We start from the raw sequence: 72,089 nt of genomic DNA, 5'->3' as shown, positions 1-72,089 counted from the left end.
TGTGGTCTAACCAATCCATGTCGACTATAATTCCACCTAAACTAATCACACCTGCCTCTGCTTGGTCTATATCCCTCCAAATATTTCCTATTTATGTACTTATCCAATTATCTTTTAAGTATTGTAATTGTATTCACAGCTACCACTTCCTCTCGAAGTTCAACCCATAAGTGCAAAAATAGAAAAACTCATGTCTTTTTAAAATCTTTGTCATCTCTTCTCAAACTGTATGCACCGGTGTCTTGAATCCCCCTCCCATGCAGCCATTCATCTTATCTACACACTCCATGATTTTATAAACCTCTAATAAGGTCACCCCTCAACCTCCTGCTCTTCAGTGACAGACATCCCAGCCTATCCATCCTCTCCTTCTACACAATCCCTCCGTTCATGGCAACATCCTGGGAAACATCTTCTGAACCTTCCCCAATTTAATAACATTCTTCCTATAACAGGGGGACCAGAACTGAACACAGTGAAGAGGCCTCACCAACATCATGTATAACCTCATGACAGTGTCCCAACTCCTATACCTAAAGGTCTGAACAATGAAGATAAGCGTGCTAAACACTCACTTAACCATCCTGTCTACATGTGACACAAACTGCAAAGACCTGAACCCCTCGGTCTCTTTGTTCCACATCACTACTCAAGGCCTTACTTTTAATTAGTGTACTTAATTAATGAGACTAAAGGAGATGTTTGTTTTATTAAAATATAATATCTTACATTTATTCAAATTAAATTCCATCTGCCACATTTCAGCCCATTCACCCAATTGATCAGGATCCCTCTGTATTCGTGGATAACCTTTTGTTACTGTCTACCTTAACAGTTTTTGATGTCACCCACAAACAAACCATGCCTTGTATATTCTAATTCAAACCATCTACACACATGACAAACAAAAATGGACCCAGCACTGATTCCTGGAGAACATTGCTGGTCACGGGCCTCCAGTGTGAAAAACAACCCTCCACTATTACTGTCTCCTATTGTTAAGCTAATTTTGTATCCAGTTGGCAAGCTCTTGCTGAATCCCATGGGATCGAACTTTACAACTTCGTCTCCCCTGCACAACCTTTTTAAAGGCTTTACTAAAGTCCAAATAAACAATGTCTGCCACTCTGCCCTCATCGATCTTCTTGGTGACTACCTTAAAAATCTCAATCAAGTCTGTGAGACACCCTGTTAAGTAACCATGTTGAGTGTCCCTAATCATTCCTTAACTCTCCAAATACTCTCCTATCCTTCTGAATCGCCTCCAACGGCTTACCCACCACTGAGGTCTACAGTTCCTAGGCTGCTCCTTATACCCCTTCTTTAACAAAGGTACAACATTAGCCACTCTCCAGTCATCAGGCAGCTCACCTGTAGTTATCGATTATACAAATATTTCTCCATGGTGCGCACAATTTCCTCTCACCCAAACTGTTCCCGTCCTATCACTTCAGTCACTTGCCCTGTCTGATCAGACAAGAAAAGGTCAGGTGTTGCTTGCTTCCTGATAAGAACATTTAAATATTGATAAAGAACATTTCTTGAACTCATTTAACACATTCTTTACCAACCAAACCTTTCACACTATCGTAATCACCTACTATTATAACCTTATTGTTGTGAGTGTATATCGGAGATCTCTCTGTATATTTGTTCCTTATGTTCTCCCTGATTATTGCAGCGTCTATAGTGCCATCCGACCAAGGTGAATTTTTTTAGTTTGAAAACACAATTTTGTTTTTAAAAAAGCTTTCCTCTGCGATTTAAATATAAATTGTTTATTCACTCAGATGTGGATGTTTACCCTGAGGGCAGTTGGGAGTTAACCACATTGCTGTGGGTCTGGAGTCACATGTTGGCCAGACCGGGTGAGGATGACAGTTTCCTTCCCTAAAGGGCATTAGTGAACCAGATGGGTTTTTTCCTAACAGTCGATAATAGTTTCATGGTCATCATGAGCCTTTTCATTCGAGATTTTATTGATATCTGATGCCACCATCAGCCATGATGCTACCATCTAACCCTAATCCTCGGAACATTGCTCATATTACTCGTCTAGCAAGAATATCATCTGGCCATTGCCTCCGTTTTTAGCAATGTATTAATTTTAAAAAAGCTCCATCATTCTCCGTGTACAATTTGAGGTAAAATTACACACATGCAATTTCTGAAGCTGGAGAGGGATTACAGAGACAGGGAGGGATGTGGGTCTAGTGGGGGATTGTTGTCCAAACATCACTGTGGTATACATGGACTGCAACATTTCATTGAGGCCGTTCACCACCACTTTCTCCAAGACACATAAAGGTGGCCAATAAATACTGGTCTGGGCAGCAAAGGCAACCTCCAGTGAATAAAACCGAGCAGTGACCTCTCCCAGCTGACTTGTGAAGGTATAAACCTCTCTGGAAATGCAGCTTGGAGAAAAGAGAAACAAACAGTGACATTTCACAGCTGCCCTCAGAGAGACCTCGCTCTCTGAGCTGCTCACAGCCGGATCAGCTCAGTGGGTTTCAGTCTCTTGAAACATCAACTTTAGACGGTTTTATTATATTAATAGTGAGAAAGGTGAGGGTTTCTTTTTCATGTCTTTCGGTCTGTTGTTTAAATGTTTAAAATATAAAGCGTAAGCATTAAGTTATTCTCGGGCAGTATTTTTCGAGCAGTAAGACTGTGCCTTTGTCTTGGTCTGTAGATTGTTAAGGCGGAGAGATGGCCTGTTGTAGAGTGGTGTGCTGTTCCTGTCAGATGTTGGAGATTAGAGAGAGTTTCAATGATCCTGATGATTGTGTCTGCAGGAAGTGTGTTTGCAAATCCTATCAGATCACATGGATTGGTGAAGGAGTGATTAAAGGCAGTGAGGAATTGACAGGGGTCAGGGGTGTGATAGGTGGCAGTCTCAGGATTGCAGGATACTGCAGATACAGCCAGGTAGATGGGTTACCTCTAGGAAAACTAGGAGGGGTAGGCAAGTACTGCAGGAATATCCAGTGGTTATCCCCAGCTCAAACAAGTGTACTGTTTTGGAAAATGTAGGGGGTAATAGACTTTCAGGGGAATATAGCACTGACTGCCAAGATACTGCGACTGAGACTGGCTCTAACATAATGTAAGGTATATCCAGTTCCACGCAAACGATGGTGATAGGGGACACTCTAGTCAGGGGCACAGTCTGCCATTTCTGCAGCTGACAGTGAGACATCAGAATGGGGTGGTGCCTCCCTGATGCTAGGGTCAAGGATGCCTCGAAGAGGGTGCAGAATATTCTCAAAGGGGAGAATAACCAGTGGGAGGACATTGTACATTGGTACCAATGGCATAGGAAGGGGAAAGCATGGGGTCCAGATGAGCAGGGAGATTTGCTAGTTCCACTCAGGCATTAAACCAGTGAGGGAGTTGGGGTAAACCTAAAGAGATAGTGAGAAAAGAGGTATGTCCGAGTCTGGTACTGTTCAGATTAGACTGTCAAGGCAGGCAAGAGCAAGCCACAGAATAAAGTGGGACGGACCAGTTACACTGCATTTATTTCAGTGCAAGAGGCCTGACGGGTCAGGCAGATGGGCTCAGGGTATGGTTTTGAACATGGCACTGGGATATTATAGCAATTACAGAGGCATCACTCAGGGATGGATAGGACTAGCAGCTTAATATTCCAGGGTGTAGATGCGATAGAAAGGGGGCAACTGTACAGGGGGAGTGGCGTCTTTGATTAGGGATAACATTACAGCTGGGCTTCGGTAGGATATTCCTGGGAGTACATCCAGGCAAGTTACTTGGGTGGTACTGAGAAATAAGAAAGGGATGACCGTCTTACTGGGATTGTATTCTCAACTCTCTCCCAATAGTCAGCGGGGAATTGAGACACAATTTTACCAGGAGACCTCAGTTATCTGTAAGAATAATATGGATGCAATGATAAGTGTTTTTAACTTTACCAACATAGCCTCGGAGTGCTGTAGTGTTAAGGGTTTGGATGGAAAGGTATTTGTTCAGTGTGTACGAGAACTTTTCAGATTCAGTTTGTAGGATGTACCTACTAGAGAAGGAACAAAACCTGACCCGTTTTCTTTATTCATTCATAGGATGAGGCTGTCACTGGCTCGGCCAGCATTTATTGCTGCGTTTACCCAGAGGGCAGTTAAGAATCAACCACGTTGCTATAGGTCTGGAGCCACATGCAGACCAGACCAGGTATGGATGGCATTTTCCTTCCCTAAAGGTCATGAGTGAACCAGATGGGATTTCCCAACAATTGACAATGGATTCATTGTCGTCACAAAATTAATTTTTCCAGATATTTATTGAATTCACGTTCCAAAATCTGCTGTGATGGGATTCAAACCCAGGTCCCCAGAATGTTATCTGGGTCTCTGGATTAATTGTCTAGCGATAATTTCACTCCGTCATCGCTGCCTCTTAGGAAATGAGGCAGGGTGAGTGACCGAGGTATCAGTGGGGCAGCACATCAGCACCACAGATCCCACAGTATTGTGGCTCAGTGGTTAGCGCTGCTTCCTCAGCACCAGGGACCTGGGTTTGATTCCAGCCTCTGGCGACTCTGTGTTGGAGTTGGCACGTTCTCCCCAGTGTCTGTGAGGATTTCCTTCGGGTGTTCCAGTTTGCTCCCACAGTCCAAAGATGTGTAGGTTAGTTGGATGAACCATGTTAAATTTCCCATAGTGTCCAGATGCAGTAGATGAGGTTTTGGGATGTGTGGAGAAATCGCTGCCTGATGTGAAAAGATCCTTTTCGTGTCTTGGACAGAGGTCAGAACGAGGTGTGGCCGCATGTTTTACATCTCCCGTGGCGGCAAGGGAGGGTCAATGGTGTGGAGCATGGGTTGGTGGGAGGGGGTGGGCCTAACAAGGGTGTTGCCGAGGGAATGGTCTCCGTGGAACGCAGATAGGGATGGAGAGGGAAATATGTCTGTGGTGGTGGGATCCGGCTTTAGGTAGCAGAAATAACAGAGGTTAATGCACTGTATCTGGAGATTAGTGGGGTGGAAGGTGAAGACTGCAAGGTTATAATCTTATTGTGGTTGAAGTGGTGGGATAAAGGTGGAGGTGTGGGAAGTGGAGGGTATACATTGGAGGACATTGTTGATCAAGTGAGAGGGAAATTGTGGTCCTTGAAGTAGGAGGCCTTTCTGGGATGTCCTGGGGTGGAATTGCTCCTCCTGGGAGCAGATATTGCAGAGGCAGAGGAATTGGGAGCACAGGATCACACTTTTGTACTTGAGGGAAATCAGGAGAGCAAAAAGAAGACATGAAATAGCTTCAGGCACTGGTTTAAGTAGAATCCAAAGAGATTAAACAAATATATCACAGACAAAAGTTTAACTGGACCAGAGAATAGGACCCCTTAAAGATCAACAAGGCTGTCTATGAAACCACAGGGAATGGGAAAGATATGCAAATATTTCATATCATTTTTTACTGGAGAAGGATATAGAAACTCGAGAGTATGGAGAAATAAACAGAGATACCTTGAAAAGTGTCCATGTTACAGAGGAGGTGGTACTGGATGTCTTAAATGGCATCAAGGTTGATAAAGTCCTGGGACCTGATCAGGTGTATCCCAGAACTTTCTGGAAATCTAGAAGTGATTGTTGGGCCTCTCCTGAGATATTTGTATCGTTGATAGCGACAAGTGAGGTGCCATTATTTTTAAAAGGTGGTAAGGAGAGGCCATAGAACAAGAGAACAGTGAGCCTGAAGTCCGTGGCAGGCAAGCTGTTGGAAGGGATTCTGAGGGACAGGATATCCATCTATTAGGAAATGTAAGGAATGATTAGGGAGAGTCAATGTGGCTTTGTCCATGCACAATTGTGTCTCACTAACTTAACTGAATGTTTTGAAGTGACAAAGAAAATTGATGAAGCCAGGCGGTGAATGTTGTTTATATGGACATTCAACAAGGTTCCACAAAGCAGACTGGTTAGCAGGGTTAGATAACATGGAATGCAGGGAGAGCAAGCCATTTGGATACAAAACTGCCTTGAAGGTAGGAGACAGAGGGTGGTGATGGAGGGTTGCTTTGCGGACTGGAGGCCTGTGAGCAGCAGTGTGCTACAAGGATCGATATTGGGTCCTTAAATAATTGACTTGGATGTGAATGTGTAAGGTATGGTCAGTAGGTTTACAGAAGGCACCAAAATTGGAGGTGTAGTGGACAGTGAAGAAGGTTAGTTCAGAATGCAACAGGATCTTTATCAGATGGGCCAATGACGCAAGGAATGGCAGATGGAGTTCAATTTAGACAAATGTGAGCTGTTGGATTTCGGAAAGGCAAGTCAGGGCAGGACCTGTACACTTAATGGTAAAGTCCTGGGGAGTGTTGCTGAATAAAGAGACCTTGGAGTCCAGGTTCATAGTTCCTTGGAAGTCGAGTCACGGGTAGGCGGGGTAGTGAATGCAGTGTTTGGTACACTCCCCGTTATTGGTCAATGCATTGAATGCAGCTGTTGTGACGTCATATTGTGGTTGTACAGGACATTGATTAATGCTCTTCTGGGATTCTGTTTTCAGTTCCAATCTCCCTGTTTTCGGAATGATGTTGTGAAACTTCAAAGGTTTCAGAAAAGGTTTGCAAGGACTTTGCCAGGGTTGGACGGGTTGAGCTATTGGGAAATGCTGAATAGGCTGGGACTATTTTTCCTGGAGAGTTAGAGATTGAGAGGTGACCTTATAAATGTTTATAAAATCATGATGGACCTGGATAAGGTGAGCAGTCAGGGACTTTTTCCCAGGTTCTGTGGGTTCAGAACTAGAGGACACAGGCTTAAGATGAGAGGGAAAAGATTTAAAAGGGATCATTTTTCTCAATGAACAGAGTTATCAGAATCTAAAACATTCCACCTGAAAAGGTGCTAGGATTCGAGTCCATAAGGAGTTTACAGGTTAACATTATGAAGTGGGTGATTGGGACTAAATCTGACAGTTCCTACAAAGAAATGAAGTGCAATTTGGATCAATCTGTGCTCCCTCTCAGGCCAAAAAAGACCCTGAGCTCCCGGTTGCCTGCCACTTTAACACACGAGCGTGTTCCCTGGCCAACATCTGTCTCATGCTTAGGTGCAGTGTTCCAGTGAAGCTTGATGCAAGCTGGCAGAACACTCCAGAACATACCAAATGGACCATATTTCAAGGACTGCAATTTCCCCCCACATGTGGTCAACCCCAATGCCCTCCAGTGTATCTCCTCCACTTCCGACACCACTGCCCTTGAACCCCACCCCTCCAACCCTTAACTCACACACATTGTTATCACATTGCCTGCCATTACACACTACCCACGATTAACCACTAATTGTCTCCGTTGACAGCTATTCCCCACCTACATCACTCAACGATTGGAGCTGCCAAGGACACAAACCTCTGGAATATCCTCCCTAACCCCCTCTGTCCTCCGTTAAGATTGTTGGGCCTCTCCTGAGATATTTGTATCGTTGATAGCGACAGGTGAGGTGCCATTATTTTTGAAAAGGTGGTAAGGAAAGGCCATGGAACAAGAGAACAGTGAGCCTGAAGTCCGTGGCAGGCAAGCTGTTGGAAGGGATTCTGAGGGACAGGATATACGTCTATTTGGAAATGATTAGGGAGAGTTAAAGTGGCTTTGTTTGTGCAAAATCGTGTCTCACTAACTTGAGTGTGTTTTGTTTCTTGAAGAAGTGACAAAGACAATTGATGATGGCAGCCTGTGATCGTTGTCTCCATGGGCATTGAACAAGGTTCCACAAAGCAGACTGGTTAGCAAGGTTAGATAACATGGAATGCTGGGAGAATGAGCCATTTAGATACAAAACTGGCTTGAAGGTAGGACACAGAGAGTGGTGATGTAGGGTTGTTTTGTGGACTGGAGGCCTGTGAGCAGCTGTGTGCTGCAGCAATGGATATTGGGGCATTCAATAAATGACTTGGATGTGAATATATGAGATATGGTCAGAAGGCACCAAAATTGGAGGTGTAGTGGGCAGTGTAGAAAGTTAGTTCAGAATACAACAGGATCTTGTTCAGATGGGCCATTGGAACGAAAAATGGCAGACTGAGTTCAATTTAGATAAATGTGAGCTATTGTATTTTGGAAAGGCAAATCAGGACAGGACTTATGCACTTAATGGTAAAGTCCTGGAGAGTGTTGCTGAACAAAGAGACCTTGGAGTTCAGGTTCATTGTTCCTTGAAAGTATTGTCGCAGGTAGGCAGACTAGTGAAGGTGGTGTACAGTATGCTTATATTTATTAGTCAATGCATTGTATACGGAAGCTGGGACGTCATATTGTGGCTTCACAGGACATTGATTAAGCCATTTCAGGAATTCTGCTTTCAGTTCGAATATCCATGTTCTGGGAAGGATGTTATGAAATTTGAAAGGAGTCAGACAAGATTTGCAAAAACATTGCCAGGGTTGAAGGATTTGGGCTACAGGGAGAGACTGGGGCTATTTTCCCTGAAGAGTCAAAGACAGAGGTGACTTTATGGAGATTTATAAATCATGATGGGCATGGATACGGTGAACAGCCAGGGTCTTTCCCCCCCCAGGTGAGGTGGGTCCAAAACAAGAGCACATGGGCTTAAGTTGAGAGGGCAAAGATTTAAAAGGGATCTAAGGGGCAACGTTTTCAAGCAGAGTGTGGTGTGTGTTTGTGGAATGAGCTGCCAGATGAAGTAGCGGAGGCTGATACCATTACAACATTTGAAAGGCTTCCATGAATGGGATGGGTTTTGAGGGATAGGGCCCAATAGCTGGCAAATGGGACTCCAGTAGTTTAGGATTCCGAGTCGACATGAAAGAATTGGACCGAAGGTCTGTTTCTGTGCTGTCCATCTCTATGACACTAATAAATTAAGATGCGTTCCTCTTTTGTGGAGAGCGAGCAGAAGCACAGATAATTGTCCTTGGAGCTGAGACGGTTAAGCAGTGATTTTGACCAGGTGCAGATTTGTTTCCAAACAATTAATTTGCAGAGAGAGAGGAATTGTTAGCACGATCACAATTTTTCGTAACTCCTTTCAGGTAACTGGCAAATAATGCAGAGTGAAAATGGGAACATTATTTCACTCAGTAAGTTCTGCGCACCTGGAATAGGCTGAACGGCAGCTGGACACAGATTCAGCAGGTGTTCTCAAACAGATTTATAATTTTACTTTTTAAGGAAAGACTTTGTGGGCTTTGGGCAAGTGAGAGGGGAGTTGGGACAGATTTGCAGCATCTCCAGCGGGAGAGAGTACAGCCCCAATGGGCTGAATAGCCCCCAGCCCCTGTGCTCTGTGATACTGCCCCATTCACTGTGAATGATGAACCTCATCACAGGGCAGAGAGAGAGAGGATCCCACCGCTCACCTCACAATGGGGCCCGGCTGATTGATCTCAAACAAGTACACTGTTTCGGAAAGCGTCGGAGGTCACACTCTCAGGGGCATATCGCACTGACAAGCAAGGTACTGGTACAGAGACTGGTTCCAATGTAATGTGAGGTATATGAGGTTCCTGGTGATCGATGGTGATAGGAGATTCTCTGGTATAGGGCACAGACTGCCGTTTCTGCAGCTGACAGTGAGACATCAGAATGGGTGGTACCTCCCTGGTGCCAGGGACAAGGATGTCTCGGAGAGGGAGCAGTGTATTCTCAAAAGGGAGTATGATCAGTGGGAGCTCATTGTACATTAGTACCAATGACATCGGAAGAGGAAAGGATGAGGTCCTGACGAGAGAATATAGCAAATTATCCTGGAGGATAAAAAGTAGGTCTTCGTGGGTAGTAATATCTGGATTACTCTTTGTGCCGCATGCTAGTGAGAGTAGGAACAGCAGGATAGAGCAGATGAATGTGTGGCTAAGGATCTGGTGCAGGGGAGAAGGATTGCCATGTTTGGATCATTGGAATCTCTGCTGGGGTAGAATTGACGTGCATAAGAAGGATGGATTGTACCTGAATTGGAAGGTGTCTAATACCCAGGCAGGGAAATTTGCTAGTGCTACTCAGGAGGCATTAAACCAGCGAGGGAGTGGGGGGTAAACCTAAAGAGATAGTGAGAGAAGAGGTATGTCTGAGGCTGGTACAGTTGAGAAGTTAGACAGTCAAGGCAGGCAAGGGCAAGGCACAGAACGAGGTGGGACAGAGCAGTTTCACTGCATTTATTTCAGTGCAAGAGGCCCGTCAGGGAAGGCAGATGAGCTGAGGATATGGTTTTGAACATGGGACTGGGATATCATGGATATTACAAAAACGTGGCTCAGTGATGGATAGGATTGGCAGCTTAATGTTCTAGGGTGCAATGGGAAGGATAGAAAGGGGGACGAGAGGAGGCGGAATGGCGTTTTGGATTAGGGATACCTTTATGGTTGTGCTCAGGGAGGATATTGGGAGTATTTCCAGTGAAGTTACTTGGATAGAATTGGGAAATAAGAAAGGGATGATCACCTTGTTGTGGTTGTCTGCTTGGGTTTCGTCTGGTTGCTCTGGTTTCCTCCCACAGTCCAAAGATGTGTAGGATGGGTGGGTTATCCAGGCTGAATTGCCCACAGTGTTCAGGGATGTGCTGGCCAGGTGGATTGCTCATTGGAATTGCAAAGTTTTTAGGGGTAGGGTAGAAGGCTCTGATGTTCAGTGTGGATCTGATGGGCTGAATGGCCCGCTTCCACGCTGTCTGGATTCTCTGATAATTCTACTAGCTTTAAAATAGTTACAGAAAATAATAGACCAGATCTAATAGGTAGCCTTCTGAATTGGACAATTGCGATGGCACAAGGTAAGAACTTGCAAAATTTGTTTGCGGGAGGTTATTTCCAGGGAAAGGGATGGCTGGACAAAAGAGTAACCAGGCAGAGAATAGCAACCCTCAAAAATCAGTAAGGCTGTCTATGGAACTGCAGGCGGTGGGAGAGATTCTGTAAGTATTTCACATCAGTTTTTACTGAAAAATGATATGGAAGCTAGAGAGTTTGGAGAAATAAATAGTGATAATTTGGCAATTGTTCACATTACAGTGGAGGAGCTACTGGATGTCTTAAAAAGCAGAAAGGTGGATAAATCCCAGGAATCTGAGCAGGTGTATCCCAAAACTTTGTGGGAAGCCAGGGAAGTGATTGCTGGGCCCCTCGCTGAGATATTTGTATCATCAATTGCCACAGACAAGGTGCTGGAAGATGGGTGCCATTATTTGAGAAAGTTAAAAATCACACACTAGGTTATAGTCAAACAGGTTTATTTGGAAGTGTGCTTCTAATTAAACTGTTTGGACTAGAACCTGGTGTTGTGTGATTTCTAACTTTGTACACCCCAGTCCAACATTGGCATCTCCAAATCATTATTTGAGAAAGGTAGTAAGGAAAAGCCAGGGAACTATAGACCGGTGAGCCTGAAGTCAGTGGCAGGCAAGTTGTTGGAAGAGATTCTCAGGGACAGAATTTACATGTCATTGGAAAGGCAAGAAAAGATTAGGGATAGTCAGCATGGCTTTGTGCATGGAAGTCATTAACTTGGACTTGAGAAAGACACAAGGTTCCACATAACAGACTGGTTAGCAAGTTCAACACCATAGAATACAGGCGGAACTTGCTATTTGGATACAAAATTGGCTGGAAGATCAAAGAGTCATAGATGTACAACACAGAAGCAGAGACCCTTCGGTCCAACCAGTACATGCTGACGAGATATCCCAACGCAATGTAGTCCCACCTGCCTGCACCCGGCCCATATCCTTCCTATTCATATACGCAATAAGATGCCTTATAAATGTTGCATTCGTCCAACCTCCACCACTTCCTCTGGCAGCTCATTCCATACACGTACCACCCTCTGTGAAAATGTTGCCCCACAAGTCTCTTTAAAGTCTTTCCCCTCTCACCCTAAACCTATGCCCTCTCGTGCTGGGATCCACCACCCCAGGGAAGAGACTTTGTCTATTTATCCTATCCATGCCCCTCATGATTTTATATACCTCTATAAGCTCACCTCTCAGCTTCCGACGCTCCAGGGAAAATAGCCCCAGTCTATTCAAAATCTATTCAACCCCCAGCTGAGCTCAAATCCTCCAATCCTGGTAACTTTCTTGTAAATCTTTTCTGAACCCTTTCAAGATTCACAACATCCTTCCGATAGGAAGGAGATCAGATTTGTACGCAATATTCCAATAGTGGCCTCACCAATGCCCTGTACAGCCACAACATGACCTCCCAACTCCTATACTTAATGTTCTAACCATATGCCGCCTTCACTATCCTATCTACCTGTGGCTACACTTTCAAGGAGCTATGAACCCGCACTCCAAGATCTCTTTGTTCAGTAACACTCCTCAGGACCTTACCATTAAGTGTATAAGTCCTGCTAAGATTTGATTTCCCCAAATGCCACTCCTCAGCTCATTCACTCATCTGATCAAGATCCCGTTGTACTCTGAGGTAATTGTTTTCACAGTCCACTACACCTCCAACTTTGGTGTCATCTCACTAACTATGCCTGCTATGTTCACATCCAAGTCATTCATATAAATGACGAAAAGTAGTGGATCCAGCACCGACCCTTGTGGCACTCCACTGGTCACAGGCCTCCAGTCTGAAAATCAACCCTCCACCACTACCCTCTGTCTTCTGCCTTTGAGCCAGTTTTGGATCCCAATTGGCTAGTTCTCCCTGTATTCCATGAGCTCTAACCTTGCTGAGCAGTCAGTGTCTTGGTGGAGGGTGCTTTTAGGACTGGAAACCTGTGGTGAGCAAAATGCTGTCAGGCTGGGTGCTGGGTCCACTGCTTTTTGTCATTTATATCAATGATTTCCATGTGAATATAGGAGCTATGGTTAGTAGGTTTACAGTAGACACCAAAATTTGAGGTGCAGTGGACAGTAAAGTTACCTCAGAGTACAATGAGACTCCGATCAAATGGGCTGAGGAGTGGCAGATGAAGTTTAATTTTGATAAATGTGAGGTTCTGCATTTTGGAAAAGCAAATCAGGACCGGACTTCTACACTTAATGGGAAGGTCCTGGGCAGTGTTGCTGAACAAAGACACCTTGGAGTGCAGGTTCATAGTTCCTTGAAAGTGGAATCATAGATAGGCAGGGTAGTGAAGAAGGTGTTTAGTATTCTTGCCTTTATCAGTCAGTACATTGAGTACAGGAGTTGTGACGTCATTTTGCGGCTGTACAGGACATTGATTCAGTCACTTCTGGAATTCTGCTTTCAGTCCTGGTCTCCCCACTATCGGAATGATATTGTGAAACTTGAAAGGATTCAGAAAAGATGTGCAAAGATGTTTCCAGGGTTGAGCGATTGAGCTATAGGGAGAGGCTGAATAGACTGAGACTCTTTTCACTGGAGAATCGGATGCGGAGGGGTGACCATAGAGGTTGATAAAATCGTGAGGGGCATGGATAGGGTAAACAGCCAGGGTCTTATTCCTGTTTAGGTGAGTCCAAACTAGAAAGCACAGGCGTGAGGGAAAAGATTGAAAAGGGATATTAGGGGCAAAGTTTCAAGCTGAACGTGATATGTGTATGGAATAAGCTGCCAGAGAAAGTGTGGAGGCTGGTATAGTTACAACATTTAAAATGCATCTCATTGGATATGTTATTGGGAAAGGTTTAGAAGGTTATGGGCCAAGTGCTGGCATATGGGACGAGATTAATTTAGGATATCTGGTCGGCATGGACAATTTGGACTGAAGGGTCTGTTTCTGTGTTGTACATCTCTACGACACTAATAAATTAAAATTAAGATGGGTTTCTCTTTTATGGAGAGTTAGCAGAAGGTCAGACAATTCTCCTTGGAGCTGAGAAGGATAAGCAGTGATTTCGACCAGGAGTTGATTTGTTTCCAGGGTATTTCATTTCCAGAGAGACAGAGTGAGAAATTTTTAACGTCACAATGTTTAGTAACTACTTTCAGGTAACTGGCAAATAATGCAGGTTAAAAATGTGAAGATTATTTTACTCACTAAGTTCTGAGCATCTGGAACAGTTTGAAAGACAGCTGAATGCAGATTCAGTAGCTATTGTCAAAACAAATTTGAAATTTAACTTTTTAAGGAAGGATTTGGAAGGCTATGTCCAAGTGGGAGGTGAGTTGGAACTGACTGGCACGATCTCCAGAGGGAGAGAGTACAGCCCCAATGGGCTGAATAGCTCCCAGCCCCTGTGCTCTGTGATGCTGCCTCATTCACTGTGAATGATGAAGCTCATCACAGGGCAGAGCCGTAGAGGTGTACAGCATGAAAATACACCCTTTGGTTAAACTGGTCCATGCTGACCAGATATCCCAACCTAATCTAAGTCCCATTTGCCAACACTTGGCACATGCACCCTTCCTATTCATATACCCATCCAGATGCCAAATGGTATAATTGTACCAACATCCTCCACTTCCTGACAGAAGATTCCATACACGCACCAACCTCGGTGGGAAAAAAAATTGCCCCTCTGATCCATTTTAAATTCTTCCCCTCTCATGTTAAACCTATGCTCTCTCATTCTGGACTCCCCCACCCCAGGGAAACAACCTTGTCTATTTATCCTACCCATGCCCCTCCTGATTTTATAAACCTCTGTGAGGTCACCCCTCAGCCTCTGATGCACCTGGGAGGATCCCACCACTCAGGTCACAATGGGGCCTGGCTGACTGACACAGCTTCAGACCAATAGGAGAGTTGGCGTGATCCTCCAGCCAATGGGAGTGAATGAGGGGTGGGTCCAGCAGGCCAACACATGACCATCAGCTTTGCAGGCGCAGTGTCACTGTGAGGGGGAACTGAATGTGAAGGAGTGGGAGAGACAGCAGAGATGGGAGAGAGATGGAGGTGGTGTGGACTGGGAAGGTCGATAAACACTCTTTCAGTCTGCTAGACCTGAATTAGATACTCCGGGTAAATTGAAAGAACCGTGGATGCTGTAAATCACACATAACAACTGAAAGTACTGGAAAAGCTCAGCAGATCTGGCAGCATCTGTGAAGTGAAATTGGTTCGCAATTTGCATTCGGTGACACATCCTCAGGAACTGATGCTACTGAGAAGAAATGTTGTTTTTTATGCAGAAGGTAGGGGTTAAGGAGTAAATGATAGGGGGGAATAGAGTCCAAAGAGAGAGATAAGAACAATTGGACAAAAAGAGTGGATAATGATCTGAGGGGGAGGGTGAATAGCTGTTTATGGGGACTGTTAGTGGCTAACCATAGGTAGTGTGTAATGCCAGGCTATGTAATAACAAGGCCTGGTGTGTGGGGTAAGGGGCAAAGACACTAGGACGTGGGAGAGTTCAGGACCTAAAATTATTGAATTTGATGTTGAAGCCAGAGGATTGTAGGGTCCCCGACTGGGAGATGAGGTGTTGTTCTTCCAGCTTGTGGTGCTGGAAAAGTACAGAAGGTCAGGCAGCATCCAAGGAGCAGGAGAATTGACATATTGGGCATGTAAGCACTTCATCAGAAATGTGGGAGGTGGGAGAAGAGGGCTGAGAGATAAATAGGGAGGGGTGTTTGGGGTTGGGGGGGAAGGGAGCTAGGAAGAGACTAGGTAGATGTAGATGGGGTAGTGGTGAGAGGGTGGAATGGATAATTGGGAAGGAAGATGGACAGGTGGGACAGTTCAGGAGGCCAGTGCCGCGTTGGAGGGTTGAATCTGTGATAAGGTGGGGGAGAGGAGATGAGGAAACCTTGATGCCGTGTGGTTGAAAGGTCCCAAGGTCGAGGATGAGGTGTTCTTCCTCCAGGCATCGGGTGGCTCGGATTTGGGGGTGGAGGACACCCAGGACTTGCATGTCCTTGGCAGCGTGGCGGCGGAGGGGATGTAGCTGAAGTGGTCGGCCACAGGGTGGTGGGGTTGGTTGGTGCATGTGTCCCAGAAATATTCCCTGAAATATTCCACAAGTTGGCGTCCTGACTCCCCAGTGTAGAGGAGACCACGTTGAGAGCAAACGACACAATAGTTGAGGTGTTTGGGTGGGCAAGGAATTCTCTGCTGGATGTGGGAGGATCCTTTGCTGCCTTGGATGGAGGTGAGGGGGAGGTGTGGGCACAGGTTTTACACCACATTCAGTGGCAAGCGAAGGTGCTGGGAGTGGAGGATGGGTTGGTGGGGAGCTTGGACCTAACGAGGAAGTCACAGAGGGAATGGTCTCTGTGGAATGCTGAAAGGGGAGGGGAGGGAAACATATCTCTGGTGGGGTCTGATTGTAGGTGGTGGAAATGGCAGAGGATGTTGATGTGTTGTATCTGGGTGGAAGGTGAGGAGTGGGGGGGATCCCATCCTTGTTGGGGTTGGAAGGGTGGGGTTCAAGGGCAGTGGTGTAGGAAGGGGAGGAGATACACTGGAGGGCATTGTTGACCACATGGGAGGGGAAATTGCAGTCCTTGAAATAGGAGACCATTTGGTCTGTTCTAGAGAGTTCTGCCAGCTTGTATCAAGCTTCACTGAAACACCGCAGTAAGCATGAGACAGAGATGTTAGACAGGGAACAGTCTTGTGTGTTAAAGTGACAGGCAACTTGAAGCTCTGGGACCTTTTTGCAGCCACAATGTAACTCATCAGTCACCATTTTCACCACTGCCACTCAGATGCTACCAGGTTCCTGTCTCCTCCACTAACAGCTTTCCACCCTCCCACCAGATCGTTATTCACTCCTTTGTCTTTCCAAATGTTCCTGTCTCTCTTTGCACTCTGTCCCCTCCCTATTATTTACTCTTTAACCCTTATCTCCTGTAGTCCAAAGATGTGCAAGTTCGGTGAATTGGCCCAGCTAAATTTCCCGTAGTGTTCAGGGATGTGCATTAGTCCGGGGAAATGGAGAGTAATAGGGAGGGGAATGGGTCTGGGTGGGATGAACTTCAGAGGGTAGGTGTGGAATTGTTGGCCCGAAGAGCCCGTTTCCACGCTATAGGGATTCTACTTTTCCCAGCTGTCTTCGGTTCTGCTGAAGGGTCACAGAACCCGTGATGACCCTTGGTGTTTGCAGGAGGCGGAAAGGGGAGAGTGGCAGCAGAAACCGGATGAGATGTATCAGTGTGGACTGGGAAGGTTTAGTCATACTCTGTGCAGGTCGTTAATCTAAATTAGAAAATCTTGGTCCCATGTTTGCAGCAAAGGGGAAAACAGCTGTGGGCCTCAGGCAGGGAGAGGTCCTGGGTTATGGCCGCCATCTTTATTTGAGGCAAGGTACAGCAAGAAGCATGCACATGTCTTCTTTTGGGGGGAGCGGGGTGATTTAAAGAGGAGCGTTTACACATCAAACACATACCAAGAGAAGTGTTCGCCTTCACTATTCACCTTGCACTGATTGTGAGCTTTGTTTTGCGAATTCATTTTATAGGATATTAATTGAGAATAATTGAGACTGGGATCTCAAAAACAGTTTCTACAGTCAGCAGAGTCAGGATCTGAATATCATTGGCATTTAACTGTGGAACGATAAAGGTTTGTCTGTTCAGTCTGGGAAAATATCACCAATAGTTTTGTCAAGCAAACAGCAGAAAAATGTTCAAGTTCCTGGTCAGATCACCCTTTGGGTATGTGTTCAATTTTTGACCCTGCAGCTGTGGAAGGAGGTATTGGCCTGAGAGAGAGCACAGATTTATCCAAATGCCAGATTTAGTCCCAGTCACCCACTTCATGATAAACTGTAAACTCCCTACTTCCAATTCCCTGCAAGCTTCTCATTGAATTTCCTTGTGGACACAAATTCCAGCACCATTTCAGGTGAAATGTTCCAGATTCTGACAACTGTCTGTTCATCCAGAAACTGCTGAAGTCCATGTTTTGAGTGGGAGCAGCGGCCGAGTAAAGGCGAACCCGGGAGACTACAGCTAAGGTAAAACAGTTTGTTTCAAAATTACTTACCTGTAGCGGGCAGCGGTGTTTTTTATTCTCTCTTCACAAAAAGAGCGGGAGCAGCAGAGGAAGTGACGGCAAGCAGAGGGGCAGCCGGGAAGGAGAACTGTGAGTATAAATACTCACCCTTGAATCACCAACGGTCATTTCAGTGTTATTGACTCAGTGTTCTTGTTTTTGGAGAAAGTGTACAGTCATGGCAGCGCAGGCGGTGAAATGTTCCTCCTGCAGGATGTTTGAGGTAGGAGTGACCACCGATACTCCTGCCGACTTCGTCTGCAGGAAATGCAGTCAGATCCTGCTCCTCACAGAACGAGTTAGGGAACTGGAGCTGGAGTTGGATGAACTGAGGATTATTCGAGAGGCTGAGAGGGTGATTGATAGAAGCTACAGGGACATAGTTACGCCGGAGAACAGAGGTAGCTGGGTAACAGTTAGAGGTGGGAAGGGGAAGAAGCAGGCAGTGCAGGGTTCCCCTGTGGTCGTTCCCCTAAAAAATAAATATACAGCTTTGGAAACTGTTGGGGGGAACAGCGTTGCAGGTGTAAGCTGCAGTGAAGGGGTCTGTGGCTCTGAGACTCAGAAGGGAAAGGGGGAGAGGAGGAGAGCGCTAGTTATAGGGGACTCTCTAGTTAGAGGGACGGACAGGCGGTTCTGTGGACATGGGCGAGACTCACGGATGGTTTGTTGCCTCCCGGGTGCTAGGGTCCGAGACATCTCAGACCGTGTCTTCAGAATCCTTAAGGGGGAGGGTGTGCAGCCAGAAGTCGTGGTGCACATTGGCACCAACGACATAGGTAGGAAGAGGGGTGGGGAGGTCATTCAAGAGCTAAAGGAGTTAGGCTGGAAGCTAAAAGCTAGGACAGACAGAGTCGTCATCTCTGGGTTGTTGCCGGTGCCACGTGACAGTGAGGCAAAGAATAGGGAGAGAGTGCAGTTGAACACGTGGCTGCAAGGCTGGTGTAGGAGGGAGGGCTTCAGATATTTGGACAATTGGACTGCATTCTGGGGAAGGTGGGACCTGTACAAACAGGACGGGTTGCACCTGAACCAGAAGGGCACCAATATCCTGGGGGGTAGGTTTGCTAGCACTCTTCGGGGGGGTTTAAACTAATTTGGCAGGGGGGTGGGATCCGGACTTGTAGTCCAGCAAGTAGGTTAGCTGTTTGTCAGGATGCCCAAGACTGTAGGGGGGCTGTGGAGAAGGTAGCACTGACAGGGACTACTAGCGGACACAGAGATGGGCTCAAGTGCGTATACATCAACGCAAGGAGTATCAGAAATAAGGTGGGTGAACTTAAGGCGTGGATCGGTACCTGGGACTACGATGTTGTGGCCATCACGGGAACGTGGATAGATGTGGGACAGGAATGGCTGTTGGAGGTTCCTGGTTACAGGTGTTTCAGTAAGATTAGGGAGGGTGGGAAAAAAGGAGGGGGGGTGGCATTGCTAATTAGAAATGGTATAACGGCTGCAGAAAGGAAGTTTGAGGGGGATCTGCCTCTGGAGGTAGTATGGGCTGAAGTCAGAAATAGGAAAGGTGCAGTCACCTTGTTGGGTGTTTACTATAGGCCCCACAATAGCAGCAGAGATGTGGAGAAACAGATTGGGAAACAGATTTTGGAAAGGTGCAGAAGCCACAGGGTCGTAGTCATGGGCGACTTCAACTTCCCAAATATTGATTGGAAGCTCTTTAGATCAAGTAGATTGGATGGGGCGGTGTTTGTGCAGTGTGTCCAGGAAGCTTTTCTAACGCAGTATGTAGATTGTCCAACCAGAGGGGAGGCCATATTGGATTTGGTACTCGGTAATGAACCGGGACAAGTGGTGGGCTTGTTAGTGGGTGAACATTTTGGTGATGGTGACCACAATTCTGTGACTTTCACCTTGGTTATGGAGAGAGATAGGTGCGCACAACAAGGTAGATTTTATAATTGGGGGAAGGGAAATTACGATGCTGTAAGGCAGGATTTGAGGAGCATACGTTGGGAGCATAGGCTGTCAGGGAAGGATGTGGTGGAAATGTGGAACTTTTTCAAAGAGCAGATACGACGTGTCCATGATATGTATGTACCTATCAGGCAGGAAAGAAATGGTCGTGTGAGGGAGCCTTGGTTGACGAGAGAGGTTGAATGTCTGGTAAAGAGGAAGAAGGAGGCTTACATAAGGTTGAGGAAACAGGATTCAGACAGAGCAGTGGAGGGATACAGGATAGCCAGAAGGGACCTGAAGAAAGGGATTAGGAGAGCTAAGAGAGGGCATGAAAAATCGTTGGCGGATAGGATCAAGGATAACCCCAAGGCATTTTATGCGTATGTGAGAAACCTGAGAATGACGAGAACGAGGGTAGGTCCGATCAAGGACAGTAGTGGGAGACTGTGTATTGAGTCGGAAGAGATAGGAGAGGTCTTGAACAAGTACTTCTCTTCAGTATTTACGAACGAGAGGGACCGTATTGTAGAAGAGGAGAGTGTGAAATGGACTGGTAAGCTAGAAGAGATACCTGTTAGAAAGGAAGATGTGTTGGACATTTTGAACAACTTGAGGATAGACAAGTCCCCCGGGCCTGACGGGATATATCCTAGGATTATGTGGGAAGCAAGAGAGGAAATTGCAGTACCGTTGGCAATGATCTTCTCGTCTTCACTGGCAACGGGGGTGGTACCAGGGGACTGGAGAGTAGCGAATGTTGTGCCCCTGTTCAAAAAAGGGAATAGGGATAACCCCGGGAATTACAGGCCTGTTAGTCTTACTTCTGTGGTAGGCAAAGTAATGGAAAGGGTACTGAGGGATAGGATTTATGAGTATCTGGAAAGACACTGCTTGATTAGGGACAGCCAGCACGGATTTGTGAAGGGTAGGTCTTGCCTTACAAGTCTTATTGAATTCTTCGAGGAGGTGACCAAGCATGTGGATGAGGGAAGAGCAGTGGATGTAGTGTACATGGATTTTAGTAAGGCATTTGATAAGGTTCCCCATGGTAGGCTTATGCGGAAAGTCAGGAGGCATGGGATAGAGGGAAATTTGGCCAATTGGATAGAAAACTGGCTAACCGGTCGAAGGCAGAGAGTGGTGGTAGATGGTAAATATTCAGCCTGGAGCCCAGTTACAAGTGGAGTTCCGCAGGGATCAGTTCTGGGTCCTCTGCTGTTTGTAATTTTTATTAATGACTTAGATGAGGGAGTCGAAGGGTGGGTCAGTAAATTTGCAGATGATACGAAGATAGGTGGAGTTGTGGACAGTGAGGAGGGCTGTTGTCGGCTGCAGAGGGACTTAGATATGATGCAGAGCTGGGCTGAGGAGTGGCAGATGGAGTTCAACCCTGCCAAGTGTGAGGTTGTCCATTTTGGAAGAACAAATAAGAATGCGGAATACAGGGTTAATGGTAGGGTTCTTAGTCAGGTGGAGGAACAGAGGGATCTTGGGGTCTATGTACATAGATCTTTGAAGGTTGCCACTCAGGTGGATAGAGTTTGTAAGAAGGCCTATGGAGTATTATCGTTCATTAGCAGAGGGATTGAATTCAAGAGTCGTGAAGTGATGTTGCAGCTGTACAGGACTTTGGTTAGGCCACAGTTGGAGTACTGTGTGCAGTTCTGGTCGCCTCACTGTAGGAAAGATGTGGAAGCTTTGGAGAGGGTGCAGAGAAGATTTACCAGGATGTTGCCTGGAATGGAGAGGAAGTCGTACGAGGATAGGTTGAGAGTTCTCGGCCTTTTCTCGTTGGAACGGCGAAGGATGAGGGGTGACTTGATAGAGGTTTATAAGATGATCAGAGGAATAGATAGAGTAGACAGTCAGAAACTTTTTCCCCGGGTACAACAGAGTGTTACAAGGGGACATAAATTTAAGGTGAAGGGTGGAAGGTATAGGGGAGATGTCAGGGGTGGGTTCTTTACCCAGAGAGTGGTGGGGGCATGGAATGCGCTGCCCGTGGGAGTGGTGGAGTCGGAATCATTGGCGACCTTTAAGCGGCATTTGGATAGGTACATGGATGGGTACTTAATCTAGGTTAGAAGTTCGGCACAACATCGTGGGCCGAAGGGCCTGTTCTGTGCTGTATTGTTCTATGTTCTATGTTCTATGTTCTATGTTGACTCTGGGGTTACAAAGGGCTGAACTGAAAGATGAGATGCTGGTCCTGAGCTCCCATTGAGATGCATTGGAACAGTACAGGAGGCTGAGGGCAGTGTAAGTGTGAACAGACAATGAAAATGACAGGGCTGTACTGAGAGTGCTGCTTGGCTCAATGAGAGTGTTTTGGAGTTGGGTGTAAACAGAGTGAGGTGAGACTGGGAGAAGGTGAAGCTGAAACTCAGGTTTGGTTCAGGCCATTCAATAATTCACGTGGTCCCAATGGGAACAGCCAATTTCTCAGTGATACCTGCTGAGTATTTAAGTTTTTAAAGTATGACATATCTGCTGAAGTAAAGGTTTTTTTTTATTATAATGTACATGTTTGAAGTGAAGAAAGGTTGCTCTCTCATTTAAATTTTCTTAATGGGTGTAACGAGATGAATGTAGAGAGATGTTGTGATAGGGCACCTCAGACCCGTGGTGTGGTCCTCTTGTACAATGTGGAAAATAAGGGACGCTTCCTGTGTGCCTGACGTCTATGTGTGCTGCAAGTGTGTCCATCTCCAGTTACTGGGAAACTGCTTTTCAGACCTGGAGCGGTGAGTGGACTCACTGTGGAGCATCTGAGAATGTTATGGACAGCATGTTTAGTGAGTTAGTCACACTGCAGGTGAGGGCTACACAGGCAGAAAGGGAATGGGTGACCATCAGATCAAGTAAGAGGCTCAGGAAGGGGGTGCAGGAGTCCCCAGTGGTCATCCCCTTCTCATACAGATACTGTATCCCGCTTGGGATTCTGTAAGGGTGGGAATGGGTGGGGTAGCTTCTCGGGAAATCAGCAACAGCCAGGGTCATGCCACCACAGAGAGCTCCGCTGCACACAGCGGGAGGAAAGAGAGGAAACACGGCTATAGTGACAGGGGATTCAACGCTCAGGGTTAGGGCGGACACTGCTGTGGCCACAGACGTGAATCCAGGATGGTATGTTACCTCCATAAAGCTTGGATCCGCAATATCATGGAGCGGCTGCAGGACTTTCTGGAGCTGGAAGTTAAACAGCCCGTGGTGGTGGAACACACAGATACCAATGACATCGCTAAACAGAGGGATGAGGGCCTGAAAGCTGGATATAGGGAGAGCAGAGATGCATTAACCGAGCTGGAAGTTTTTGTTGCAAATGTTTCGTCCCCTGTCTAGGTGACATCCTCAGTGCTTGGGAGCCTCCTGTGAAGCGCTTCTGTGATCTTTCCTCTGGTTGTCAGTTCCAGCTGTCCGCTGTAGTGGCCGGTGTATTGGGTCCAGGTCGATGTGTTTGTTGATGGAGTTTGTGGATGAGTGCCATGCTTCTAGGAATTCCCTGGCTGTTCTGAATTCCTAGAAGCATGGCACTCATCCACAAACTCCATCAACAAACACATCGACCTGGACCCAATATATCGGCCACTACAGCGGACAGCTGAAACTGACAACCGGAAGCGGCAGGGACAGGCCACTATAAATGCCGGAGGAAACACCACAGAAGCGCTTCATAGGAGGCTCCCAAGCACTGAAGATGTCACCTAGACAGGGGACGAAACATTTGCAACAAAAACTTCCAGCTCGGCGAACAGAACCACAACAACGAGCACCCGAGCTTCAAATCTTCACACAAACTTTGAAGAGATGCATTAAAATGTAGCTCCTGAAATGTACCAGAGACGATAACCCCATTTTATTTTGTTTAGACTTACTCCCAGTGCCATGCGCTAGTGAGAGCAGGAATAAGAGGGTAGATCAGCTGGATGTGTGGCTGGGGAAATGGTGTACCAGAGAAAGGTTTAGATTCTTCAGGCACTGGGACTGTTTCTGGGTGGGACCTATACCAGCCTGACCGGTTACCCCTGGGCAGAGCTGAGACAAATCTGATGGGGGCTTTTGCAGTTCCATTGGTGAGGTTTTACCTAGTCTGGTGGGGGTTGGGAACTAAAGTGTCGGCTTAGATGGGTCAGATTCAGGTCAGGGAATGGGAGGTAGAATATTAGTGATGTAGTCAGCAGCTCAGAAAGCCAAAGAAAAGGAAGATTAAACGAGGATTGAGTCCCTCTTCAGCCATCAGTCCTCTCAGAAATGTGAGTCAACAAAATATGGAACTGTGTACATGTCTATGACTCTATGTGCTTCAGCAAAATGGTGGAAATCTGCAATAAGAACATAAATTGCTGGACATCCTCAGCAAGTCTGTCAGCATCTGAAATGGTGACAGATGCAGGACTTCTGCAAGGCTGCAATGTTTCCTGCATCTGTCACCATTTCAGATGCTGCCAGACCTGCTGAGGATCTCCAGCACTTTTTGTTTTCTCTGTTGTGGAGTACTGAAAGGGGGGATTTGTAGTTGAGAAATTCACATTGAATTTCATGTTCAGTTTTGATAGTTACTGGATCCGTGCCGATCTGGATTCATTGGCCTTTTCATCTGGAAGGAAAGGTGTGCATTCTGCCTGTGGACGAATATCTCAAATGTCAGTGTGACTGGAAAAAGTACTGAGACAGCAAAGTCCATGTTAGCGTGGGGACTGTGGAGAGAAATTTCATTGTTTTTTGAAAGTCTAAAAAATCATGGCACATTTCCCAGGAACAGTTAAGCCCCAGATTGGTTTTGTATGAGGGCAATTTACCATGAAACCAGAAAGACAAAAGGATTCCTGCATCATGGAAAAAGCTATGAAAATGGGATTGTTGTAACGGAGTGAATTATCGATCATGGATTGTAATCCATTGGCGTTGTCACGTCGGTTCCAGTGCCGTGGGGAAACACGGGAAATGTGCTGAATGCAGTGTAGGTTTCAGTTATTCAACTGGAAAGGTGCAGAAGAAATTTACAAGGATGATGCCAGGTCTCAGGGGTCTGAGTTATAGGGAGAGGTTGGACTAGCGAGGACCTTTTTGTTTAGAGCAGAGGACACCGAGGGGGAATAATTTACAGAAGTGTATAAGATCATGAGAGGCATGGGTAAGGTGAATGCACTCAGTCTTTTTCCCAGGGAACGAAAGACTGGAGGGCATCAGATTATGATTAGAGGAGAAAGAATAAAAGGGAAACTGAGGGGCAACTGTTTTACACAGAGGGTGGTATGTATATGGAATGAGCTGCCAGTGGAAGTGGTTGAGGTGGGTACACACAACAGGTAAAAGGCATTTGGACAAATACATGGAAAGCAAAGGGTCAGAAGCAGATGGTCCAAGTGCAGGGAAATGGGGTTAGTGTGGATGGACATTCTGAGCGGCATGGGCCAGTTCGGGCCAAAGGGCCTGTCTCTGCTGTAGGATTCTACAATTCTAAGTGTATTTGTTATTTCTCCCGCTAACTCTGTTGGTATCCTGAGATGTATTCCATCAGGGCAATGAGACTTGTGTACCTTTAGCTCCATTAACTTGCCCAGCCCTAACTCTTTCATGATAATGGTCGTTTCAAAGTCCTCACCTTCCTCGGTATGCTTATCAATTACTGGCATGTTCTTCGTATCCTCCATTGTGAAGACTGACTGCTGTGTCCTCATATTCCTGAACCCTGCTGGATAGGAATAACTAGACACAGAACTCTGAGAGGTCTTCTTTGAGTCTTTATTGATGAGACATGGCAGTTCCCTGGATAGTGTATATGCAGAACACCTCCAGGCAGCATCAGGTAACTCCCCGCCTGTCCGATGTGCCGCTCCCATTCTTATACCTTTGTGGTTTGGGACTTTGAATAGAGACTGTCTCTCAGTATTATCTCCATGGCAACGGTCAGTTAGAAAGTCTAGTTCAGTTTAGCATTTGTGGTTAAAACACACGCCCCTCCCCCCCACCCCTGTGGCTCTCTCAAGTATCTGACAGGCACTTCAGTTTCAGTGGGGCTGTCTATCAGGATTCTGATATGGAGGAGCCGGTGTTGGGGTGGGGTGGACAAACTTATAAATCACACAACAGGTTATAATCCAACAGGTTTACTTGGCAGTACAAGCTTTTGGGGTGTGCTGTGATTTGTAACTTGATCAGGATTATCTCTATGGTAACAGTTAAGTGCTTCAACAATTACAGAGGCCATATGTTCCCAACACAATAGGTTCCCCTCTAGCAGTGTAAACTGCTATTCTGGCCCTGGGGATAGCTACTCATCACTTTTCTCCCCCAATCCCTTTGAAGTTTTTGTAATCTCCTAATTTTTTCTTGGTGTCTTTGCCAATTTGTATGCCTTCTATTTCACTTTGACACAGTCCCTTATTTCCTGAGCCACCCATGGCAGATTACTCCTTTTCCGACAATCCTTCCTTTTCACTGATATGTGCTTTTGCTGAGCACTTCGAAAAATTCTTTGATATTCCTCCACTGTCTGTCAACTGTTCCACCGTAAAGTCTTTGCTTCCAGTCTGCATTAGCCAACTCCTGCCTCATCCTATTGTAGTCTCCTTTGTTTAAGCACAGGATCTTGGGATTTGATTTAATCTTCCCACTTTCCATCTGTGTTCTAAATTCAACCATACTTATCACAAGTCTTTTATCCGATTACGAGGTGAGGCGATGTTTCCTGGGTGTTTTGGGTTTCATTGTCCGAGACCTTGGCTTTGTAATAAAATACAGGATTGATATTCACAACGGAGTATTCTGGACGCTGTGAGTGTACGACACAATCTAAATAAATCACTGTCTCCCCTCAGTTAAAATTGCAAAATCATTATCTCCTACATGCTTCCTCACTACCTAAGTTTGGAATGCTAATCCACCTAACTATCCTGCTTTTTCCGAAAATCTTTGGTGAAGCGGCACAGTGGTTAGCACTGCTGCCTCACAGCGCCAGAGACCCTGGTTCAATTCCCACCTCAGGTGACTGACTGTGTGGAGTTTGCACGTTCTCCCCGTGTCTGTGTGGGTTTCCTCCCACAGTCCAAAGACGTGCAGGTGAATTGGCCATGCTAAATTGCCCGTAGTGTTAGGTAAGGGGTAAATGTAAGCGTATGGATGGGTTGCGCTTCGGCGGGTCAGTGTGGACTTGTTGGGCCGAAGGGCCTGTAATGTAATCTAATCTAATCTAAAGGTGGTGAGTTTTGGATTCAGCTTTCCAGTTATTACCGTAAGAAGATAAGCCCTGGGCACAGGAGAGTCAATGCAGCCCTTCGAACCAGCTCCACCATTTAATACGGTGATGATTGAGCTCACCTCAGTCTCAGCTGGATTTTCCCACCTGTTCTCTCTCACCCTTCAAATCATTGCAAATTAAATATCTGTATCTCTTCGTTAAATTTGCTCATGTCCTCGCATCCACTGCATTTTGAATAGCGAATTCCACAGGTTCAAACACATCGAGATAGGTATATTCTTCTTCATGAGAATAGAATAGTCCCTAAAATACAGAAACAGTGTATTCACCCATCGAGTGGACACCCTATGATGAGCATCCCATTTAGACCCATCCATTCCCTGTAACTCTGCATTTCCCATTGTTAATTGCCTAACCGGCTCATGCATGGACCCAGTGGGCAATTTGGCATGACCAATCCACCTCACCTGCGCATCTTTGGACTGTGGGAGGAAATTGGAGCACCGAACAAAACCATGCAGACATGGGGAGAATGTGTAAACTCCACACAGTTGCCTAAGGCTGGAATCAAACCCGGGTCCCTGATGCTGTGAGGCAGCAGTGCTAGCCACTGAGACACCTCTGCTTGAAATCTGCTGCCCCTTATTAACCTCCCCACCATGCAATTGGCTGAATGTGTATTTCTTGCATCAGAAATCGGGTTGTCTAATCGGATGTCTCAGTAAAACCCAGTGTCAGCCCATATGTCCTGTGTGTCTGAATTGGGATCCTATACACAACACCCACCAGCCCACACTTTCTTTCACTTTTCAGAGACAGTTTTCCAGAGGCTTCATGGGGACTACAACTCCCACAATCCCTGAGGCAGGGACCACACGTGTGCGGCGAAAGCCAGCACTGCACATGTACAGAATGTGGGTGAGTTTTGGAGCAGTTGCTTTGGGGTAACTAGTGGAAAGCATTTCACACTTTGGCTGGCGAAGGGACGCATCTGCTTGTAGTATTGATCTGTAGGGGGGTCAAAGTGTCACTACACCCACTTGGGACCAAGTTCCATTCGCAACTTGTCATAACGCTGGGAGTCGACCAATGAGGAAACAAAGAAGGATCTGACCCATTCTCCCAGCTGAAGGTTCCTCTTCTGTCCAGGATCTGCCACCTCCCTTTCTGTTTCCTTTTGTTTCATTCTGCTGTTATATTATTGACTTGCAGCAACTGAAGGGAAAGGAAGTGAACCCAGAAACGGTGCAGCGTCTAACCAGGGACGGGAAGTGGTGGCATGGATCTGTTTATCAGTTACTCCATGAGAATGGGGAGGGTGTACATTAGGGGCAGCAGAGTCAGAATGATGGGAGAGAGTAAGTGGGCTGGAGGGTTACAGCTTTGGGGGAACAAAGGGGAAAAAATTCCGGAGAAACGAGAATTGTCTGTTCTGAATTTCTAATCTGTACCTATTCATTTATACAGGGTGCTAGATGGTGAAGATTTGCAGACTGAAATCTCAAAATCATGTGCCAATCATGATCGAGTTATCCAGAATTTGACAAACCAAAGATGTGGAATTACTCGGCCAAAATCCTGCAACACTCTCCCTCCCAGCATTGTCGGTCTATCTGCGCCAAATGGACTGTGATTGGTACAAGACAGCAGCTCACTACCATCTTCTTAAGGGTACCTAGAGATGGGGAGCAAATGCTGGCTGAGCCAGTGATGCCCATATCCTGGAAATGGTTTCTATCTCGAGTTGCTGAAACCCGGTTGATGTTACTGCAGGATGATGAGGGGTGAGCAATTCATCAACTTCACCAACACATTCCACCCTGACCTTAAATTTACCTGGACCATCTCTGACACCTCCCTCCCCTTCCTGGACCTCTCCATCTCCATCAGTGACGACCGACTTGACACTGACATTTTCTACAAACCCACCGACTCCCACAGCTACCTGGATTACACCTCTTCCCACCCTACCTCTTGCAAAAATGCCATCCTGTATTCCCAATTCCTCCGCCTCCGCCGTATCTGCTCCCAGGAGGAGCAGTTCCACCATAGAACACACCAGATGGCCTCCTTCTTTAGAGACCGCAATTTCCCTTCCCACGTGTTTAAAGATGCCCTCCAACGCATCTCATCCACATCCCGCACCTCCACCCTCAGACCCAACCCCTCCAACCGCAACAAGGACAGAACGCCCCTGGTGCTCACCTTCCACCCTACCAATCTTCGCATAAACCAAATCATCCGCCGACATTTCCGCCACCTCCAAACAGACCCCACCACCAGGGATATATTTCCCTCCCCACCCCTCTCCGCCTTCCGCAAAGACCGTTCCCTCCGTGACTCCCTGGTCAGGTCCACGCCCCCCTACGACCCACCCTCCCATCCTGGCACTTTCCCCTGCCAACGCAGGAACTGTAAAACCTGTGCCCACACCTCCTCCCTCACCTCCATCCAAGGCCCTAAAGGAGCCTTCCACATCCATCAAAGTTTTACCTGCACATCTACTCATATCATCTATTGTATCCGTTGCTCCCGATGCGGTCTCCTCTACATTGGGGAGACTGGGCGCCTCCTAGCAGAGCGCTTTAGGGAACATCTCCGAGACACCCGCACCAATCAACCAAATTGCCCCGTGGCTCAACATTTCAACTCCCCCTCCCACTCTGCCGAGGATATGGAAGTGCTGGGCCTCCTCCACCGCCGCTCCCTCACCACCAGACGCCTGGAGGAAGAACGCCTCATCTTCCGCCTCGGAACACTTCAACACCAGGGCATCAATGTGGATTTCAACAGTTTCCTCATTTCCCCTTCCCCCACCTCATCCTAGTTTCTAACCTCCAGCAACTCGATCCCCTGACTTGTCCGACCTGCCCAGCTCCTTTTCCACCTATCCACTCCACCCTCTCCTCCCTGACCTATCACCTTCATCTCCTTCCCCACTGACCTATTGTACTCTATGCTACTCTCTCCCCACCCCCACCCTCCTCTAGCTTATCTCTCCACGCTTCAGGCTCTCTGCCTTTATTCCTGATGAAGGGCTGTTGCCCGAAACGTCGATTTTGCCTGTCCTCGGATGCTGCCTGAATTGCTGTGCTCTTCCAGCACTACTGATCCAGAATCTGGTTTCCAGCATCTGCAGTCATTGTTTTTACCTACCGGATGATGAGGGGTGCTGCGTGCATCCTCCAGGAGGCAGCACCATCACATTATCCCTGCCTACATCCACACAGCAACACCGCAACATCACTGGAACAAAAGGCAGTGAAGCCAAAGGAGGACTTCGATATAGTTCTTCGAGGTAAAGTCATCAAAGGGGATTGGAACACAGCAGGGACAGGAGACTGAGCTGGATGGTCAGCTGTTTCCCATTGAATGGTGGAGCACAATCGAATGGCCTCCTGCTGCTATCTCCCAGGAATGTATATAGCCATGGAGCCCGGGTAGGAAGAAGTAGGTAGGGCAGGGATTCTCCAGGAGATTGCATGTCCACATCAGTTTTCAGTGAGGGATGGTTTGATGGATTTTATTTAACATTTGTCTTTTACATTTTAAAAAAAACAAATTTGCTAACCTTGTGTTAAAGTTTATTCCACAATAAATAAAAGTAAAAGAATTGAAAATATCTGAATATAACAGTTTTTAAAATTTCAAATGCCCTTTAGAACAAAATCCTGTCTCTTCCCGGACACCATCACCTTCTAGTTACTCAAACTCCAGGGAAATATTCCCTCCCTGTCTGAACCTTTGGTTTGATTTAACTGTTTTTCAGTTCTCATACTGTGAGCTGTGAAGCGTTCTTTATTCCCCATTTCTCTCACACAGCTGAGCAACCTTCCCACCATCAACATCATCATTGCACCATTTTCGTTCACATATAATCACCAGCAATAAACCATTTGTGTAACCAATTGAATATTTATAAACAAAGCCCATTATGGGCAAAGCAAACCATTACAAGTGGGAAGGGACTAAATCAAAGTAGATTTGGGGGGAGGAGGGGGCAGTGATGGAGATAAAGCACTGTATCCCATGTGGTGCCCACCTCCATCTAAAGGCATCGAGAGCATTGATACACAGCACATGCTCCTTCTCCAAGGACACTCCGCTGTTAAGCCTTTATCCTTAATCATAGAATAGAATCCTAACAGTGTGGAAGGAGAGCATTGGCCCATCAAATCCCACCGACCACCTGAAGAACATGTCAGCCAGTACACTCCATCCCTGTAACACTGCATTTCCCATGGCTGATCTACCTAGTCTGCACATTCCCGGACACTGTGGGCAATTTAGCACGACAGGTCCACCTAACCTGCATATTTTTAGACTGCGAGGAAACCAGAGCACCTGGAGAGGACCCACACTATCATGGGGAGAATATGAGAACTCCACACAGGCCGTTGGCCAAGGCTGGACTCCAAGCTTGTACCTGATGCTGTGAAGCAGCCGTGCTACAATCAGAATTTAAATCAAAACAGACGATCCCTGCTCATTGTCACATTGCTGTTTGTGGAGCCTTGTGCCCAGAGAGACACCCTGAGGTTCAGAAAGTGGCAATATAAATTCAGTCAGCACCAGCCCAGTTAATGTGGTTAACAACAACATCGATACTCCAACAGTGTCATCATGTGCAAGGTCCAGTCCTGACTCTGATGAACAGTAACTCCAGAATCAGAGACCTGCAGTGATGTGTGAACTCTACCCCACACGGAGCAGGGGGATGACCACTTCCCTGTGTGCACTCACTGGGCTCTCAGTCATGTTGAAGACTCAGTAAATCCCTTGTCACACAGAGAGGGTAACAACAACTACCCAGTGTGAACCCGCTGGGGTCTCAGCAGGCGGGATAAATCACTGAATCCCTTCTGACACACTGAGCATCTGAATGGCCTCTCCCCTGTGTGGGCTCGCTGGGGTCTCAGCAGATCAGAAGACTGAGTGAATCCTTTCCCCACATGGAGCAGGTGAATGGCCTGTCCCCTGTGGGAATGCACTGGTGTCTCTGCAGGAGAAAGATTTGAATGAATCCTTTCTCTCACACAGAGCAGATCTAAGTCCTCTACGCAGTCTCTGGTGCCTCATCAGATTGCAAGAGCGAGTAAATCCCTTCCCGTACATGGGGCAGGTGACCAGCCTCTCCCCAGTGTGATTGTGTCAGTGAGTGTCCCACTGGGAGGGGTAAGTGAATTCCTTCTCACAGTCCCCACATTTACACAGCCTTGCCCTGGTCCTGTCACATTGGTGTCTTCCCAGATCACAGGACGAGTTAATCCTCAACCACATGCACAACACGAATGGTTTCTCTGGGCTGGGAATGCTGCTTTCCCCTTCCATATTCTGTATAATGTTTAGGACCTGCGAAATTGGGTGTGTTGTTAAAGCTGAGTTTCCCATCTGTGAACTCTCTCTCTGTAAAACAAGTTTATCTCCTTCATTACTACAGCTCCCAACACCAGCTCTCCCTTCAGTTCTCCTGAAATTCTAAATTTGGACTAATGCAATAATGTGGCTTTCTCTCACTTGTTTCTGAAAGTAAATTAGGATGATTTTGAATAACTGGACTTTACTAGCCAAGCTTGTTCCTACGCTATCATTTGCGACTTTTAACCCATGGGAAATGTGTTACCAGCTTCAATGACCGTTATAATGCTCTGACCATGGCTATGGAGTCAGTATAAGTCAATTCTAACAATTATCAATAGCTTGTATCTAAACAGGATGCCCCCACAACAGTAGGTGCTCTGACACTCAATGTCTGTAAGTTCTTTTTCTTATAGCCCCACATGTGTCCAGCAATCTGGCAATACAATTGAAGATATTTTATATAGTAACCTTACAGTCTCAATTGCCAGTTCCAATCCATGAAGCAGTCAGTAACACGCCCCAGTGAATTGAATTCTATTAGCAGCTTTGTCCTGTCAGGAGAGATTGAGGAGCATGAAGCTGTCTTCTCTAGAGGACGGAAATATGAAACACTTGAACAAAATTCTTCAAGAGCTCAATAGGATAGATATAGGACGATGTGCTCCCTGGCGGTGTGTCTGGAATGAAATAAGCACTAACTGCGGTATCTTTACCCAGCATCTCCTTTAGCTGCATAAATGTTCAAGATTTATTTGGTGCTCTCATTCCACTCTTGTTGACTCCCATTTGTAACTGCTGTAATGTTGGTGGCCGTAAAAATTGGTAACATTTGAATCAATCTATTCGAAAACCTCTCTGTGTCTGTGTCTCACTTTTGTTCACTGAGACCCTCATTCAATCTGACCTCTTGACAAACCCTGCCCTGATATTTCCCTGGAGGGCTCAGAATGAAATGTTCACAGAAATGTTATGGTGCAAAAGGAGGCTGATTGGCTCATCAGCTCTCCAAAGGATCATCTCACTGAATGCTATTCTTCTACCTTTACCCCATAAACCTTTCCATTCGTCCTCTTCCAATAACTGTTCAAGTCGATTGTCTTCATTGTACCTGGCTCCACCACACTCTTTGGCAGTGCATTCCAGGCCATAAACTTTCTCTGCATAAAAACGTTTTGTCTCATGTCACATGTGCTTCTTTTGTCAATCCCTTTACATCGGTGCCTTCTCATTATTATTTCTTTCATGCATGTGAACAGTTTCCCACAATCAACTCTCACTGGATCCCTCTTGGAGGTACCTGTACCCACCTGGACACCCGGAGTGCTGAATATCATATCTCCCTGTCACAGAAGACCAGTGAAAGACCATTCAGTTGTTCTCATTGTGGGACTGGGTTCAGTACACCATCCAGCCTCACTGTACTCCAGCAAATACACACTGGGGAGAGGCCATTCACCTGCTCTGCATGTGGGAAGCAATTCACTCAGATATCCAGCTTGGTGAAACACCGGTGAGTTCACAAGTAACCACAGCGATTGGATTTATTTTGTTTGTTCATGGGATCACGGCATCACTTGCCAGGGCAGCATTTGTCATCCATTCTGACTGCCCAGGAGATGGTTCAGAGTCAACCCCATTATTCAGGGTCTGGATTCACATCTAGGCTGGACCTGGTCAGAATCAACAGTTTCACAGGCCCAATGACATGAAGAGTTGATTTCTGACCTATTATTTCAGAAATGATAATGAATAATGTTTGCAGTTGAATTAAAAGTGAAAGACCAAAATGGGTTTTATTCTGATTGAGCACGTCCTCCTGTTTTCTCAGGTGTTATTGACAGTCTCATTCCCCTCGCACCAGAACCTCATCCAGAGAGTGTTACAGAAAAGGCAGAATGGTCAGCTGCAGCTGGTCACCTGACCGGTCACTGGACCCGAAAAGTTCACTCTCCACAGATGCTGCCAGATCTGCTGAATATTTCCAGTAATTTCTGTTTTTTGTTTCTGATTTCCCAGCATTTGCAGATGGTTGATTTTTCGATATTCATCTTGTGTGTTGCAGAGGAGTTTATTGATGAGTTTGGAGAGTTTTGAAAATTGCAAGTTAGGCCACAAATCAGCCGTGATCATATTGAAAGGCAGAGCAGGGTTAAGGGGCTGAATGGCCACCTGCTGTTCCAATGGAAGTTATCCATCTGCAGCTTGTGGCAACATTTCCCCTCACTGCTCACTTCACATCCATGTCGAACACACTGTTACTGACTGAACAGACCTCCTGTGTTTGAACTCAACCTGATCATGCCAGTGGCTCCCCCTCCTGCCACCCGGTTCTGGATTAGTGGTGCTGGAAGAGCACAGCAGTTCAGGCAGCATCCGAGGACAGACAAAATCCGAGGACAGGTCGGATTTTGCCTGTCCTCAGATGCTGCCTGAACTGCTGTGCTCTTCCAGCACCACTAATCCAGAATTTGGTTTCCAGCATCTGCAGTCATTGTTTTTACCTCCTGCCACCCGGGTTTAACTCTCATCATGGAATGCTGTCTTATATTCCTGCGGGAATGTCCACAAAGGACTCAGCCTGTAGTCTGTATCCCCTAGGATCCACAAACACGGTTTATTTCATCCTTCCTCTATCATTCTGGCTATTGAACTCTCGGTTTCAATCCAATCTCCTGTCATGCTCTTCAACATGCCCATGTGGGTGGACTAGAAGCAGCTGGGATTTAATGAAGGGAAGTGGGATTAGGCAGAAGCACGAGGAGAGACGACAGCAAAGGATGATCTCATTGTAACGGCAGAGTTTCTCTGTGACCTAGTGAGTGATGAGGCACCTGAGATTGAATCTGCCTCCCCCCACAATCAGGGATTTGGGAAAACACTCAGACACTGACCTGTCCATCTGATTGTTAACACAGACAGATAGACATAAATAAATACTCACATTTAGATAGCACCTTTGATATACTGGGGAAATGAAACATGCTTCCAACCCAATGATTTCAACCTCAACTCTCTGAAAACATGGGCACAAAGCTTCCTGCTTGTACCAGGTTGTCTCTCAGCCTCCCTCTTTTATTGCGAAAAGAGTTTTAAGCTGTTTCGCTTTTCCTGGTGATTGTAACCTCTGTGTCCTTGTAAGATGTATGACTGAACCTTATTTTCCTGTTCCCTGTGAGCAACACGAGCAGCAGAAACAGGTCCTGACCTGTGAGCGGTTTCGGTTGGAGTATTTGTATTTACAAATCCATTCCTACCCTCGCATACAGTGTGAAATTGCTGTAAAACTGAAGGAAAGGAGTGAGTGAGCACGCACAGAAACATCAAGGCAGCATGTGTACCTGAGCTGAATGAATCTGGCATGAGGAAAACGTGACGACAATCACAACTAGTTAGAATCACAGAATCCCATAGGTGCAGAAAGAGGCTATTTGGCCCATCGAGTCTGCAATTACCTGCTCTCCCACCCTACCCCCATAATCCCACATTTATCATGGCTAACCCAACCCGCCGAACCTGCACACTACAGTCCATGTTAACATGGTCAATCCAGTAAAGCTGCACATCTGTGGGCGGGTCACAGATTACATCCAAATGCTCGGAATTGTGGATGAAGGCTCACAAATACTTGACTCTTACACAAAAGCTCTGCTTTTCAGAATAAAATCTGGGGGAAACTGCAGCCAGAAAGATTTCCAATTATCTCTGGAGGAAGAGAATTCAAAACTCGTGCCACTGACCCAGGGGGTGCAGTGAAAGGTTGTGAGCAAGGTGGGGGTGAGATAAGGACAAAAAGACAGTCTGTCACACGGGGAAAGGCAGGAGAGATTAAATAGCAGAAATGGTAGTCCCTCAAGGCCACCGGGAATGGAGTTAGGGCTGGGAAAGATACCAGTAAACAAAGTGTGCAGCTGTCAAAGATATACTTTGAAAAAACAGATAATAACAACATAGAGGGCAGAGTACACAGTCTGAAATTGTTGCTCTCATCGGTGAGTACAAAACGTTGTAAAGCCTAGGTAGTTCTATTACAAGCAACACATACAGGATGGGCCAAGTGGCCACGATCTGTGCTGTAAGTCTCTGATTTTTTTTCTGACATTTGGAGTTCAAGTCTGATGATGTTAATAAATTTTCAAATTGGACTGGAGTTTAATATTCTGGGGAAATGTCAAATAAATCACATTGATCACATTCTGTAGATCTTAGTCCATAACCTTGCATCTTCCAGCATTTCAGTTACATCCATGTCCTGCTGGTGGGACAGGACATACAGGGATGGTGATGGTGGTGTCTGGGGCATTGTAAGTCTGGGACTCTGCGCATATGACTGTGTCAGGCCGTTGGTTAACGTGTCTGCGTTCAAGCGAACCCAATACGATACTGGCAGGGTGAGAAACTACATTTGGATCTCCTCTGCTCACCAGTTCCTTTCCTTTCTGCTTTTTTTATATTTCTTTCTCTCTCACTCACCCCCTTGCAGTCTCTGACACAAATGTCTCAACATTGAATCATATCAAGATAACCCTGTATTCTATGCCTCATTACTTTCTGAATAAGCCTACCATGGGGAACCTTATCAAACACCTTGCTGAAATCCACATACACTACATCCACTGCTCTGTCCTCACCAATGTGTTTGTCACATCCTCAAATAATTCAATAAGGTTTATGAGGCATAATCTGCCGTTCACGAAGCCATTTTTACCATCTCTAATCAATCTATACGTTTCCAAATAATCATAAATCCTGTGTCTCAGAATCCTCTCCAATAATTTGCTCACAACCGATGTAAGACTGACTCATCGATTATTCCCAGGATTATGTCAATTGCCTTACTTGAATAAGGGAATAATATTTGCCACCCTCCAATCATCTGGTTTGACACCAGTGGACAGTGAGGATGCAAAGATCATCGCCAAAACAGAGTAATCCCTTGCCTCCCTTCCCATAACAATCTTAGTTATATCCTTTCTGGCCCAGGGGACTTATCTATCCCCATGATTTTCAATATGATCAGCACATTCTCCGCCTTAACATCGACCTGTTCGACCATATCAGCCTATTTCATGCTGTCCTCACAAGGACAAGTTCCCACTCGTGAATACTGAAGCAAAGTACTCATTAAGGACCTCCCCTACCTCCTCTGACTCCTGGCACAAGTTTGCTTCACTATAAGGTGTATAAATGTGGAATTATGTCTCAGCACTGAATTAATGTAAAGATATTGCAGTGTACAATCACTCGATTACTTTGAATATTGACCTGTATTTTAACTGAGAGAACACAGTTGAATTGAATTGATTTTATTATATTTCACTTCATGCTAACATTTATTGTATTTCGAACCACAATAAGAGTTTCCTTTATATAAAACTTAAAATTCATCGCACGTTTATGTACAGAAAATATAATTAACATCTGCTTGTTCCTTCCTTTACAATGGCTGTTCATTTTGAATTTGTAAAAGTTGTACATTGTTGAAAGGAAGGGAAATTGTCTTCAGCTGAATATTCACATTGAATGACTGATGCATCTTTAAAATCAAAGTACAATGATCACACAGTTTTGTCAATGTGTTTTTCAAAGAACTGTCATGAGATTCCTGTTTATTTAAGACCACAATTCTATTGTTATTGTAAAATATTGTTTATTTTCCAGTCCATTACACACAGAAAGTACCTAATTAATTCCCATTCAAATTACTACAATAAACAACTGATTAGTTTTCATTTGAGTAACCACATTAAACATAATATTACAGTCCTGCCTGTCGTGAGTGGGGAAAGTATGTAAGGAGCTTGTGTAGTTGTGGTAGTGTCTCTATTACTAGACCCGAGGAAAGGTTTCAAATCACACCTCCAACAGAAATATATCAAGAGCTGGACTGAATGTTGATTAGAGAGTACCTAAGCACAGATTGAATTGCTTTTCAATACAACATTAGACCTGCTTTACATATTATATCAGTAATCACAAAATCTGATACTTACTTGTGTCAGGTTACCAAGAATTATGTGTACAGGTATCCCCAACTTTTGGAAAGTTCGGTTTTGCCACTTTGCTTTTACAAAAGATTTACATTTGTCCCTATTTTCTCTAACTGAATGAAATCTGAAGAGGATTTTCACTTTTACGAAGAAAGGGGAGATGTTTCCCATATAAATTAATGCTTCTTCGATTTACGCATTTTCAGCTTATGAAAGGTTTCATAGTAATGCTTTACTTTCGGGTAGTGAGGATACCTGTAACTAATTTTGTTGCTTATAAATTCCCGGAGAATATTTGAAAATGTTGCAGAATTAAAGATTACGATGTCTAAGTAATGAGATTTGATCTCTTTTTTTTTGTTGCAAAGTGGCAAGTCCAAACAATTGAAACACATTAAACATTATTCCCTTGTGCTATAAATTTGAAATAAAGTTTAAATCATCTTCAGTAAACTAACAAATGCTACCACCTATTACTTGTCAGTCAGCTGGTTACCAACTTTGTAACTAAATGTTGCGATTAGTCGAAATATTACTCTGTCATTTGATCAAAGTGAATTTGTAATTATTGTTCAATGTATGAATTGTCAGAAAATTGTTTTTATTTTTCCATTCACCTATCCATTTTGACCGTAAGGTTGAAATGGTTTGACAATATTGAAGTTTGTTAATAAGGTTTGCACATCTCTCACATTTCTCATTTCTTGTATTATGATTCAAGAATGTTTCGTAGTGGAATTCTAGTAAATGACAAACATTTGTTGACTTCAAATAAGATCTTTAACACCCAATTATCAATCTGTTGTTAATTTTTCAGCTGTTACATTGACATTGGTTAGGTACTCATTCAGAGAGATGAACTGACAATTATAAACTATTGCAGCATTATTGAATTGAAAGAAAGATACAGACGTGCAAACATTTTTTGGAAGGAATTGCTTTTTCATTCAAATGTGTAGGCTGTTCAAGAATTATATATTGCCTTCCATTGGTTTTCTTGTCGAGAATGCAAATTTATAATTCATGTGAATTTAATTGTGTTCTGTATTTTGAGATTTGTGTCAGATGTTAGAAGAAAAAGAGGATCAATTAACATGAGAACATCAGTGAAGAGAAAGCACAGTAAATTAAAATGACTGAGACAATGTTTAGTATTATATCTGAATATTCAGTCAAATATTTCTAATGTCAATAGCGAGGTGCTGGAAAAACACAGCAGGTCAGGCAGCATTCAAGGAGAAGCAGAATCGACATTTTGGGCATAACACTTCCATCAGAAATCTTTTCTGATGACGGCCTAATGCCAAAAAGGTCGGTACTCATGCTCTTTGGATGTGCCTGCCCTTTTCCAATGCCACACTCTTGGCTCTGATTTCAGCTTCAGCTTTCCTCACTTTCTCCAAATATGTTTAATGAACATGAACTGAAAATGTTAGCATCAGCAGTTGAACAAGACCAAATAAACACATTTTTTGCAATATCTATAGTGAAAACCGGTTTGAGAACATGCAACAAATCAGTTTGAACAACATCTCTTGCTGTTAGAACCCTTGGCTATTCATAATAAAGAATCCTTTGAACAACCAGTATGGTGTATAACTACTGAACTAAAACACCAGAGGGACAATGATTGCATTTATTGGAGGGAATGATAACCAGATTCTTACTGTGATAATGGTGATTGATCTCAGGAACAAAAAGATCTTTATTGTGATTATTCCACTGAACAGTAATTAGATGGTCATGAAGATCTTTGTGTGGCTATATGTGCAGTGTTTTGTTTGAGCATTGATTTCAGTAACATTGAGATATTTTACAAGATTAATAATTGTGAGGAACGAAGCTTACTCACTTCAATAATTTCAGTCCGAGACAAGATCTGAATCTGTAATATAGTTTATAACGCTCTTGCAAGAGGGGTGTTGTGGCCACTGTCCACAAGGCAGGGACACACATACACACTGAATTCAACTAGTACACACTACTTATGTAATTTGTTCCTATTCAATACTCCCATTGCTCTTCCCCTGTTTACATCTCCTACTTCTCTAAGACCGGCCCCCATTACTCTTGTTCATCTCTTGCCTTATCCGGCCTTGCCTGTGACAAAATGCTTTTTCTGGCCTCACAAGGCCGTTTGACCACATCCTGCCGTGGGCCATTGTTAGGTATATTCTCCTTCACTACCATCTGTTTCCCTTACTTGTTATGACCTTATGACCTCATGACATCTTGATTGTGGTTTGTTCTTGTTTTTGCAGAAGTGGGAAATAGATGCTTATAACTATTGCTGAAAAATGTGTTGCTGGAAAAGCGCAGCAGGTTAGGCGGCATCCAAGGAGCAGGAGAATCGACGTTTAGGGCATAAGCCCTTCTTCAGGAATGGAAGGCTTCCTCCTAACATCACACAACCTTTTTCCACTAGAATCATATCAAGGGCCATTCTGTTTACCCATGCCATCCTACTTGTTGCATCATGCTGTTCATATTCCTTTAACCGCATCTCTTGTATAATTTATAAATCACTATTGATTATAGAAAATGTAATTTATCCAATCTACATTTTTATTAATCATTACCCACCAGAAGAGAGCTGACTCAAAGCCTACTGCAATCTGGTTGTGAGCCTTGAACTCATCAGTTATCCCTCCTAGGGACTCCTCTAGAGTCGAGATAAATCCTGTCATTGAAAGCGGTGTCTAACAGTGATCTCTTACTCCTTTCCTTTTTCTCTACTATCCTTTTCTTCTCAAATGCCAGGGTAAATGGAATTGCCAATGGTACAATTGCACATCTCCCTCTCCAATCCGGAGGTAGGGTGGGTCTCAATACTTTTCCTTCACAGTACCACCACAGATCTGCTCAAGGAACCTTTAGTGCTGAGTAGTTCCCTCCCTTGTCCGTTTTGGTAACATTCTTAATCTCTGTACTTAATTTCGGCTCGCCCAAATCTCTAGACTGATTTGTACCTCGTTTACACACACACGATGTGTGATTTCCACCTGCGGCTGAAAACGTGTGAGTGTGTGTGGGGAGGGGGGCGAGGGGGGAGAGCTTTTAAGTCCTTCTTCTCCAAGGGAGGGAACATCAGAGGTAGGGAGGTACAATTCCTCTCATTCCATGCAGTCTCATCCTGGTACAGGACTATCATACATTTCATGCCCTTCCTGTCTTGATTCCACCCAAGTGGAAAGGGAACCACCTGGGCCACTGGCCTACCGGAGGCACATGCATAGCAATTGCTCTTGTTCAGGCCTTTTTACAATATACTTTACCCATTCAACCCAGGTATTTGCATCTCCATATACAGTTTCTAGTTCGATGGTCTGTTTCAAGTCCTTTACCTCTATAGTTTGTACTACCTTAGAGTCATCGGGATGGGTGAAAGTTGTACCTTATTGTCCAGTAGTTCTGTCCATTTTTCCTTTCCTACGCTAATTTGAAAACAACAGCCTGAGAAATCCCTCTAGTTTGCTTTCATTTCTATCCCAAATGTTTCATTTAATTGTACATGACAGTGCCCCCACCCCCCCACCCCCCCCCCCCCCCCCCCACTCACCCGGCACAATCGCTTCGTGCCATGTGGTTTTCTTTATCGTTAGGTATATTGGGTTACGCTCTTTATCGGGACATTCGAGAGCTGATCAGAAGGGCAGCCGGTGTACTGTGACAAGACCATGATACCAATTACCATCCCCAAAGGACTTAAGATGTTTCTCCAAGCTGCTGTACTGTCTCTGATTATCTACATCCCCACAGTTTACTAAGCTGCATGCATCTGCGTCTATTACTTGCGGAGTATCAGGGACCATTAATAACACATATGAAAATAATGTTTGACAAAATCCCAATATTAAGAAGGCTAGTATCATAACCCTAAGCATCCCAAGCATTCTACAAAATGTGCTGAATCACCAAAAGGCCTTAATATACAATCCTACAGAAATAATCCCGTGCTCACATCACCACTGTATAATCAGTTACTCGAAGTCTCGTTAGCCTGAGTTTCAGTAGTTCTTGTGTTGATTCGGCTGTCCAAACTTCTTCCTCAACTGGAGATTCCACTGGCCCTTTGATCAGAGTGTAGTGAGTCCAGCCTTTCCCTGTCATTCTTATCGCTGTTTCTGTGGTCAAGAGAGTCTGGTACGGCCCTTCCCAGTCCAGTTGCATTTTAATCACTGTCCATGATTTTACTAATACCCAATCTCCCAGTCGAATTGGATGAACAGCAAATTCAAGCGCGGGGTCCTGTGCCAATAAACCCTGTTTCCTGAGAAAAGACAAAGAGGAGGACGAGCCCAGTATATACTTCTTTAACCACAAATCATTAGTTTCTGGTATTGGCAGTGGCCAGAGATAGGAGCTTCCCGAGAACCTGGGACAGTAGGAATTAGGGAATAAACCATCGCTTCCTGTGGATTCAGGGCTGCTTCTTTAATTGCCTCATCAGCTAGTAATGTAGCTTTCCATTTCTTAATTAACAATGAATTAATGCAGTCATGTTTTAAATTAACCAGGAGTCAATATGACAAGTCACTGAAAATGTATGAAGGGATCCTGCCAATTAATATTGATTCAGGCTAGCACAATCGATTTATTATGAATATTAATTATTAATTATAGATTATATAAATATAAAAATCATTACCTGTAATTCAGGGTGGAAACGCAACAAGTGACTTAAACATTTTTAGAACTGTAATTGCGCAGTTCTGTTTGTTTACCAGTCACTTGTGACTTCTCATTCTGTTTCTGTAATTGTTTTGCTCAAGTACATTCATTTTTAAGACCCTCAACAGATTTCATAGCACCATTTGCAGTTAATTCAATCCCCAATTTGATGGCAGTATCTTTTCATGAGTGCCTCTCATCACAAAACTGTCGCCATAATCCAATTAACTCTTTCTTTCCCACTGCCTTGGACTTAAAATTTAAGGGTGACCTTACTGACCCCGTATCGACTACATCCTCTTTATAAAGACCCACCTTTAAATTTATCAAGGGTTCCTGGTGGGTTCCCGGGGACAGGAACACCTGACACCCCTATTCTTCATCAATATTTATAAATGGTACTGCCTTTGCTTCCTTTTTCAGATCTAGACACTCTCCCTTAAAGTGACCTGTCTTTCCACAGTAATAGCAGCCCGCCTGTGGTTGATTTCCACTTCGATCCTTGTTCCTGTACACCAGACACCTTAACATCTCCTCCCTTTATTTTCAACATGCTGCCCACCACCATTCCGGTTTCTTTCTCCTTTTAGGTTTGTCCCTTTTCTTTATTATCTCATCAACCGTGGGCTATCATTATTTTTGCCTTTTGTTTCTACTTCTCATGTTTCGTTGCCAGATCAATTGCTGACCTGATTTAACCAACTGAGCAGCCTTAGGGCCACCGAATTGCCGTTCTTCATCACCCAATGTTTTGGTTTGACCTTGAATTTTTTAAAAGAAATTTTGCAACATTTCTTGCTCCCTATAACCTCAAATACTAGTTCAACAAATTATGCTTGTCTAATTTTAAAGCCTGTTCCTAACTATACGTTTTGGAACCTTACTTGTAAACAAAATTTATACATTATGAATTCATTTTTTCAGTGTTTAATTTTTAACATGTGAAATGCATACAGTTCCCAGCTTTGACATCCACTTTAATCCCAATTTTAGTCCCTTAATTTAAATTCAAGATTAGTTTTCTTAAGTAGTCCTGACCAATGAATGCTCAATTACAATGTTATAGGTCGTGAAATAATCAGCGGTGCCTTAAAAGGATTTGTCTATTCAAGTTAAAAAAAACTTATAAAGCATGAACAATGGCCAAATCCAAACTCACAGTTATTAAACATAGGATTTTTTCTTCTTATTATTATTACAATCCAATGTTGAACTGAAACTTCAACTGTCCTCCATAAATCGCTTTTATGTAAGGATAAAGGAGATTAGTTAGAAACTGAGAGTAATATAGTAATGACCTGTAAAAGTAACAGGAGTTAACATTTTATTCATAGTCATTGTAAAATCCTTAACCTAAAAAGAAATCATGTTAAATTTCCATGATAGAAATCAGATTCAAAACACTCCTGGATCTCAAGCTCCAGAGAAGGAAGCACAAACACTCAATCACCAACAACCAAATGTGCATTCAAACCAAATCACAAAGTGTTAAACTTTCCATTAGCTGAACAGCTTTCTCTCTCACACACACACACACACAGTATCTCAAAGACACTTTCTGAGCTTCCCGCAACAAAACCTCTAGATGCTCCTTGCTTCATCCCTCTATCTTTTGATTTTTTTTTCTCTGGATTTCTGGCCATGATTTAGTTACAAAGTGTACCCTCAGTAGCACTTCAGCCACTAGCCCTTCCGACATGAAGCATAATCTGCTTCCCCCTGACTGTAAGGCTGTTTTTCACTGACATATAAGTACAAATATTTACAAACCCAGTCTTCGTCCGACCTGAGATTTGGCCAGAAGACGGCGGGAAGAAGAATGGATTCCTTAGTCCATAGAAAGCAACAATATTTAATCATCTTTTCACTATCTTTTTCCCTTGTACAAGTATTATTTTTCCAATTCCACAGCATCCTGCCCATCGGACTTTCTGGAGGGATGTTGTAAGGGACCCCGACTCAATTTCCATGGTCTTTTTCTTCTTTTGTTTTCCCGGAGGCTTTTTCCTTACCCACGGCACAGCCCATAATGAGTTCCTTCATTAGTCCCGTATTAACTACTAAAATGCAATCTCGGCCACCAAGGCAGTACTTAAAAGTCAATTTTCTTACCTTGGTCTCTGTACAGAGTTGCCTGGCCCCTATTTTCCGTATTTTCTATTGACCTCCTTTCACTGTCTGATTCAAATGTCTCTCTGTGGGATTCGTACCAGTCGCCCAAGGGAGCGGACCAAACCGGGACATGAGACCGCTCCTCAATCGGGAACGGGACGCGTCTTCCCAGTGTCCAGGGCCAGCGACCTCCCTCCCCCACCAGCGATGGAATAATATCACGGACGGCCCCCAATTGTGAAAAACGAAACTCACTCAATTCAATAACTTCAGTCCGAGACAAGATCTGAATCCGTAGTATCGTTTATTATGGTCTTGTAAGAGGGGTGTTGTGTCCACTGTCCACAAGGCAGGGACACACACACACACTGAATTCAACTAGTACACAATATTTATGTAATTTGTTCCTATTCAATCGTCCCATTGCTTCTCCCCTGTTTACATCTCCCACTTCTCTAAGACAGGCCCCCATTACTCTTGTTCATCTCTTGCCTTATCCGGCCTTGTCTGTGGCAAAATGCTTAGTTCTGGCCTCACAAGGCCGTTTAACCACATCATTCTGTGGTCCATTTTTAGACATATCCTCCTTCACTACCATCTGTTTCCCTTAATTGTTATGACCTCATGACCTCATGTCTTCTTGATTGTGATTTGTTCTTGTTTTTGCAGAAGCGGGAAATAAATTCTTATAACTTGTGTTTGCACAGTCATATCTAGCTTAACCCCCTCCCCTCACAGCACCTTATCTATTTGTCTGGAACATCTACCATTGTTTGCAGGCACATTTCATTCATTAACATTTTGGCTCATAAAAAAATGTGTTTGCTTCACATAGTTTAATTCTTGTTGGCTCAGCTCTTGGCTGAAACAGTTATACACTGGTGTGAGTTCATTTTCCTTGCATAAGTAATTATGATTGTAGAGGTAAAACTACTTTACCTATATCCCACAACAATTGACTGTTAAAGATAAATTTTAAATGCAACATTTCAGAACAATTGTCCGGTTTGTTTAGAGAAACACAATTCTAAGTTTACAGAGTCCCTACTGTGTGGAAACAGGCCATTTGGCCCAACAAGTCTATGCTGACCTTCCAAAGCATAATCCACTCAGAACCATTCTGCTCTCAGATTACTGGGCATTTACCCCTGACTAATGCACCTAACCTACACGTCCCTGAACAGAACATGCAGACTAGCATGGCCAATTTACCTAACCTGCACATCTTTGGTTTGTGGAAGAAAACCAGAACATGCAAACTCCACACAGACATGTGACCGAGGATGGAATTGAACCCCAGTGCAAAACACTGTAAGATAGGAGTGCTGACCACTGATCCAGACCCCATGCAAGAAGTGAGATAAGTGAGAGATGTGCAAAGTCAAATTTTAAATGAACACTCTCTGATATTGCCGAAGCATATCAATCTAACATTCAATATGAATAGGTGAATGGAAAACAAAAAATAAAACTCCCTGACAAATCATGAATGAACAATATTTAGAAAATTAATATGATCAAAGGATACAACAATATTCAGGTGAATTGCATTGTTTATCAACAAATTTGGGAATTAGCTAACTAATGAGTAACGGAAAGTGGCATTTGTTTATTTTACTGATGAAGAAATTGACTTGCTTTTCATCTTTGTAACACTACAGAATAGCGATTTATATGCCTGAAATTAAAAAAAATCAGTACGACCACTTAGTCTCCTTCATCTTTAAGACTGCAACATTCTCAAAAACTGTCCAGGCATTTAGAACCAGCAGAATTAGTTAATTTGGTTACTTGGGAACTCGAAGTGAATAAACAGCAGATTCTGTGAATTAGTCATTCAATGTGATTATTCAGCTGAAGACAACATCCCTTCTTTGCAAAAATGCTCAACTTCGAAAAATTCAAAATGCATTGTCATTTTTTAATGAAACAATACAGAGATGTTAATTCTTTTTCATTTTACTTAACAAAACCCAGGCATTTTAAATGATTTTGTTGCATGAAAAATACTTAAATCTTACTGTAATTATAAATACAATAAGTGTTCACATCGATGTGAAATATATTGAAATGAATTCAACTATGATTCCGCGGGTAAAATAAGAATTAATATTAACAATGATTGAGAGATTGCACACTACAATATATTTAGTTATTCATTAAAAAGCAGTAATTCCACATTTTCAGCACGTACTCGATTGAATAATTATTAGGAATGAGCAACAACTGAATTATAAAATTCGATCAATGAATTTAGAAATAATGAGAAATCTCATTTTGCTATGTGACTGAGGAATATGTGCAAACAAACAGGAATTATTGTAGTGAAAAGTAATTGCAGGTCTGTGAATTTAAAGTCTGTGGTTACGGAGATCATTCAAATAAGCAAACATTAGACATTCATAATTAATGTTGGATGGGAAGTCCTTGTATCCATTGTGGGATACTTGACCTGAAAAAAAAGTGTCATATTGCAGTGTTGGTACTCAGAAACAATTGGTTACATTAAAATGTGAATCTCATTTTACTTGTTCAAAAGAATTTCTTAAATAATTGCGCAATTATTATCATGACAATGACTTGATAATGTTGTTATATGAGCAATTAAAATGATTCGATATTTCAAAAACAGTTTGCTGTGATGCTGATTGGATATTTATTAAAATTGATAAATTGTGGAAGAAAATATAGGAGCTCGCTTTATGAATTGAAGAAAAAGTGAGCCATTCAGTGATTATAAAACAAATCTTCCTTTCTTTACTAAAAAATACAGGTAACACAAGAAATATGAATTTCTATCAAATGGTTTCTTCATAGAGACATGTTATTTTAATTTAGATGATTAATATTATGATCAGAGTTCAGACATTTGTGTCAAAATTTGGAAGAAAATTAATAGATAATGAAAGTGAGCATGAAAGTGAACAAATGCTGCAGTCAATGACATTTGGTACGTAAAGAAATTATAATAATTGTGTCATTATTGTACAATGTGAATAATGTTGGAATAGAAAAGACAAAAAAATCAACATGTTCAAAGCAGTTCTTTTCTTACAATGAAATGAAACCAATAATAATTTTGGAGAGCGCATGATTTGAAAATAAAACAGTCATTTAATGTGTTATATAAACTGAAGACTACTTCCATTTTGCAAAAATGGAGACTTTTCCAAATTCAAAATTTAGGTTTGCTGAATTATACAACAAAAATGGTTGTAATTTGAAATAACTCTTGCACACAAATTTAAAATAAGTAAACTTACAGGTTTTTAGAATGACAAAATGTTTGTTGTTTGCATGATTGTGTTAGAGTCAATATCCGTGATAAATTAGAAGCATTGTTTTAAGCAACATAAATCATCTTTAACTACTGTACTGACATAGAAGATATCAATTGCACTTGTTGCATGGAATAGTAAACAAATGGTTACTGTTATTATTGGTTTCAGGAGCAATAAGTAACTTAGGTTATTCTACTAAACAATAATCAGATGGTGATGAAAGTCTTTGCGTAGTTCTATGTGCACTGTTTAGTGTGAACACTGGTTTCGATAAAATTGAGATATTTACATGAATTAGGAACAGATTGATAATTGGATGCGAATGATCTGATTTAAAATCAGACAGTTTTTGATATTTACTAGGATTGCTGAGTAAAACGTTCTTAAACCATCGTGCAATCTCTGTGATAAGTGAGAGTTTGCAAATCCAATTTTCAAATGAACACAACCTGATATTTTCACACAATTTCAATGTCACGTTCAATATAAATAGATGACTGGAAAGCTAAAATCAAATCTCACACATTCATAAATTGATAAATAATAGCACGTGGCATTTGTTTATTTTACTGAAGAAGTAATTGATCTTTTCTCATATTTATAGCACTGGAACATAAAATTCTATGTGTTGTTTTAACTAGGATCTACAGAACAAGAGAAAATTAATGACTATCATGACTTCGTATATTTCAGCTTTCTGACTGCAACATTCTCAAATATTTTCCAAGGAATATTAAATGAGTGGTATTAGATACACCTTGTTATTAGTGACCAGAAGAAAGTATATAGCAGATACTGTGATTATTGGAATGAACGATGATACCTCCATATAATCTATTGATATTATGATTGGATAAACAGTAAGTGTCAGCATCGAAGTAAATTATAATCAAATCAATTCAAAAATGTTTCCAAGTTTAAAATAAATACAATATTCACAATTATTGAGATATTGTATTTTGCAATGTCCTTGCAGTATTTATTGTACGGAAGAATAATTCCACATTTATACCTCTTACTGGATTGCACAATTATTATATATAAGATATATTAGCAACAAAGGGATTTTAAAAATCATATTCGTGAATTTGAGAGTAATGAGATATCTCATCTTGATATTAGACTGAGTAATATGTAGAAATGAAGAGTAATATTGCAGGGAAAAGGAATTGGAGCTCTCAGAATTTCAAAGGCTGAGATAATTATTATCTTTCAAATGAGCAAAAATCAGATATTTACAAAGAATTTTGCAAGGGATATTATTGGTCGTTTTGTTTTTGGATTGGCCGGAACAAATAGGTATTAATATAGTAGCATTGACAATAAGAAATAATGAATGAAATTTAAAAAAAAACACTGCATTTTTACAAAGTCTAAGTTAAATTGCTATCTAATTATTGTAACTGATAAATGCCTTTATATCTGACAGATAAATTGACTTAATATTTTTAATGCACTTTGCTCTGATGTTGATTGGATATTCATTAAGATTAAGAAACTGAAAAGTAAAGCGTAAAACTTAGCTGGATGGTGTGAAAAAATGATTCAGCAACAATTGAAAAACAAATTGTTCAAAAATGCAGGCAATGCAAGAGTTATATGCTTCCAACAGCTTTCTTGAAGCGTCATGTCGATTTTGTTAACGTAATTTTTATCACAATAAATGTTTCAATATTTCTTTTTCAGAATTAGGAGGAAAGGAATTAGGCCATGAAAGTGACTATTATTGTGAACAAAATATAGTGTCAATGACATTTGGTACGGAAACGAATTCTCAAAATTGTGTGACTATTATTCACTGACAACTAACATGGAAGGAAAAGGAAAATTGTCAACATTTCCAAGCAATTTTTTTCTTATAATGAAATGAAAATAAAAATTATTTTGGAGGGCACATGGTTTGAAAAAAAGAAACAATCACATCATGTGACATTTGAACTGAAGACTAGTTCCCGTTTCCTCCATTGTAGTCTTCACAATAATTTAAAACTTATTGTTGGTTGAGCTAAAGAACAAATGGATATAATCAAATTGTTTTCTTGTACACCAAAAAAAAACAAATGCAAAGCAACTTTATCATGAAAACTATATCGCTTTGAATGTAATCAATTCACACACGATAAATGTATGTATTGAATTGAAATGTCATCATAGCTGTAGAAGTGTTTTCACCTGACAGGGAATGAAGACTCTGGAGGCAGGCTGAGTTCAGGCATGTGAAAGATGTTTACTCATGCAGCAATCAGTTAACGAAGGGATCGTCCCCCGAGGCCAATCTCAGAAGGGAATCTCCTTCATCAGGTGATTGTGGAGGGCTCGATCGTAACAGAGAATTTATAGCAATTATACAGAATTATATATAATTATCCAGAATTTTAGCTATCCATTCTGTGTTACGATCGAGCCCTCCACAATCACCTGATGAAGGAGCGTCGCTCCGAAAGCTAGTGTGCTTCCAATTAAACCTGTTGGACTATAACCTGGTGTTGTGTGATTTTTAGCATTTTTATGGACTTTCTGCATCACAATGCAATGTGGTGACAACCTCTCCTCCTCATCCAGACACCCAGTTCAAACACATAATCGCAGATGGACATTCTAATGGATATTCTTAAATTCCTTTCATCTCGTGTTGTTTAACAGCTACTATAATCTCCAGACATTGGGGTCTTTCCACACATCTTATTAATTCAGATTTCAAAGTTATTCCTGCACTCCCTCGGGCCTCTCAGGATGCCTTATCAGTTGGGACATTTTGAATTCTGCTATTCATTATATTTAATTTTATCAAAGTCAATTAGTCCTCATATTGTTCACTGTCCTAATTATATATGTACAAAGAAATACAAAAGTTTTGACTTACTTGCTATAAGATTAGTAATATGACTTGTGTTATAAAGTTCGTTACATTGTGTAAAGTTATACAGCTACTCTTACTGTCAGGAATTTATAATTAATGGGCAGTCAACATCATGCATTGAAGTTCATTCCTAAAACTAGCTAACTGCACAACTAAGTCGAAATGCTTTTCTATAATGTTTTTGATAGGCATTGGTTACATGTATCTAATTATGTTACAAATTATCCCTATGATTCTCAAGAATCTGTAATTAGAACCTTTGTTTAATATTCTGAGTAACTTTAAAATAATAACTATTTCCGACAAACGAACTCTTCTGTTGTTGCGATAGCTGATTAGAAATCTCATACAGCTGCCTGTCATATGTAAAACAGAACAGCATTTGTTGGAGTGTAATGGGCGGCACGGTGGCACAGTGGTTAGCACTGCTGCCTCACAGCACCAGAGATCCGGCTTCAATTCCCGCCTCAGGCGACTGACTGTGTGAAATTGCACATTCTCCCCGTGTCTGCGTGGATTTCATCCCACAGTCCAAAAATGTGCAAGCTAGGTGAAATGACCATGCTAAATTGCCCGCAGTGTTAGGGGTAAATGTAGGGTAATGGGTCTGGGTGGGTTGCCCTTCGGTGGGTCGGTGTGGACTTGTTGGGCCGAAGGTAAGTAAGTAATCTAATCTCAAAAAAAACAGACGTCCCTTAATATGTAAGGCCGAATATTAATCCAATGATTTCTGTGAACATTCAAATTAGAAAGGAACAAATATTGCCTTTGAGTGTTGGATGGGGAGTCATTAATTAGTTTGTGTTTGTGTTGACCTGGAATGAGAGAACTATTATTCCTTTTTAATATTGACACTAAGAAATACTGGATTAAATTAACATGTGAATTAGACGAAGTTTGTTACAAAACCTAAACTGAACTACTGTGAGATTTTTGGAATGAAAATAAATTGATAATTAATATTATAACTTTGGCAAAGTAAACGATTCAATATTTCCAAACAGGTTTGTTCTGATGTTGATTAGATATTTCTTAATCTGTCAGCTGAGAATACAAATTCTGGCATGATGATGTGGAAAGACATGAGACATTCTGTGAACATTGATCAGAAATGGTTTGTCATTCAAAATCCTCAGATCTTCAAGATTTATATACTTGGTTTCTTAGTTTTTCTTCTGGAGAAATATAATATATAATAAGAACAAATCCTGCATTGTATTTAATTCATGCAATTTTTCATATCATCAATATTTAGACATTTGAGTCAGAATTATAAAGAAAATAAGTCAATAAGGAAGATTTATTTTCACAGAAACATACAGTCAACAGTATTTATCAAGGTATTTGTTTCAATATTGTGTCTGAATAAACAGATAAATACGTTTAATGGGGATCTGTTGACAATGTAATGAGCCACAATTACATTTTTATCATAATTTTTGGATTGGAAAACTATCAGAAAAAAAAATCCTACATTCAGGACTTGCTTCATCTCGATACATGTTACGCGTAGTATCCTCAGTCAGAAGTAATAAGGTGTCATCATTGGTCAGGGAAAGATGTAATGTGTAAATTATAATAAGGTTTCTCTTACATATCTTTGGATCTGGTGAGAGTGTGATGTTTGCTGTGATTATTCATCCTGAGAACAATAAGGCACGTACAAAGTGTTTTTCACCGAACAGTAATGGTGGTCTTGAAGACCATTACGAGTACTTTGATTTCAATAATGTTGAGCTGATTTCCATGATCTGGGAAATGTTTCAGAACATTTTTCCGAAATTCTGGATCCTAAGCATTCAATGGGTTTCGTGCAAACACCCTTCACTTGTCGTCATCCTCAAGCGAGGTGTAGAACGCTCAGGCACTGGCTGCAAGTCAAAGTGCCAGGAAGTCTGCTTCAACCTCTCCAAAACACAGCTCTCGGGCTTGTTGTAACTGGATCTCCCGAACCTTTGTGACCTCTTTGACCTGGCTTTCCACTGTTTTCTGGAGCTGGTTATTTTATCTACTGTTTCCTTTAGTTTGACTTTTTTAGCTCTGATTTTCCCAGCTGTAGGAATATTTAGAATGTTCAATTATGGGCGACAGGTCACTTGACCTTAGTGGACAGATAAAATATGGTTCACTTATTGTTGTAATAACGAATTTTAGAATGAATCTTTGCATTTTAACAAATAAAATGTTTCAATATTTTTCAGCGGTTTACAATGACATTGATTAGATAGTCATTAAGAGAGATCAACTAACACTTATAATCTATTTGTAGGATTATTTAATTGAAAATAGACGTACAGAGATTTTTTTGGAAGGCATTGCTTTTTCATTTAAATATCTTTGCTGTTCATGAGGTCTATGTAGCTGTTCATTGGTTCTCTTGTCCAGATACTAATTTTATAATTCATATCGCTTTTATTGTGCCCGGAGTTTTGAGATTTGTATCAGATTAAGAAGAAAACGAGGAGCTATTAAAATGAGAACTTGAATGAATAGAAAGCACAGTAAATTTATATTACAGAGGAAACAGAGAGTATTTGCTCCAAATAAGCAGACTTTTTTTTTATGTCGTAAGTGTGGTGGTGGAAAAGCACAGCATACCAGGCAGCATCCATGGAGCCGGAGATTCCCGATGAAGGCTTCTGCCTGAAACGTGGTTTCTGCTGCTCCTCAGATGCGGCCTGGCATTCTGTGCTATTCCAGCACCACATTCTTGTCTCTGATCTCCAGCATCTGCTTTCCTCACTTTCTCCAAATATTTGTAATGGACTTGAACATTAGCCTCGGCAGTTGAACAAAACTGTTAGAAACAAAATTCACTTTAAATCAGCCAGAGACAAAGACATGGAAACAAGGACAATTGATTACGAACTTGCAAGTCCGGGCACCCCGCCAGCCTGGCAAAAAGGGCAAATATATCAGTTATGCAATCATTTTTATATAGTTTGCGTGTTGCAGGCTCACATCCCCTTTCCCTATTCTTACCCTATCATAATTATTTATTTCATTTCATTCCCTTATTTGGCCTTACTTGTGACGAACCTGAAGATAATTCCTTCACTTGTTTTTCTCTTTCCTTATCTATGTACCAGGTTGTCCGTGTCCTTGGATGTCTGACTCTAAGTTTTATTGTGAAAATGTACTTACTTCTTCTTTTGTGGTCAGCTAAAATACTCCATAGTTATTTCCTAGCTTACAACTATTTTCTTTAAAACTGCTTCTTTAAAAGACCCCCTATATTCATTAAAGTCTTAGCCTTAAGTATACTATATGCTACAAGAATTTCATGACCGTGTGTATAATGTCTCACCCCTCCCCCATCTACAGAAATTACACTCCACTAGCACTTACAACAATCACATTCCTATATCGCCTGCAGAAAACTACATTTCCTATTTCCCACAAAACCAAATTTAAAACTTTTTTTTTGCAATATTTGGACTGAAAATTGTTTGTGATTATGCAACACATTAGGACATATGAACATCTGTTCCATTAGAATCCTTGGCCATTCATAATAAAGAATAACCACAGCTTTGACCAACCAGTGTCGTGTGTAATTACTGAACTGAAATACCAGAGGACAATTACTGCATTTATTGGAGGGAATGATAACGGATCCTTACTGTGGCAGTGGGGATTGATCTCAGGAACAATCAGATAGTTACTCTGATTATTCCACTGAACAGTAATTAGCTGGTCACGGGGACCTTTTTGTGATCTCATGTTTTATGTGAGCATTGATTTCAAAAAACATTGAGATATTTTACAAGCTTTGGGAACACATTGATAATCAAGTATTAAACATATTAACTGAAGTCAACAATTAAAAAAAACGTTAGAATTGTATAGAGAAACGCAATTAAACGATTGTAGAATCCCTGTTAGCACAGTGTGGTGGCAGGCAATTTGGTCGAAAAAAATGACCCTCCAAAGAGTAACCCAGCCAAATACATTTCCCGACCATATTCCTCTACACTGCCTGCTGACTAACATACACATCCCTGAACACAATGTGCAATTTAGCATAGCCAGCTCACCTAACCTGCACATCTTTGGATTGTGGGAGTAAACCACAGCAAATTCATATTGCAACAACTTGACAGAATTGAGTGATTACTCCATATTGATTAATAAAAAATGAAAACAATAATTTTATATCCTCAAAATAGTTTCTCAATTTATGAAATGCAAATTAAAATGTTTTTGTTCTATACTTAAATTGGAACAAAATGATGAACTGGTCAGTCAATGAAGGCACCTTCATTCTTTCTAAAAATGTATGATTTCTAAGACGTCACCATTTCTTTTGATTGTTTAATGAAACAAGGGTGATGTCAATGCTTTTTTGTGTACGTGAAAAAGATTCATGTGAATTTAAATAATTTTGCACATGAAAAATATTTAACTGTTATTGTCATTAGAAACATTGTTAACATTGAAGTGAATTACAATCAAATCAATTGAAAAGTGTTTCCAAGTTTAAAATGTAAAGCAATATTCACAATGATTGAGAGATTATACATCGCAATGTCCTTGCATTAGTTATTATATGCAACCATAATTCCACGTTTACGCCCCTACGGAATTGAATAATTATTCGATATTAGGTATTAGCAACAAATCAATTTTAAAACTTATATTAGTGAATTTAAGAATAATTAGGTATCTCATCTTGCTATTCCACTGAGTAATGTGCAGCGTAAAGTTATTGGTGTTCTCGGAAATTCAATGGCTGAGATGACTGTGATCTTTCAAATGAGCAAAAGTCAGATATTTACAAAGGATATTGCAAGGGAAATTACTGGTATTTATGTGGGTGTAATAGCCTGTCCAAACAGGTTTTTTTTATCTTGTAGCTTTCACAATAAGAAATATGGAAGATATTACAACACGTTGTGCTTGCTACGAAATCTAAGTTAAAGTGTTGTGTAATTACTGTAATTGATAATTGTTTCTAGATTCCTGATAGATAAACAACTTCATATTTTAATGCACTTTGCTCTGATGTCGATTGAATATTCATTAATATTAATCAACTGAAAATTAAAATCTAAAAAGTTGCTTTAATAATTAAAAAAAAACTCAGCAAAAATTGAACACAGTTCAACTTACATTTACCGTGATAAATGTTCAGACATTTATGTCAGAATTAGGAAGAAAATAATTAGGCCGGAAAAGTGAGTATGATTATGAACAAAAGGTCGAGTTAATGACATTTGGTACAGGAAGTAATTTTGCACCAAATGACTGATAATTGTGTGATAATTGTTCATTGACAACTAATGTTGGAAGAAAAATAAACTATATCAACATTTACAAAGCAGTTTTTTCCTTATCATGAAATTGAAATGCCGGTTATATGATTTGAAAAAAAAAACAGCCGTTTAATGTGACATTTGAGCTGAAGAATCGTTATTTTTCCCGCAGTGTAGTATTTTCAATAACTTAGTGTTAGGTGAACTAAAGAACAAATGGATGGGCCTACATTGTTTTCTTCCACACAAAAAAGTAAAACAATTTTAACATGAAAATGATGTCGCTCTGAAAGTAATAATTTCATACATAATAAATATTGGTATTAAATTGAAATGTCATCATAGCTGTAGGAGTGTTTTCCGCTGACAATGAATGAGGACTCAGGAGGCAAGGTGAACTCAGGCACGTGGAAGACTCTTACTCATGCAGCAACAAGTTAATGCAGGGATCATCCCCCCAGACCATTCTCGGAAGAGAGGTCAGTATTTTTACACACTTTCTGTATTACAATCTCCACATGTTTACAGTCTTTCCCTCCTTATACAGACACCCAATCCTGTAGAACACCTAATCTCAGATGGACATCGTTATGGATAGCCCCAGCTTTCTATCGTCTCATGGTGGTTAACCGGTGTTATAATCTCCAGGCATTGGGATCTCTCTATGTATCTTATTTCTTCAGATTACAATGGTAATTGCTGCACTCCTTCTGACCTCTCACTCTGCCTTATCTACGATTCTCAATAATCTGTAATTAGACGCTTTTTAAAAAAATGTTCTGAGCAACATTAAAATAGTAACTATATCTGACAAACGAATGCTATCTGTTGCGCTGATAGCTGTTTAGGGGGTTAACTGGGCTGTATCCTGCAGCTGGTGTTTATTCATTCATTGGGACAATTTTTCTTTCATAAATGAAGGTCAGGGTTGGTCGTTTTTCTGTATCTGGCATGTTCTTGTCGCTGTCTGGAATATAACTGCCTGGAATGGCATACTTATGGACTTGGTGCAGGATTGTACAAAATGTTCTTTTTAAATGAAGACTGGATCAGTCTGTTCGTCTTGTTTATCTCTCCTCCACCATCTTGTGTTTTAATTCTAAGGCAGGTTGTGTCTTTTTGTTTGTTGGACAAGAGCCAACATGGACCCTTCTGTTCGAGATGTGGCAGGGCATCCCCACAACAGCAAATCAACCAGGATTTCTGTATTAAAATAAAAAAATCAGCATTCGCTACTGTTAGGAAACTGTACCATGCAATTTGCTTCCGTAACTGAGACTTAATGCCACACTTAAAGCTGAATAAAGTGCATCTGATCAATGATTAAATGTTAGATATAAGGAACAATTATTCTTATCACAGGTCACTGCAAACTTAAAATAATTAGAAATCTCATATTGTAATATGTAAAAATGAATATTAATTATTGGAGTCTAAACAATCAGACGTATCTTCATTTATAAGGCTGAATATTAAAGCAATGATTTCTGTGAACATTCAAATGAGAAGGTATCAGATATTTCCTGAGAGTGCTGGATGAGGAATCATTGCTTTGTTTGTGGTTGTGTTGACCTGTAATAGAAGATCCATTTTTCTTTGTGAAATTGGAACTAAGAAATAATGGTTTAATTTGAAATGTGAATCTTTCGTTATTTGTTACAAATCCTAAACTGAATTATTGTGTGATTGTTGGAATAACCATCAATTGGTAATCTATTTTAGAACGCTGACGCATTAAGTGATTCAATATTTCCAAACGAGTTTGCTCTGGTATTGATTACATAATAATTAGTATTGGCGAACTGAGCATTAGAACGCCGGCATGATGGTTTGGAAAATGCATTCGATATGCAGTGATTATTGATAAGAACTGTTTTCTCATTCAACATTCTCAGATAGCCCTGAGTTCGGCACTTGCTGTCTCAGCTTTTCTTCTGTAGAAGTACAATACATATTCCATGCAACTTTTAATGTCATCAATATTCAGACATTTGTGTCAGCATTACAAAGAAAATAAATCGATCAGGAACATGGTATCATAGCAAAATACAGTCAACAGCATTTATAGAGGAAATTTTTAAACATTGTCTCTGAGTAAACACATGAAAAAGTTTAATGGAGGGGTGTTCACAATGTACTCAGCCACAATTACATTTTTATCATGATGACTGGGGCGAACCCATCAGAAAACTCGCCTATAATTAGGAATTCCGTCATCTCAATACATGTTAGTATCAGCATATTCCGGAGTATAGTAATTGCATGGTCATGAAGAACATTTGTGAGAGTATTTGGAGCTCGGGTACTCTATGTTGTGGTTCTGTTCGCTGAGCTGGGAATTTGTGTTGCAGACGTTTCGCGCCTTGTCCAGGTGACATCCTCAGTGCTTGGGAGCCTCATGTGAAGCGCTTCTGTGATGTTTCCTCCGGCATTTATAGTGGAATGTCTCTGCCACTTCCGGTTGTCAGTTCCAGCTGTCCGCTGCAGTCGCCGGTATGTTGGGTCTAAGGTCGATGTGTTTGTTGATAGAATCTATAGATGAGTGCCATGCCTCTAGGAATTCCCTGGCTGTCCTCTGTTTGGCTTGTCCTATAATAATAGTGTTTCCCAGTTGAACTCGTGTTGCTTATCATCCGCGTGTGTGGCTACTAAGGATAGCTGGTCATGTCGTTTCGTGGCTAGTTGGTGTTCATGTATGCGGATCGTTAGCTGTCTTCCTGTTTGTCCTATGTAGTGCTTTGTGCAGTACTTGCATGGGATTTTGTACACTACATTGGTTTTGCTCATGTTGGATATCGGGTCCTTCGTTCTGGTGAGTTGTTGTCTGAGAGTGGCTGTTGGTTTGTGTGCTGTTATGAGTCCTAGTGGTCTGGCTGTCAGAGCTGAAATGTTCTTGATGGATAGTAACGTGGCTAGTCCGTTGGGTTTTGGCATGTCCTCATTCCATTGCCTTTCCCTTAGGCATTTGTTGATGAAATTGCAGGGGCATCCGTTTTTCGCGTATACATTGTAGAGGTGTTCTTCTTCTTCCTCTTTTTGCAGTTCTGGTCTGCTGCCCTTTTGTGGCCACAACACACTGCAGTACACCAGAATTGCATTGAAGAGGAAGAAGAACACCTCTACAATTTATTCGCCAAAAACGGATACCTAACAGATCCTCAGGGAAAGACAACGGAAAGAGGATATGCCACAACCCAAAGGAATAGCCACGTTACCATACATCAAGGAAATTTCTGAACTGACAGCCCGATAAATATGACCACTAGGACTCATACCAGCCCTCTCCCCCTGTCTTGCCCTCTCTCATTCTTTCGCCCTCTCGTCCTCTCTCTCCCTCTCTCCCTCTCTCTGCTCTCTATCCCTCTTTTGCCCTCTCTCCCTCTCTCGCCCTCTCTCCCTCTTTCACCCTCTCTTCCTGTTTTGCCATTTCTCCATCACGCGCCCTCACTCCCTATCTTGCCCTCTTTCCCGCTCTCGCCCTCACTCCCACTCTCGGCCTCTCTACCTTTGTCGCATTCTCTCCCTCGCTCGCCCTCTCTCACTCTCTCGAACTCTCTCCCTCCCCCCTCTCTCCCTCTCTCCCTCCCTTGCCCTCTTTCCCTCTCTTGCCCTCTCTCCCTCTCTCGCCCTTTCTAGACCTGTCTCCCTCTCTCGCCCTCTCTCCCTTTCTTGCCGGCTTTCCCACTCTCTCCATCTCTCTCTCTCTCTCACCCACTCTCCCTCTCTCTATCTCTCCCTCTCTCGCCCTCTCTCCCTCTCTCTCCCTCTCTCCCTCTCTCTCCCTCTCTCCCTCCCTCGCCTTCTATCCCCCTCTCGCCCTCTCTCTCTCTATCCCTCTCTAGTCTTTCTTCCTCTCTCGCCCTCTCTCCCTCTCTCACCCTCTCTCACTCACCCACTCTCCCTCTCCCCATCTCTCCCTTTCCTGCCCTCTCTCCCTCTCTCGAACTCTCTCCTTCTCTCCCTCCCTCCGCCTCTATCCTTCTCTCGCCCTCTCTCCCTCTCTCCCTCTCTCGCCCTCTCTCCCTCTCTCGCCCGCTCTCCCACTCTCTCCATCCCTCCCTCTTTCACCCTCTCTCTCTCGACCACTCTACCTCACTCCATCTCTCCCTCTCTCGCTCTCTCTCCCTCTCCCCCTCACTCCCTCACTCACCCTCCCTCTCACTCTCTCTCTCTCTTTCGCCATCTTTCCCTCTCTTCCACTCTCCATCTCTCGCCCTCTCTACCTCACTCGCCCTCTCTCCATCTCACCGTCTCTCCATCACGCCCTCGCTACCTTTCTCGCCCTCACTCCCCCGCCTTCTCACCCTCTCTCACCCTCTCTCCCTCTCTCGCCCTCTCTCTCTCGCGCGCGCTCTCCCTCTCTTTCCCCTCTCTCCCTCTCTCTCACCCACTCTCCCACTCTGGAGCTCTCTCTCTCTCTCGCCCTCTCGCCCTCTCTCCCACTCTCTCCCTCTCTCGGCCTCTCGCGCCTTCTCTCACACTTTTGCCCTCTCTCCCTCACTCCCCCTCTCTCCCTCTCTTGCTCTCTCGCCCTCTCTTGCCGTCTCTCCCTCTCTCGCCCTCTCCCTCTCTCATCCTCTCTCCCTTTCTCGCCCTCTCTCCCCCTCTCTCCCTCTCTCCCCCTCTCTCCCTCTGTCTCACCCTCTCTCCCAATTATGCCCTCTCCCCCTCACTCCCTATCGCCCTCTCACTCTCTCGCCCTCTCTCACCCTCTCGCCCTCTCTCTCGCCCTCTCTCCCACTTTTGCCCTCTCTCCCTCACTCCCCCTCTCGCCCCTCTCCCTCTTTCGCCGTCTCCCGCTCTATTGCCCTCTCTCCCTCTAGTGCCCTCCCTCCCTCCTTTGTCCTCTCTCCCACTCAAGCTCTCTCTCCCTCTCTCGCCTTCTCTCCCTCTTTCATACTCTCTCCCGCTCTTGCCCTCTCTCCCTATCTCCCACTCTCCCTCTCTTGCTCTCTCACCCTCTCTCCCTCTCTCGCCCACTCTCCCTCTCCCACCCTCTCTCCCTCTCTCGTCCTCTCGCCCCCTCTTGCACTCTCTGCCTCCTTTGCCCTCTCTCAATTTCTCTCCCTCTCTCGCCCTCTCACCCTCTCTCACCCTCTCCCCCTCTCCCTCTCTCGCTTTCTCGCCCTCTTCCCCGCTCTCGCCCTCTCTCGCCCCCTCTCTCTCTCTAGCCCTCATTCCATCCTGCGCCCTCTCTCCCTCTTTCACCCTCTCTCCATCTCTCGTCCTCCCTCCCACTCTGGCCCTCTCTCTCTCTCACCCTCTGGCCCTCTCTCGCCCTCTCTCCCTCTTTTGCACACTCTCCCTCACTTCCCCTCACTCCTTCTCTCGCACTCTCTGCCTCCTTCGCCCTCTCTCAATCTCTCTCTCTCTCTCGCCCTCTCACCCTCTCACCCTCTCTCACCCACTCACCCTCTCTCGCCCTCAACCCCTCTCCCTCTCTCGCCCTGTTTCCTGCTCTCCCCCTCTCACTCTCCCTCTCGCCCTCTCACCCTCTTTTGCCCTCTCTCTCTCTCTTGCCCTCTCTCTCTCTTGCCCTCTCTCCCTCTTTCGCCTTCTCTCCCTCTCTCGGCTTCTCTCCTGTCTCCTTCGCTCCCTCCCACCCTGTCTCGCCCTCTCTCCCTCTCTCCCTCTCTCGCCCTCTGTTGCTCTCTTGCCCCCTCTCCCTCTCTCGCTCTTCCTCCCTCTCTTGCCGTCTCTCACCCTCTCTCCCTGTCTCCCTCTCTCTCGCTCTCTCCACCTCTCTCGCCCTCACTCGCCCTCTCTCCCTCTTTCACACTCTCTCCCACTCTCTCTATCTCTCCCTCTCTCGCACTCTCTCACTCTCGCCCTCTCTCCCTCACTCCATCTCTCCCACTTTCACTCTCTCTCCCTCTCGCCCTCTCTCCCTCTCTCGCCCTCACTCCCTCTCTCCCTCTCTCGCCCTCCCTCACTCCCTCTCCCTCTCGTCTCTCTCGTCTCTCCTTCTTTCGCCCACGCCCCATCTCCCCCTTTCTCCTTTTCTTGCCCTCTCTCCCCCTCTCACCCTCTCTCGCTCTCTCCCTCTCTCTCCCACTCTCCCTCTCTCGCCTTCTCTCCCTCTCGGTCTTTTGCACTCTCTTGCCTTCTCTCCCTTTCTCTCCCTCTCTCCCTCACTCGCCTTCTCCTCCTCTCCTGCCCTCTCGCCTTCTCTCTCTCTCTCGCCCTCTCTCCCTCTCTCCGTCTCTCGCCCTCTCACCCTCTCACGCCTTCTCTCTCCCCGCCTTCTCTACCTCTCTCGCCCTGTCTCCCTTCTCTAGCCCTCTCTCCCTCTCTCGCCCTCTCTTCCTCTCTCTCTCGCTGCCTCTCTTGCGCACTCTTACTCTATCGCCCTTTCTCCCTCTCTTGCCCTCTCTCCCTCTATCGCCCTTTCTCCCCCTCTCACCATCTTCCCTTTCTCTCGCCCTCTCTCCATCTCTCTCCCTCTCAACTTCTCTCCCTCTCTTGCCCTCTCGCCTTCTCTCTGTATCGCCCTCTCTCGCTCTCTCTCCCTCTCTCTACCACTCTCCCTCTTTTGCCATCTCTCCCTCACTCGCCCTCACTCCCTATGCCGCCCACTTTCCCGCTCTCGCCATCTCTCCCTCTCTATCCCTCTCTCCCTCTCTTGAACTCTCTCTCTTTTCCTCCGGCTCCTTCTCTCCCTCTCTCCCTCTCTAGCCGTGTCTCTCTCTCTTGCCCTCTCTCCCTCTCTCGCCCTCTCTCCCACTCTCTCTGTCTCTCCATCTCTCACCCTCTCTCACTCCCACCCACTCTCCCTCTCTACATCTCTCCTCTCTCACAGTTTCTCCCTCTCTACCTCTCTCCCTCTCTCGCCAACTCCCCCTCTCTCTCGCCCTCTCTATACTTCTCTCCCTCTTTCATCCTCTCTTCCTCTCTCGCACTGTCTACCTCTCTCGCCTTCTCTCTCTTTTTCGCCCTCTCTCCCTCTCTCACACTCTCTACCTCTCTCTACGTCTCTCCGACCCTTTCTCCTCTCTCTCCCTCTCTGCTTTTCTTGCCCACTCATACTCTCTCGCCCTCTCGCCCTCTCTCACTCTCTCGCCCTCTCTCCCTCTTTCACACTCTCTCCCTCCCTCAACCTCTCTCCCTCTTTCACACTCTCTCCCTCCCTCAACCTCTCTCCCTCTTTCGCGCTCTCACTCTCTCGCCATCTCCCCCGCCTTCCTCCCCCTCTCTCCCTCTCTATACATCTCTCCCACTTTCACCCTCTCCATCTCTCGCCTCTCTACCTCCCTGACCTTCTCTCCCTCTCTCGCCCTCTCTCTGTCACGCCCTCTCTACCTCTCTCTCTCCGTCCCTATAACTCTCTCCCTCTTTCGCACTCTCTCCCTCTCTCGCCCTCTCTCCCTCTTTCACCCTCTCTTCCTGTTTCGCTATCTCTCCCTCACGCGCCCTCAATCCCTATCTCACCCTCTTTCCCGCTCTCGCCCTCTCTCCCTTTCTCGCCCTCTCTCCCTTTCTCGCCCTCTCTCCCTTTCTCGCCTTCTCTCCCATCTTGCATTCTCACCCTCTCTCGAATTCTCTCCCTCTCTCCTTCCCTCGCCCTCTATCCCTCTCTCGCCCTCTTCCCTCTCTCCCTCTCTAGCGCTGTCTCCCTCTCACGCCCTCTCTCCCTCTCTATACATATCTCCCTCTTTCATCCTCTCTCCGTCTCTCGCCTCTCTACCTCTCTCGCCTTCACTCCCTCTCTCCCTCTCTCGCTATCACTCCCTCTTTCACCCTCTCTTCCTGTTTCGCTATCTCTCCCTCACGCGCCCTCAATCCCTATCTCACCCTCTTTCCCGCTCTCGCCCTCTCTCCCTTTCTCGCCCACTCTCCTTTTCTCGCCTTCTCTCCCATCTCGCCCTCTCACCCTCTCTCGAATTCTCTCCCTCTCTCCTTCCCTCGCCCTCTATCCCTCTCTCGCCCTCTTCCCTCTCTCCCTCTCTAGCGCTGTCTCCCTCTCACGCCCTCTCTCCCTCTCTATACATATCTCCCTCTTTCATCCTCTCTCCGTCTCTCGCCTCTCTACCTCTCTCGCCTTCACTGCCTCTCTCCCTCTCTCGCTATCACTCCCTCTTTCACCCTCTCTTCCTGTTTCGCCATTTCTCCCTCACGCGCACTCACTCCCTATCTCGCCCTCTTTCCCGCTCTCGCCCTCTCTCTCCCTCTCTCCCTCTCTCGCCTTCTCTCCCTCTCGGTCTTTTGCACTCTCTTGCCTTCTCTCCCTTTCTCTCCCTCTCTCCCTCACTCGCCTTCTCCTCCTCTCCTGCCCTCTCGCCTTCTCTCTCTCTCTCGCCCTCTCTCCCTCTCTCCGTCTCTCGCCCTCTCACCCTCTCACGCCTTCTCTCTCTCCCCGCCTTCTCTACCTCTCTCGCCCTGTCTCCCTTCTCTAGCCCTCTCTCCCTCTCTCGCCCTCTCTTCCTCTCTCTCTCGCTGCCTCTCTTGCGCACTCTTACTCGATCGCCCTTTCTCCCTCTCTTGCCCTCTCTCCCTCTATCGCCCTTTCTCCCCCTCTCACCATCTTCCCTTTCTCTCGCCCTCTCTCCATCTCTCTCCCTCTCTCAACTTCTCTCCCTCTCTTGCCCTCTCGCCTTCTCTCTGTATCGCCCTCTCTCGCTCTCTCTCCCTCTCTCTACCACTCTCCCTCTTTCGCCATCTCTCCCTCACTCGCCCTCACTCCCTATCCCGCCCACTTTCCCGCTCTCGCCATCTCTCCCTCTCTATCCCTCTCTCCCTCTCTTGAACTCTCTCTCTTTTCCTCCGGCTCCTTCTCTCCCTCTCTCCCTCTCTAGCCGTGTCTCTCTCTCTCGCCCTCTCTCCCTCTCTCGCCCTCTCTCCCACTCTCTCTGTCTCTCTATCTCTCACCCTCTCTCACTCCCGCCCACTCTCCCTCTCTACATCTCACCTCTCTCACAGTTTCTCCCTCTCTACCTCTCTCCCTCTCTCGCCAACTCCCCCTCTCTCTCGCCCTCTCTATACTTCTCTCCCTCTTTCATCCTCTCTCCCTCTCGCACTATCTACCTCTCTCGCCTTCTCTCTCTTTTTCGCCCTCTCTCCCTCTCTCACACTCTCTACCTCTCTCTACGTCTCTCCGACCCTTTCTCCTCTCTCTCCCTCTCTGCTTCTCTTGCCCACTCATACTCTCTCGCCCTCTCTCCCTCTCTCGCCCTCTCTCAATCTCTCGCTCTCCCTCCCTCAACCTCTCTCCCTCTTTCACACTCTCTCCCTCCCTCAACCTCTCTCCCTCTTTCGCACTCTCACTCTCTCGCCATCTCCCCCGTCTTCCTCGCCCTCTCTCCCTCTCTATACATCTCTCCCACTTTCACCCTCTCCATCTCTCGCCTCTCTACCTCTCTGACCTTCTCTCCCTCTGTCGCCCTCTCGCCCTCTCTCTGTCACGCCCTGTCTACCTCTCTCTCTCCGTCCCTATAACTCTCTCCCTCTTTCGCACTCTCTCCCTCTCTCGCCCTCTCTCCCTCTTTCACCCTCTCTTCCTGTTTCGCTATCTCTCCCTCACGCGCCCTCACTCCCTATCTCACCCTCTTTCCCGCTCTCGCCCTCTCTCCCTTTCTCGCCCTCTCTCCCTTTCTCGCCTTCTCTCCCATCTCGCATTCTCACCCTCTCTCGAATTCTCTCCCTCTCTCCTTCCCTCGCCCTCTATCCCTCTCTCGCCCTCTTCCCTCTCTCCCTCTCTAGCACTGTCTCCCTCTCACGCCCTCTCTCCCTCTCTATACATATCTCCCTCTTTCATCCTCTCTCCGTCTCTCGCCTCTCTACCTCTCTCGCCTTCTCTCCCACTCTCCCTCTCTCGCTATCACTGCCTCTTTCACCTCTCTTCTTGTTTCGCCATTTCTCCCTCACGCGCACTCACTCCCTATCTCGCCCTTTTTCCCGCTCTCGCCCTCTCCCTCTCTCCCTTTGTCACCTTCTCTCCCTCTCTCCCACTCTCCCTCGCTCCCTCTCCCTCTCTAGCCCTATCTCCCTCTCTCCCACTCTCCCTCGCTCCCTCTCCCTCTCTAGCCCTGTCTCACTCTCTCGCCCTCTCTCCCTCTCTTACCCTCCCTCCCACTCACGACCCCTCTCCCTCTCTTTCTCTTTCACCATCGTTCCCCTCTCCCTCTCTACATCTCTCGCCATCTCTCCATCTCACCCTCTCTCCCTCTCGCCCTCTCTCCCTTTCAAGCCCTCACTCCCCCGCCTTCTCACCGTCTCTCGCCCACTCGCCCTCTCTCGCCCTCTCTCTCTCTCGCCCTCTCTCCTTCTCTTCTCCCGCTCTCCCTTTCTCGCGCTCTCTCCCCCTCTCCCTCTCTCCCTCTCTCACCCCATTCCCGCTCTTGCCCTCTCACCCTCTCTCGCCCTCACTCTTCCCTGTGCCCTCTCTCCCCCTCTCACCCTCTCTCCCTCTCTCACCTTCTCTCCCTCTTTCGTACTCTCTCCCTCTCTTGCCCTCTCTCTCTATCTCCCTCTCTCCCTCCCTCGCTTTCTCTCACCCTCTCACTCTCGCCCTCTCGCCCTCTCTCGCCCTCTCTAACTCATTTCCCCTCTCTCGCTCTCTTGCCATTTCTCAATCTCTCTCCCTCTAACCCTCTCTTGCCCTGTCTCCCTCTCTCGCCCTCTCTCCCTCTCTTGCCCACTCTTATTCTCTCGCTCTCTTTCCCTCTCTCCTCCCTCGCCCTCTCTCCCTCACTTCCCCTCTTCCCACTCCTGCCTTCACCCCCTCTCCCTCTCTCTCTCCCTTTCTCCCTCTACCCCTCTTTTGCTCATTCTACGTCTCTCGCCCTCTCTCTCCCTCTCTTCCTCTCTCGCTTTCTCTCTCTCTCGTTCTCTCTACCTCTCTCTGCCTCTCTCGCCCTCTCTACCTCTACCTCCTTCTCTACTTCTCTCCACCTCTCGCCCTCTCGTCCTCTCACTGTCTCGCCCTCACTCCCTCTCTCGCCCAGTTTCTCTCTCTCTACATCTCTCCCTCTTTCACCCTCTCTCCCTCTCTTGCCTTCTTTCCCTCTCTTGGATTCTCTCTCTCTCGCGCCCTCTCTCCCTCTCTCTACCTCTCTCCCTCTTTCACCCTCTCATCCTCTCTCGTTCTCTCACCCTCTTTTGCCCTCTTTTCCTCTCTCGCCCTCTATCCCTCTCTCTCGCTCTTTCTCCATCTTTCACCCTCTCTCACACTTCCACCCGTTCTCTTACACATGGCCTCTCTCCTTCTTTTGCCCTCTTAGCCTCACGCCGTCTCTCACACTCTCTCCCTCTCGCCTTCTTTCGCCCTCTCTCTCTCTCTTGCCCTCTCTTCCTCTCTCTCGCCCTCTCTCCCACTTTTGCCCTCTCTCACTCACTCCCCATCTCGCCATCTCTCCCTCTCTCGCCCTCTCTCCCTCTTTCGCCCTCTCTCCCTCTCTTGCCCTCCCTCGCCCTCACTCCCTCCTTCACCCTCTCTCCCCCTCTCGCCCTCTCTCTCTCTCTAGCCTTCTCTCTTTCGCCCACTCTCCCTTGCTTTCCCCCCCTTTTCTACTCTCTCCCTCTCTCACCCTCTCTCCCCTATCTCCACCTATCTCCCTCTCTCCCTCTCTCGCTTTCTCTCGTCCTCTCTCTCTCGCCCTCTCTCCCTCTCTTTACCCCCCTCTCTCTCTCTTGCCCTCTCTCCCACTCTGGCCCTCTCTCTCTCTCTCTCGCCCTCTCGCCCTCTATCGCCCTCTCTCCCTCTCTCACCCGCTCTCCCTCTCTCTTGCCCTCTCTCCCACTTTCGCCCTCTCTCCCTCACTCTCCCTCTCTCGCGCTCTCGCCCACTCTCACTATCTCTCCCTCTCTTGCCCTCTCTCCCCTCTCTCCCTCCCTCCCTCTCTCTCACAGTTTCTCCCTCTCTCGCCCTCTCTCCCTCTGTCACCCTCTCTCCCTCTCTCACTCTCTCTCACCCCTCTCCCTCTCTCCCTCTCTCGCCCTCTTTCCCGCTCTCGCCCACTCTTCCTCTCTTGCCCTCTCTCCCTCGCTCGCCCTCACTCCCTCCTGCACCCTCTCTCCCTCTCTCGCCCTCTCTCCCTATCTCCCTCTCTCCCTCTCTCACCTTCTCTCGCCCTCTCTCTCGTCCTCTCTCCCTCTCTTTCACCCTCCCTCCCTCTCTCGCCCTTTCTCCCACTCTGGCTCTCTGTCTCTCTCTCTCTCTCGCCCTCTCTCCCTCTCTTGCCCACTCTCCCTCTCTCTCGCCCTCTTTCCCACTTTCGCCCACTCTCCCTCACTTCCCCTCTCTCCCTCTCTCCCTCTCTCGCCCTCTTTCCCGCTCTCGCTCTCTCCCTCTCTCACCATCTCTCCCCCTCTCACCCTCTATCCCTCTTCTGCCCTTCCTTCCTCTATCACCCTCTGTCACTCTCTGGCCCACCTCCACTATCTCGCGCTCACTCTCCCCCTCCCTCGCCCGACCCCTTCCTCTCGCCCTCTCTCCCTCTCTCGCCCACACCTCCTCTCTCACCTTCTCTCCCTCTCTCCCTCTGTCTCTCTCGCCCTCTCTTCCACTCCCGCCCCCTCGCCCTCTGTCTCTCCCCACTTTCTCTCTATCGCCCTCTCTTACTCTCTCTCTCGCCCTCTGTCCCTCTCCCTCACTCTCCCTCTTTTGCCCTCCCTCCCTCTATCACTCTCTCACACTCCCTGGCCCACCCCACTCTCTAGCTCTCACTCTCTCCCTCTCTCGCCCAACCCCTATCTCTCGCCGTCTCTCTCTCTCTCCCTCTCTCGGCCACGCCCGCTCTCTCACCCTCTCTCCCTCTCTTCCTCTCTCTCTCGCCCGCTCTTCCACTCTCGCCCTCGCTCCCTCTCTCGACCTCTCTCGCACTATCGAACTCACTCTCCCTCTCTCTTGCCCTCATTCCCTCTCTCTCTCGCCCTCTCGCCCTCACTCTCTCTGCCCTGCTGCCATCTCGCCTTCGCTCCCTCTCCTGCCCTCTCTCCCTCTTTCGCCCTCTCTCGCACTGTCTCCCTCTCACCCTCTCTCTGCCTCTCTCGCTGTCTCACCCTCCCCTGCCCTCTCTCGCCCTCGCCCTCTCTCGCCCTATCTCACTCTCTTGCCCTCTCTCTCACTCTCGCCCAATCTCCCACTTTCGCCCTCTCTCCCTCTATCACCCTCTCTACCTCTCTGACCAACCCCCACATTCTCGCTCTCACTCTCTCCCTCTCTCACCCAACCCTTTCTCTCGCCCCCTCACTCTCTCACCCTCTTGCCCTCTCTCCCTCTGTCGGCCCTTCTCCCTCTCACGTCCTCTCTCTCTCCACCAACTTCTCTCGCTCTCTGTCGTCCTGTCTCGCCCTTTCGCCCTCTCTCCCTCTCTTGCCCCCTTCTGCCTCTCTCTCCCTTTCTCTCTCTCTCTCGCCCTCTCTCCCTCTCGCGCCCTCTCTCGTCCTCTCGCCCACTGTTGTTCTCTCGTCCTCACTCCCTCTCGCCCTTTCTCAGACCCTCCCGCGCTCTCGCCCTCTCACACACTCTCGGCCTCTTACGCCCTCTCTCCCTCTTTCGCCCACTCTCCCCCTCTCTCGCTCTCTCCCTCTCTCACCCTCTCTCACCTTCTCTCCCTCTCTCGCCCTCACTCCCTCTCTCGCCCTCTCACACCCTCACTCCCTGTCTCGCCCTCTCTCCCTCCCTCACCTTCTCTCTCGCCCTCTCTCCCTCTCTCACACTCTCTCCTTCTCTCGCCCTCTCTTGCCCTCTCAAACCCTCACTCCCTGTCTTGCCCTCTCTCCCTCCCTCACCTTCTCTCTCGCCCTCTCTCCCTCTCTCGCACTCTATACCTCTCTCCCTCTCTCGGCATCTCTCGCCCTCTCTCGCTCTCACGCCCTGTCTCTCTTACTCGCCCTCTCTCCCTCTTTCACCTTCTCGCCCTCTAACCCTCTCTCACCCTCTCTCGCCCACTGTCTCCCTCTCTCTCCCTCTTTTCTATCACCCTCTCCTTCTCTCTCCCTCTCTCTCCCCCTCTCCCTCTCTCTTCCTCTCTCCCTCTCTCTCCCTCTCTCCCTGCCTTTCCCTCTCGCCCTCTCTGGCCCTCTCTCCCACTCTTGCCCTCTCTCTCCCTCTTTCACCATCTCTCACTCTCTCGCCCTCTCTCTTTCTGTCACCCTCTCTCACTCTTTCGCCCTCTTGACCTCTCGCCCTCTCTCAGCCTCTCTCCCTCTCTCGCCTTATCTCGCCCTGTCTCCTTCTCTCGCCCTGTCTCCTTCTCTCGCCCTCTCTCCTTCTCTCGCCCTCTCTCCTTCTCTCGCCGTCTCTCCCTCTCTTTCGCCCTCTCTCCCGCTCTCGCCATCTATCCCTCTTTCGCCATCTCGCCCTCTTTCGCCCTCTCTCCCTCTCTCGCCCTCTCTCCCTCTCGTCCTCTCTCGACCCTCTCCCTCTTTTGACCTCTCTCACTCTCTCGCCCTCACTCCCTCTCTCGCCCTCACTCCCTCCTTCGAGCTCTCTCCCCTGACGCCCTCTCTCCCTCTCTCGCATTCTCTCCCTCTTTCATACTCTCTCCCTCTCTCGCCCTCTCTCCCTCTCTCCCTCGCTCGCTCTCTCTTGCCGTCTCTCCCTCTCTCGTCCACTCTCCCTCTTTCGCCTTCTCTAACCCTTTCCCTCTCTCGCCCTCTCTCTCCCTCTCTCTCCCTCTCTCCCGCTCTCGCCCTCTTTCCCGCTCTCTCCCCCTCTCGGAATCTATCCCTCTCTCGCCCTGTCTCCTTCTTTTGCTCTCTCTCCCTCTCTCACCCTCTCTCCCTCTCTGGTCCTTCCCCACTAGCTCACTCTCACTCTCGCCCTCTCTCGCCCAACCCCTTTCTCTCGCCCTTTCTTCCTCTCTCCCCCTCACTCCCTCTCTCACCCTCTCTCGCCCTCTTGCCTTCTCTCCCTCTCTCGCCCACCCCCTCTCTCTCGCCCTCTCTTGCTCTCTCACCCTCTCTCGCCCTCTCGCCTGCCCTCCCTCTCTCCCTCTCTCTTCCTCTCTCGCCCTCGCTGCCTCTCTCGACCTCTCTCACACTATCGAACTCGCTCTCCCTCTCTCTCGCCCTCATTCCCTCTCTCTCTCGCCCTCTCGCCCTCGCTATCTCCGCCCTGCCGCCATCTCGCCCTCTCTCGCACTGTCGCCATCTCGCCCGCTTTCCCTCTCTTGCTCTCTCGCACTCTGTCCGTCTCGCCCTCTCTCTGCCTCTCTCGCTGTCTCACCCTCCCCCACCCTTTCTCTCCCTCGACCTCATGCCCTCTCGCGCCTTCTCACTCTCCTTCTCCTTCTCTCGTCCTCTCTCCCTCTTACCCTCTCACCCTCTCTCGCCCTCAATCCCTCTCTCGCATTCTCTCCCTAGCTCGCACTCTCATCCTCTCTCACCATCTCTCGCCCTCTCTCTCACCCTTGCCCTCTCTCCCTATTTCGCCCTCTCGCCCTCTCTCACCCTCTCTCGCCCTCTCTCTCTCTTGCCCTCTATCCCTCGCTCCCTCTCTTGCACTCTCTCGGTTTCTCGACCGCGCTCCTTCTCTTGCCATCTCTCTCTCTTTCTCGCCCTCTCGCCCTCACTCCCACTATCGCCCCTTCGCCCTCTCCCCCTCTCTCACCCTCTCTCACCCTCTCTCGCCCACTCTCTTTCTCTCTCGCCCACTCTCCGTCTCTCGCCCGCTCA

General features: G+C 45.4%; 1 protein-coding gene across 1 annotated transcript; it reads left to right on the top strand.

The window, feature by feature from the left end:
• The first annotated feature begins 27,837 nt into the window (after positions 1 to 27,837).
• Positions 27,838 to 31,296, top strand: LOC148135808 (uncharacterized). Its single transcript, XM_087984232.1, has 2 exons — positions 27,838 to 27,865; positions 28,415 to 31,296. Exon 2 carries the CDS (start codon positions 28,722 to 28,724, stop codon positions 29,772 to 29,774), a length of 1,053 nt encoding a protein of 350 aa, XP_087840358.1. The 5' UTR covers positions 27,838 to 27,865; positions 28,415 to 28,721; the 3' UTR covers positions 29,775 to 31,296.
• Positions 31,297 to 72,089: the final 40,793 nt, after the last annotated feature.

Source organism: Chiloscyllium plagiosum, unplaced genomic scaffold (assembly GCF_037043375.1).
Source record: "Chiloscyllium plagiosum isolate Xiang-an unplaced genomic scaffold, Cpla_swu_hap1 HiC_scaffold_48, whole genome shotgun sequence".
Taxonomy (NCBI): domain Eukaryota; kingdom Metazoa; phylum Chordata; class Chondrichthyes; order Orectolobiformes; family Hemiscylliidae; genus Chiloscyllium; species Chiloscyllium plagiosum.
Note: the sequence above shows the minus strand (reverse complement) of the source record. Positions and strands in the feature narration are given on the sequence as shown.

Coding starts and splice junctions, on each gene's coding strand:
- LOC148135808 (XM_087984232.1), top strand. CDS start 28,722: ATGATGAGGGGTGAGCAATTCATCAACTTCACCAACACATTCCACCCT.